Source organism: Rutidosis leptorrhynchoides, chromosome 8, assembly GCF_046630445.1.
Source record: "Rutidosis leptorrhynchoides isolate AG116_Rl617_1_P2 chromosome 8, CSIRO_AGI_Rlap_v1, whole genome shotgun sequence".
Taxonomy (NCBI): domain Eukaryota; kingdom Viridiplantae; phylum Streptophyta; class Magnoliopsida; order Asterales; family Asteraceae; genus Rutidosis; species Rutidosis leptorrhynchoides.
In genome coordinates this window covers 298,574,277-298,646,365 of record NC_092340.1, presented here as the reverse complement: position 1 = coordinate 298,646,365, position 72,089 = coordinate 298,574,277, and positions in this window count along the sequence as shown.

Sequence of the window (72,089 nt, the reverse complement as noted above, 5' to 3'; positions counted from 1 at the left end):
CATGGATTTCATTACTAAATTGCCAAGGACTGCAAGTAGTTATGATACTATTTGGGTAATAGTCGATCGTCTTACCAAATCAGCACACTTTCTGTCAATGAGAGAAGATGATGAAATGGAGAAGTTGGCGCGATTATACTTGAAAGAAGTTGTCTCCAGACATGGAATACCAGTCTCTATTACCTCTGATAGATATGGCAGATTTGTTTCAAGGTTTTGGCAGACATTACAACAAGCATTGGGAACTCGTCTAGACATGAGTACTGCCTATCATCCACAAACTGATGGGCAGAGCGAAAGGAAGATACAAATGCTTGAAGACATGCTACGAGCATGTGTTATTGATTTTGGAAACAGTTGGGATCGACACCTACCGTTAGCAGAGTTTTCCTACAACAATAGTTACCACTCGAGTATTGAGATGGCACCGTTTGAGGCACTTTATGGTCGAAAGTGCAGGTCTCCGATTTTTTGGAGTGAAGTAGGGGATAGAAAGATTACGGGTCCAGAAATTATTCAAGAAACCACAGAGAAGATCATTCAAATTCAACAACAGTTAAAAACCGCCCAAAGTCGACAAAAGAGCTACGCGAACATTAAAAGAAAAGATATAGAATTTGAAATTGGAGAGATGGTCATGCTTAAGGTTTCACCTTGGAAAGGTGTTGTTCGATTTGGTAAACGGCGGAAACTAAATCCAAGATACATCGGGCCATTCAAGATTATAGATCATGTCGGACTAGTAGCTTACCGACTTGAGTTACCTTAACGGCTCGCGGCTGTACATAACACTTTCCACGTCTCGAATTTGAAGAAATGTTTTGCTAAAGAAGATCTCACTATTTCGCTAGACGAAATCCAAATCCATGAAAAACTTCAATTCATCGAGGAACCCGTCGAAGTAATGGATCGTGAGGTTAAAAGGCTTAAGCAAAACAAGATACCAATTGTTAAGGTTCGATGGAATGCTCATAGAGGACTCGAGTTCACCTGGGAACGTGAAGACCAGATAAAGAAGGAATACCCGCACTTATTTCCAGAAGATGCGTCAACACCTTCAACCGCTTAAAATTTCGGGACGAAATTTATTTAACGGGTAGGCACTGTAGTGACCCGAACTTTTTCATGATTATATATTAAATGAAAACTATATTTGCATGATTAAATGTTTCCAACATGTTAAGCAATCAAACTTGTTAAGACTTGATTATTTGAAATGAGTTTCATGTAGACAATTGACCACCCAAGTTGACCGGCAATTCACGAACGTTAAAAACTTGTAAAAACTACATGATGATATATATATATGGATATATATATATATATGGTTAACATTATAATATGATAAGTAAGTATCTTACTAGGTGTATTAACAATGAGTGATATACATAAAAATGAGATTATTGAATTAAGAAACTCGAAACGATATATATAACGATTATCGTTATAACAACGTCTTACTAAATACATATGAATCATATTAAGATATAGATACACTATGTTTAACATGAAAAAATGATAATTAAGTATATCATTAAGTGTGTTAACAATGAACTACATATGTAAAAACAAGACTACTAACTTAAGGATTTCGAAACGAGACATATATGTAACGATTATCGTTGTAACGACAATTTAATGTATATATATCATATTAAGATATATTCATACATCATAATATCATGATAATGTAATAATTTAATATCTCATTAGATATAATAAACAATGGGTTGACAACATTAAATGAGATCGTTAACTTAAAGGTTTCAAAACAACACTTACATGTAACGACTAACGTTGATTTAACGACTCAGTTAAAATGTATATACATGTAGTATTTTAAGATGTATTCATACACTTTTGAAAGACTTCAAGACACATATCAAATTACTTCTACTTAAAAAAATGCTTACAATTACATCCTCATTCATTTTCATCAACAATTATACTCGTATGCACCCGTATTCGTACTCGTACAATACATAGCTTCTAGATGTATATACTATTGGTATATACACTTCAATGATCAGCTCCTTAGCAGCCCATGTGAGTCATCAAACATGTGGAAACCATAATTTGGCAACTAGAATGAAATATCTCTCAAAATTACAAAAAATATTATAAATCATTCATGAATTATTTACATGAAAACAAACTTACACATCCTTTATATCTAATCCATATACCAATGACAAAAAACACCTACAAACACTTTCATTCTTCAATTTTCTTCATCTAATTGATCTCTCTCAAGTTCTATCTTCAAGTTCTAAGTGTTCTTCATAAATTCTATAAGTTCTAGTTTCATAAAATCAAGAATACTATCGAGTTTGCAAGATTACTTCCAAGCTTTCTAATCCAATCCAAGTAATCATATAAGCTCAAGAAATCTTTCTTATTTACAGTAAGATATCTTTATAATACAAGTCAATACTCATATTTAAACTTTGATTCAATTTCTATAACTATAACTATCTTATTTCGAGTGGAAATCTTACTTGAACTTGTTTTCGTGTCATGATTCTACTTCAAGAACTTTCAAGCCATCCAAGAATCCTTTGAAACTAGATCATTTTTTGTCACTTCCAGTAGGTTTACCTACTAAACTTGAGGTAGTAATGATGTTCATAACATCATTCGATTCATATATATAAAACTATTTTATTCAAAGATTTAAACATGTAATCACTTGAACATAGGTTAATTCTAAACTTGTTCGCAAACAAAGTTAATCCTTCTAACTTGACTTTTAAAATTAACTAAACACATGTTCTATATCTATAAGATATTCTAACTTAATGATTTAAAACCTGGAAACACGAAGAACATCGTAAAAAATCGGACATACGCCGTCGTAGTAACACCGCTGGCTGTTTTGGGTTAGTTAATTAAAAAATATGATAAACTTTGATTTAAAAGTTTTTCTTCTGGGAAAATGATTTTTCTTATGAACATGAAACTATATCCAAAAATCATAGTTAAACTCAAAGTGGAAGTATGTTTTTCAAAATGGTCATCAAGACGTCGTTCTTTTGACTATGATGACTACCTCTTATAATATTGACTTGTAACATGTATTTCCAACTATAAACTTATACTTTTTCTATTTAGATTCATAAACTTAAGTTCAATATGAAACCATATCAACTTGAATCACTCAAAAGGGATTTGAAACGAAGAAATGACGGGTAAAACAAAATTGGATAAATTTGCTAGTTTTAGCTTCGAAAATTTTGTAACAAATCTAGACTAAACATATTCTAACTAATTTATATTGTATTATACATATTATGAAATCTTGGGATACCATAGACATGTAAACAATATTTTGACATATCATATCGACCCATCTATATATATATTTCGGAACAACCATAGACACTCTATATGCAGTAATATTTGAGTTAGCTATACAGGGTTGAGGTTGATTCCAAAATAATATATATACCTTAAGTTGTGATTGAGTCTGAGACTTGTAGACACTGGGTCGTGGATTTATTCGAGATAATATATATTGCTTTATTCTGTACATCTAACTGTGGACAACTAGTTGTAGGTTACTAACGAGGACTACTGACTTAACAAACTCAAATCATTAAAACATAATAAAAATGTTGTAAATATATTTTGAACATACTTTGATATATATGTACATATTTGTTATAGGTTCGTGAATCGACCAGTGGCCAAGTCTTACTTCCCGACGAAGTAAACATCTGTGAAAGTGAGTTATAGTCCCACTTTTAAAATCTAATATTTTTATGATGAGAATACATGCAGTTTTATAAATGTTTTACGAAATAGACACAAGTAATCGAAACTACATTCTATGGTTGAATTATTAAACCGAATATGCCCTTTTTAGCTTGTTAGCCTAAGAATTAGGGAACTGGACCCTAATTGACGCGAATCCTAAAGGTAGATCTACGGGAACTAACAACCCCCATTCTGGAATTTGGAATGCTTTAGTACTTCGAGTTTATCATGCCCGATGGGTGTCCCGAAATGATGGGGATATTCTATATGCATCTTGTTAATGTCGGTTACCAGGTGTTCACCATATGAATGATTTTTGTCTCTATGCAGTTTGCGAAATGCCTGATATGAGATGTGTTATAAAAATGAAATCTTGTGGTCTATTATTATGATTTGATAATATATAGGTTAAACCTATAACTCACCAACATTTTTGTTGACGTTTTAAGCATGTTTATTCTCAGGTGATTATTAAGAGCTTTCGCTGTTGCATACTAAAATAAGGACAAGATTTGGAGTCCATGCTTGTATGATATTGTGTAAAAACTGCATTCAAGAAACTTATTTTGATGTAATATATTCTTATTGTAAACAATTATGTAATGGTCGTGTGTAAACGGTATATTTTAGATTATCATTATTTGATAATCTACGTAATGCTTTTTAAACCTTTATCAATAAAATAAAGGTTATGGTTGTTTTAAAACTGAATGCAGTCTTTGAAAAACGTCTCATATAGAGGTTAAAACCTCGCGACGAAATCAATTAATATGGAACGTTTATAATCAATATGAACGGGACATTTCAGTTGGTATCCCAGCGTTGGTCTTAGAGAACCAGAAATTGCATTAGTGTGTGTCTAACTGAGTTTATTAGGATGCATTAGTGAGTCTGGACTTCGACCGTGTTTTCTTTAAAAACGATTGCTTAACACTTTTTGTTGGAAACTATATATTATTAACATGTAAATATTATGTGATATATTAATCTCTTAACGTGTTTGATATTGTGTGATAGATGCCTACCTCTAGTACAAATCCCATCGACTCACCTAATAATAATGAAGAGTCGAATATATTTTGGAAAGATTCACAAATTCCCGAAGAGGAAGCGGAAGAAGAGGAACCGGAAGAAGAGGAACCGGAAGAGGAGGAACCGGAAGAAGAGGAACCGGAAGAAGAGGTTCAGGAGGAGAAAATATTAGGAACCATAGAAAAACAGATAAATAAAAGAAAATCCTCAACCAATGGACCAAAGTTAATAATGGTCAATGGTGTTTCCGCCGAGGAAGCAAAATATTGGGAAGATTACCAATTTTCTGATGGATCGGATCCCGATGAGGATTCCAATGATGTTATAGAAATTACCTCGACCCAATTTTGAAAAATCAAAAGAAAATAATAAGGGAAAGGGCATCAAAATAGAGAAACCGGATTCCAACCCCGATGAACTTTATATGTATCTTCAACACCCGTATTTCTTAAGTTGTAACAATAACCCGGGAACCTCTAAGCCACCAGGTTTTTCTAAACCATTTGTGAAAACAACCGCTCGTATTAGAGGAACATCATATATCCCTAGAAAATTAGCAAAACGAAACAGGTCCGAAGAAGAAGAAACTAGTGAGTCGGAATAAAGAGTTGTAATCATGAGGTGTAAAATATGTAAAATAAGTGTGCTTGTATTTTTCTTGTTGTATGTGAAATTGCTTGTATTATTTGATAATTATCTTTTACGAATCTAACTCTCGTCTATTTTTACAGTATAAAAACAAAAATGGATGTTAAGGATAAACAACCAAAAATTTTAGAAGACCTATCCGGGGACATGATTGATCAAATCTTGTCTAAAGTCGGTCAGAATTCGTCGGCACAATTATTTACTGCGAAATTAGTGTGTAGAACATTTGATGAACGTTCCAGGCATGCCTTAGTTTATAAAAGGCTTTCATTTGAAAGATGGGGTATATCACATTGGGGAGACCGTAAGTTACGCCGTGTTTTCTTTAAAGCGTTAAATGCGGGGAACCCAAATGAAATTTTACGCTACGGGTTGAGAACCTATTTTGACTCAACATATCCCAACCTAGGACTTCGTGAGTTAGAAAGAGCTTCTAACATGCAACATAAAGAAGCATGTTATGCTTACGGGTTAGTGATGTTCGCTTCTCACCAAAGTGAGAAAAAGAACATCGGATTACGACTGTTAAATAAAACATTCCCACAAGTGACGGACTCGGTAGTTGAGGTGAGAAACAAGGTTTTTAGATTATTACGGGGCTGTTGGGCATTACAAAACCCTCGTCCTTTTGACGACGTTACAACATGCTGCCTAGCCAACGGTCATGACGGTTATTTTCTACAAGACCAAGGATGGGAAGTAGTCTTAGTAAAACCAGAATGCATGACTTGTTTCTGGACTTATGAATTACGTGTTTTTATTTCCTTTGCTGAACAACTTGCGTATTAACTAGGATTGTTGTCACAACTATTTTGTATCATAGTGATTGTGTGCTATATTTCATGCTATATGTATAATAGCGGTATTGTAAGTTTGTAAATTTTTGTATAAAAGTTTGAATGCAAAATATTATTATAATCAGTTTTTCATATAGAATTGTAGTAGTTGAATGGTATATTAGCTACTAAGTATGAACTTCAAGGGTAGGTACTACCCGAATTAAAACTATAAAACGCTAATATGAAGAAAAAGCTTTTATAAATGAGTTCATATTATGCTACGAAATACTATTAACTACTCTTAATATTCTATATGATTAACTTATTTCTTTTGGGCTATTTTTGAAGGAAATGGCACCGACGACTTGTCAGAATTTGAACATGAGCGAGGAAGACTTCCGTGTTTTCCTTGCAGTAAACATAGCCGCAGTACAGGCTGCAATGCAATACAACTACCATAACTCTGAATCTAGCAATGCAAATAACGCCACAAGAAATCGTGTAGGATATTCCTACAAAGAATTCATTGCCTGTAAACCTCTGGAATTCGATGGAACCGAGGGTCCAATCGGATTGAAACGGTGGACCGAAAAGGTTGAATCGGTGTTTGTCATAAGTAAGTGTACTGAAGAAGACAAAGTAAAGTACGCTACGCATACCTTCACAGGTACTGCGTTAACATGGTGGAATACCTATCTAGAACAAGTGGGACAAGATGCTGCGTACGCACTACCGTGGTCAGCATTCAAACATCTAATGACTGAGCAGTATCGTCCCAGAAGCGAGGTCAATAAGCAAAAAGTAGAGCTTAAGGGATTACGAACACAAGGATTCGATATTACCACATACGAACGATGATTCACGGAGTTGTGCTTATTGTGCCCGAGAGCGTTCGAAGATGAAGAGGAGAAAATCGATGCATTTGTAAAAGGGTTACCAGAAAGGATCCAAGAAGATATAAGTTCACACGTGCCCGCTTCCATACAAAAGGCGAGTCGAATGGCTCATAAACTCATAAATCAGATTGAGGAAAGAGTTAAAGAGTAGACGACCGAAGAAGCCAACAGAAACAAATCAAAAGAAAGTGGGAAGAAACCAGTGACAAGGGTCACAATTTTAACAATCAACACAACAATCACAACTTCAATCGCACCGATTATCGCAACAACAAACGCAACAACAAACGCAACAACAATCGTTCAAACAACGACTACAACAACCATCCTAACAACAATAACCACCACAACAATCATCCCAACATCAATAACAGCCGCAACAACAACAATTCCTATAACAATAATAATCAGAAAAAGAAATGCCAAAGGTGTGAAGAGTACCACCCGAATGAGTTCTGCATGACATTTTGCACCAAGTGTAAAAGAACTGGACATGGTGCGAGAAAGTGTGAGGTCTACGGCCCAATGAATAACAGAAATAAAAGAACAGATAATGTCGGAACAAGTAATGTCGCCTTTGTTTGTTATGGATGTGGAAAATCGGGCCACATTAGGAGTAATTGCCCGAACCCAGAGAAAAATAATGGGCAAAGTCATGGAAGAGTTTTAAATATTAATACGACATAAGCGCAGGAAGACCTAGAACTTGTTACGGGTACGTTTCTCATTGACAATAAATCTGCTTATGTTTTATTTGATTCGGGTGCGGATAGGAGCTATATGAGTAGAGATTTTTGTTCCAAATTAAGTTATCCATTGATGACTTTGGATAATAAATTTTTACTCGAATTAGCAAACGGTAAATTAATTTTAGCAGATAATATATGTCGGAATCAAGAAATTAAACTGGTTAGCAAAACATTTAAGATTGATTTGATACCAGTAGAGTTAGGGAGTTTTGATGTGATAATCGGCATGGACTGGTTGAAAGAGGTGAAAGCAGAGATCGTTTGTTACAAAAATGCAATTCGCATCATACGAGAAAAAGGAAAACCCTTAATGGTGTACGGAGAAAAGAGCAACGCGAAGCTAAATCTTATTAGTAATTTGAAGGCGCAAAAACTAATAAGAAAAGGTTGCTATGCTGTTCTAGCCCATGTCGAGAAATTACAAACCGAAGAAAAGAGCATCAATGATGTTCCCGTCAGAAAAGAGTTTCCCGATGTATTTCCAAAAGAATTACCGGGATTACCTCCACACCGATCCGTTGAATTTCAAATAGACTTAGTACCAGGAGCTGCACCAATAGCCCGTGCTCCATATAGACTTGCACCCAGTGAAATGAAGGAACTCCAGAGCCAATTACAGGAACTTTTAGAGCGAGGTTTCATTCGACCAAGCACGTCACCGTGGGGAGCCCTTGTTTTGTTTGTCAAGAAGAAAGATGGTACATTCAGGTTGTGTATCGACTACCGAGAGTTGAACAAACTTACCATCAAGACCCGTTACCCACTACCGAGACTCGATGACTTATTTGATCAATTACAAAGTTCTTCAGTTTATTCGAAGATTGATTTACGTTCCGGATATCATCAAATGCGGGTGAAGGAGGATGATATTCCGAAGACTGCTTTTAGAACGCGTTACGATCATTATAAGTTTATGGTTATGCCATTTGGTTTAACTAATGCACCAGCTGTGTTCATGGACCTCATGAACCGAGTGTGTGGGCCATATCTTGACAAGTTTGTCATTGTCTTCATCGATGACATACTTATCTACTCAAAGAATGATCAAGAGTACGAAGAACATTTGAGAAAAGTGCTAGAGTTGTTAAGGAAAGAAAAACTGTAAGCTAAGTTTTCAAAGTGCGCATTTTGGTTGGAAGAAGTTCAATTTCTCGGTCACATATTGAACAAAGAAGGTATTCAGGTGGATCCGGCAAATATTCAAACCGTTGAAAAATGGAAAACCCCGAAAACTCCGAAGCATATACGCCAATTATTAGGACTAGCTGGTTACTACAGAAGATTCATCCAAGATTTTTCCAAAATAGCAAAACCCTTGACTACATTAACGCATAAAGGGAAGAAATTTGAATGGAAGGATGAGCAGGAGAAAGCGTCTCAATTGTTGAAGAAAAAGTTAACTACGGCACCTATATTATCATTGCCTGAAGGGAATGATGATTTTGTGATATATTGTGACGCCTCAAAGCAAGGCCTTGGTTGTGTATTAATGCAACGAACGAAGGTAATTTCTTATGAGTCTAGACAATTGAATATTCACGAGCAGAATTATACGACACATGATTTGGAATTAGGCGCGGTTGTTTTTGCATTAAAGACTTGGAGACACTACTTATATGGGGTCAAAAGTATCATATATACCGACCACAAAAGTCTCCAGCATATATTTAATCAGAAACAACTGAACATGAGGCAGTGTAGATGGATTGAATTGTTAAATGATTACGATTTTGAGATTCGTTACCACCCGGGGAAGGCGAATGTGGTAGCCGACGCTTTGAGTAGAAAGGACAGAGAACCTATGCGAGTAAAAGCTATGAATATAATTATTCGTACTAACCTTATTACTCAAATAAAGGAGGCGCAGCAGGGAGTTGTAAAAGAAGGAAAGTTGAAGAATGAAATACCTAAAGGATAAGAGAAACATCTTAATATTCGGGAAGACGGAACCCGGTATAGGGCTGAAAGAATTTGGGTACAAAAGTTTGGTGATATGAGAGAAAAGGTACTTAAGGAAGCACATAAAACCAGATATTCAATACATCCCGGAGCAGGGAAGATGTACAAAGATCTCAAGAAACACTTTTGGTGGACGGGTATGAAAGCCGATATTGCTAAATACGTAGGAGAATGTTTGACGTGTTCTAAAGTCAAAGCTGAACATCAAAAACCATCAGGTCTACTTCAACAACCTGAAATCCAGAATAGAAATGGGAAAACATTACCATGGATTTCATTACTAAATTGCCAAGGACTGCAAGTGGTTATGATACTATTTGGGTAATAGTCGATCGTCTTACCAAATCAGCACACTTTCTGTCAATGAGAGAAGATGATAAAATGGAGAAGTTGGCGCGATTATACTTGAAAGAAGTTGTCTCCAGACATGGAATACCAGTCTCTATTACCTCTGATAGATATGGCAGATTTGTTTCAAGGTTTTGGCAGACATTACAACAAGCATTGGCAACTCGTCTAGACATGAGTACTGCCTATCATCCACAAACAGATGGGCAGAGCGAAAGGACGATACAAATGCTTGAAGACATGCTACGAGCATGTGTTATTGATTTTGAAAACAGTTGGGATCGACACCTACCGTTAGCAGAGTTTTCCTACAACAATAGTTACCACTCGAGTATTGAGATGGCACCGTTTGAGGCACTTTATGGTCGAAAGTGCAGGTCTCCGATTTTTTGGAGTGAAGTAGGGGATAGAAAGATTACGGGTCCAGAAATTATTCAAGAAACCACAGAGAAGATCATTCAAATTCAACAACAGTTAAAAACCGCCCAAAGTCGACAAAAGAGATACGCGAACATTAAAAGAAAAGATATAGAATTTGAAATTGGAGAGATGGTCATGCTTAAGGTTTCACCTTGGAAAGGTGTTGTTCGATTTGGTAAACGGGGGAAACTAAATCCAAGATACATCGGGCCATTCAAGATTATAGATCATGTCGGACCAGTAGCTTACCGACTTGAGTTACCTCAACAGCTCGCGGCTGTACATAACACTTTCCACATCTCGAATTTGAAGAAATGTTTTGCTAAAGAAGATCTCACTATTCCGCTAGACGAAATCCAAATCAATGAAAAACTTCAATTCATCGAGGAACCCTTCGAAATAATGGATCGTGAGGTTAAAAGGCTTAAGCAAAACAAGATACCAATTGTTAAGGTTCGATGGAATGCCCATAGAGGACTCGAGTTCACCTGGGAACGTGAAGACCAGATAAAGAAGGAATACCCGCACTTATTTCCAGAAGATGCGTCAACACCTTCAACCGCTTAAAATTTCGGGACGAAATTTATTTAACGGGTAGGTACTGTAGTGACCCGAACTTTTTCATGATTATATATTAAATGAAAACTATATTTGCATGATTAAATGTTTCCAACATGTTAAGCAATTAAACTTGTTAAGACTTGATTATTTGAAATGAGTTTCATGTAGACAATTGACCACCCAAGTTGACCGGCAATTCACGAACGTTAAAAACTTGTAAAAACTATATGATGATATATATATGGATATATATATATGGTTAACATGATAATATGATAAGTAAGTATCTTACTAGGTGTATTAACAATGAGTGATATACATAAAAATGAGATTATTGAATTAAGAAACTCGAAACGATATATATAACGATTATCGTTATAACAACGTCTTACTAAATACATATGAATCATATTAAGATATAGATACACTATGTTTAACATGATAAAATGATAATTAAGTATATCATTAAGTGTGTTAACAATGAACTACATATGTAAAAACAAGACTACTAACTTAAGGATTTCGAAACGAGACATATATGTAACGATTATCGTTGTAACGACAATTTAATGTATATATATCATATTAAGATATATTCATACATCATAATATCATGATAATGTAATAATTTAATATCTCATTAGATATAATAAACAATGGGTTAACAACATTAAATGAGATCGTTAACTTAAAGGTTTCAAAACAACACTTACATGTAACGACTAACGTTGATTTAACGACTCAGTTAAAATGTATATACATGTAGTATTTTAAGATGTATTCATACACTTTTGAAAGACTTCAAGAAACATATCAAAGTACTTCTACTTAACAAAAATGCTTACAATTACATCCTCATTCATTTTCATCAACAATTCTACTCGTATGCACCCGTATTCGTACTCGTACAATACATAGCTTCTAGATGTATATACTATTGGTATATACACTTCAATGATCAGCTCCTTAGCAGCCCATGTGAGTCATTAAACATGTGGGAACCATCATTTGGCAACTAGCATGAAATATGTCACAAAATTACAAAAAATATTATAAATCATTCATGAATTATTTACATGAAAACAAACTTACACATCCTTTATATCTAATCCATATACCAATGACAAAAAATACCTACAAACACTTTCATTCTTCAATTTTCTTCATCTAATTGATCTCTCTCAAGTTCTATCTTCAAGTTCTAAGTGTTCTCCATAAATTCTATAAGTTCTAGTTTCAAAAGATCAAGAATACTATCGAGTTTGCAAGATTACTTCCAAGCTTTCTAATCCAATCCAAGTAATCATATAAGCTCAAGAAATTTTTCTTATTTATAGTAAGATATCTTTCTAATACAAGTCATTACTCATATTTAAACTTTGATTCAATTTCTATAACTATAACTAACTTATTTCGAGTGGAAATCTTACTTGAACTTGTTTTCGTGTCATGATTCTACTTCAAGAACTTTCAAGCCATCCAAGAATCCTTTGAAACTAGATCAATTTTTGTCACTTCCAGTAGGTTTACCTACTAAACTTGAGGTAGTAATGATGTTCATAACATCATTCGATTCATATATATGAAACTATCTTATTCGAAGATTTGAACATGTAATCACTTGAACATAGTTTAGTTAATTCTAAACTTGTTCGCAAACAAAGTTAATCCTTCTAACTTGACTTTTAAAATTAACTAAACACATGTTCTATATCTATAAGATATTCTAACTTAATGATTTAAAACCTGGAAACACGAAGAACATCGTAAAAAATCGGACATACGCCGTCGTAGTAACACCGCGGGCTGTTTTGGGTTAGTTAATTAAAAATATGATAAACTTTGATTTAAAAGTTTTTCTTCTGGGAAAATGATTTTTCTTATGAACATGAAACTATATCCAAAAATCATGGTTAAACTCAAAGTGGAAGTATGTTTTTCAAAATGGTCATCAAGACGTCGTTCTTTTGACTATGATGACTACCTCTTATAATATTGACTTGTAACATGTATTTATGACTATAAAATTATACTTTTTCTATTTATATTCATAAACTTAAGTTCAATATGAAACCATATCAACTTGAATCACTCAAAACGGATTTGAAACGAAGAAATGACGGGTAAAACAAAATTGGATAAATTTACTAGTTTTAGCTTCGAAAATTTTGTAACAAATCTAGACTAAACATATTCTAACTAATTTATATTGTATTATACATATTATGAAATCTTGGGATACCATAGACATGTATACAATATTTTGACATATCATATCGACCCATCTATATATATATTTCGGAACAACCATAGACACTCTATATGCAGTAATGTTTGAGTTAGCTATACAGGGTTGAGGTTGATTCCAAAATAATATATATACCTTAAGTTGTGATCGAGTCTGAGACTTGTAGACACTGGGTCGTGGATTTATTCGAGATAATATATATTGCTTTATTCTGTACATCTAACTGTGGACAACTAGTTGTAGGTTACAAACGAGGACTGCTGACTTAACAAACTCAAATCATTAAAATGTAATAAAAATGTTATAAATATATTTTGAACATACTTTGATATATATGTACATATTTGTTATAGGTTCGTGAATCGACCAGTGGCCAAGTCTTACTTCCCGACGAAGTAAACATCTGTGAAAGTGAGTTATAGTCCCACTTTTAAAATCTAATATTTTTGGGATGAGAATACATGCAGTTTTATAAATGTTTTACGAAATAGACACAAGTAATCGAAACTACATTCTATGGTTGGATTATTAAACCGAATATGCCCCTTTTAGCTTGGTAGCCTAAGAATTAGGGAACTGGCCCCTAATTGACGCGAATCCTAAAGGTAGATCTACGGGAACTAACAACCCCCATTCTGAAATTTGGAATGCTTTAGTACTTCGAGTTTATCATGTCCGATGGGTGTTTCGGAATGATGGGGATATTATATATGCATCTTGTTAATGTCGGTTACCAGGTGTTCACCATATGAATGATTTTTGTCTCTATGTAGTTTGCGAAATGCCTGATATGAGATGTGTTATAAAAATGAAATCTTGTGGTCTATTATTATGATTTGATAATATATAGGTTAAACCTATAACTCACCAACATTTTTGTTGACGTTTTAAGCATGTTTATTCTCAGGTGATTATTAAGAGCTTTCGCTGTTGCATACTAAAATAAGGACAAGATTTGGAGTCCATGCTTGTATGATATTGTGTAAAAACTGCATTCAAGAAACTTATTTTGATGTAATATATTCTTATTGTAAACCATTATGTAATGGTCGTGTGTAAACGGTATATTTTAGATTATCATTATTTGATAATCTACGTAATGCTTTTTAAACCTTTATCAATAGAATAAAGGTTATGATTGTTTTAAAACTGAATGCAGTCTTTGAAAAATGTCTCATATAGATGTTAAAACCTCGCGACCAAATAAATTAATATGGAACGTTTATAATCAATATGAACGGGACATTTCAGCATCCTCCAATTTCATGGACCATTCCTTCGAATTTGATCCTACAGTTTTTTCTAGAATACGTTTTAAAGCTCGGTTGGTATTTTTAACTTGTCCACTTGTTTGTAGATGATAAGCGGTTGAGATTTTATGAGTTACTCCATATCTTTTGAGAACTTTCTCAAGTTGATTATTACAAAAATGAGTAACCCGATCACTTATTAAAGCTTTCGGTGTTCCAAACCTTGCAAAAAGATGTTTTCGGAAGTTGACTACAACTCGTGCATCGTTAGTTGGGAGAGCTTGTGTTTCCACCCATTTAGATACATAATCAATGGCAACGAGAATGTAGAGATTATTATGAGATTTTGGAAATGAACCCATAAAGTCAATACCCCAAATGTAAAATAATTCACATACTTGAATGACATTTTTTGGCATTTCATCACGTTGACTTATTTTTCAAGCCCTTTGACAAGCATCAGAGGATTTACAAAGAAGATGTGCGTCTTTGAAAATTGTAGGCCAATAGAATCCAGCGTCGTAGACTTTTCTTACTGTGAGTTGAGGCACATAATGCCCTCCTGTTGGTCCTGTGTGACAATGGTTTAAGATTTGACTAGCTTCATCTCCGAATACGCATCGGTGTATTATTCCATCGGGACAACTTTTAAACAAATGTGGATCTTCCCAGAAATAGTGTTTTATATCACTAAAGAATTTCTTTCGTTTTTGGTACGACAACCCTTTTTCAAGGAATCCACATACTAAGTAGTTTGCATAGTCTGCAAACCATGGAATTTCATTATAATCTATCTTCAATAGATATTCATCGGGAAAGTTATCTTGTATAGCCGATTCATTTAGAACTTCTAATTCAGGATTTTCAAGACGAGAAAGATGATCAGCTGCGAGATTTTCTGCTCCCTTTTTTTCTCGGATTTCAATATCAAACTCTTGTAAGAGCAAGATCCAACGGATTAATCTTGGTTTGGCATCTTGTTTTGAAAATAGGTATCTAAGAGCAGAATGGTCGGTATAGGTCACCATTTTAGCTAGAACGAGATATGAACGAAATTTGTCAAAAGCAAAGACAATGGCAAGGAGTTCTTTTTCAGTAGTTGTGTAATTCGTTTGTGCTCCTTGTAATGTCTTACTAGCGTAATAGATAGGTTGAAATCGTTTTTCAATCCTTTGTCCTAAAACGGCTCCCATTGCAAAATCACTTGCATCGCACATGAGTTCAAATGGTAGATTCCAATTTGGAGTTATCATGATCGGCGCATTAGTGAGTTTTTCTTTAAGAATATTAAAAGATTTGATGCATTCATCTGAAAAGATGAATGGAGCATCCTTTTCTAGGAGTTTATTCATAGGAGTGGCAATTTTAGAAAAGTCTTTTATGAAACGTCGGTAAAAACCGGCATGCCCTAGAAAACTCCTAACTCCTCTAACATTGGTGGGATGTGGAAGTTTAGCAATTACATCTACTTTAGCTCTATCCACTTCAATTCCTTCATTTGAAATTTTATGACCAAGAACGATGCCTTCTTTAACCATGAAATGACATTTCTCCCAATTAAGTACTAGATTTGATTGTTCGCATCTAATAAGCATTCGTTCAAGATTAACTAGACATGATTCAAATGTATCACCGAAGACTGAAAAGTCATCCATGAAAACTTCCATGCATTCTTCTATCATGTCGTGAAAAATCGCCATCATGCACCTTTGAAAGGTTGCAGGGACGTTGCAAAGTCCAAATGGCATGCATTTGTAAGCAAAAGTACCATAAGGGCACGTGAATGTGGTTTTCTCTTGGTCCTCGGGTGCAATTGGAATTTGAAAATATTCGAAAAAACCGTCAAGAAAACAATAGTAACTATTTCCGGCTAATCTTTCCAACATTTTGTGACGATCGCTCTAAATCCACTTGGACGAACACGTCATTCATTGATTTCATTGCGAGGTATTTGACCTCTATATGATACGTTTTGTAAACATTGCATTCTTTTGAAAAGGCACACCATAAATGAATATTTAAATCAAAGGTTTTCGACATCTGATGATTTCTACATATAGACAATCACCATAAATAATAGTTTACAACAGTATTTCCGTTGACAATGCAGTTAAAATAAGATACATGGTGATGATTTGGTGAATGCAACGTTTCCTTGAAAAATATGTCATGTAAGGCTCCATGCACATAGCTTGTCTAACATCTAAGCAAACAGCGGAAGACTTCTAGGAAACCTGAGAATAAACATGCTAACAAGTGTCAACACAAAAGTTGGTGAGTTCATAGTTTTAATATTGCGCATAATCTGTATATAAAGGTGGATCACAAGATTTCAGTTGTTTCATCTAGAAACGTTTATCAAAATATTCTACGAAATTGAGCACCCTGGTAACTAAACTTAACGTATATATAATTTATACCCTTTGTATAATCATCTTAATAATACACGCAAACCAACGTGTACGCTTCTCAAATAGCATACGTCCGTTAAAAGGCTAGTGCTCTAGCTCGGACGGGGATATCAAGCCCTATGGATCCATATACTACTACTCGCGCCCACCAGTTCTTATAACTGGCAGTTAACAGTTACCAAAGCTAAGGGATTTTCGGTTCAAACTCAGTGTAGAATTTAGTATGTACTTGTATCCATTGCGTTTAAAATAAAGTGCATGTATTCTCAGCCCAAAAATATATATTGCAAAAGCAATTAAAAAGGGATCAATGAAACTCACTGTTTAATATTGATATACAATATTGCAGGAAAGCACGTAGACGTATCGGAGATGATAAACACGAGGTTTAATTCACAAAAATACCCCCGAACATTACCCATAATTTCCTTGGCAATAACCCATATTTTCCTTAGCTCTAGCTCGCTTGGAAACACGTTTTGAAAATTACTTGGACAGCACTCCGTCGTAATATTTTATGTACATTATTATTTTTGTATCGCAAAAATAATAACACTAATAATAAAAAATAATAAGATTAATAATAATCTTATTAATAATAATAATAATAATAATAATAATAATAATAATAATAATAATAATAATGATAATAATAATAATAATAATAATAATAATAATAATAATAATAATAATAATAATAATAATAATAATAAATAATATTACGGAGTATATCTATATTTGTGTATGTGTGTGATTATCTCGAGCCAAAAACTGCAATTTATAGCAATCATACCTGAAAAAGTACCCCATGCGATCGCATGGGATTTGTGCTTCAAGGCCATGCGATCGCATGGAACCCTGTGACAGCTCACAAATTTTTAACTTCTTGTTTGTCGACATAATTTTATATTATATATAATATATTTAATTTATATAATTAATTATATATTATATTAAATTCACATGCATAGTTGACTTGTAATTTTTGTTCTGATAAGTCGTATGTCATCACTCGACTTATGTCCCGGTTCCGATTTTTCGAACGCCCTTTCGTACGCTGAGAAAACTAGTACTTTTCGTTTCGTGACTCTTACCTTTGTCAAAATATAGTCTTAAATCATCCATAAACTATACCACTGTAGCAAAGTTAATTTTTTTACTGTAGCAATTTTATTGTAGAAAATAGTGATTTTCGAAAACACTGTAGCATTTTGGGTATTATAGCAATTTGAAAATACTGTAGCAAATTAGTGTTTTACTGGTTCATCTTAAACACTTTAGTTAACTTATCTAAATATCAATCGAATCAATAAACGAATGTTACTATCGTTTACTAAATAACTTGAAATTATATATATGTATATATCTTTTTAATATACATAAATCAATTTTTAAATACACATTGGAAGTTATTTATAAATAAATTTTAATAATAAATATTCAACTTATCATATATATTCAAATAGATATTTAAATCAATAAGTTTAATGTACGGTATCAAATAATTAATACATTGTTACCTTTTCAAGTTATAGTATATATGTATCTATTTACATATAATTGTTCGCGAATCGTCGAAAACAACCGAAGGGTATTTAAATATATAAAAGTAGTTCAAAAATTTTGAGATTCAGTTTTACAGACTTTGCTTATCATGTCGGAAATGTTAATCATACAAAGATTATGTTTAAATTTGGTCAGAAATTTCCGGGTCATCACACATTTGATCAATGAAAGGTAAGGGAAAGTGATTTTTTCTGGTGGCATCATTTAATTTTCTATAATCAATACAAACACGCCAACCTGTTACAGTCCTAGTAGGAATAAGCTCATTTTTTTCATTTGTGATGACAGTAATGCCACCCTTCTTAGGTGCGCATTGAACTGGGCTTACCCATGGACTATCAGAGATTGGAGAAATTAAGCCTACATCTAGCAGTTTAATAATTTATTTCTTAACAACATCTTGCATATTAGGATTTAGTCTTCGTTGGCGTTGTACATAGGTTTTGTGGCCTTCTTCCATAAGGATTTTATGTGTGCAATACGAAGGACTTATGCCTTTAATGTCATGAATCTTCCATGCAATAGCTGATTTATGAGCTTTTAGCATAGAAATAAGTCAAGATTTTTCATTTTCAGTAAGAGAAGACGATATTATTACAGGTAATTTAGATTCACCATGTAAATAAATGTATTCCAAATGGGTTGGAAGTGGCTTTAACTCTAATATCGGTGGTTCTTCTATTGATGATTTGTATCGATATCTGTCTTCCTCTTTTAGCATTTGAAGTTCTTCTGTTGTTGGTTCATATTCATTAGCCATAAGTGTAGCTAACATTTCAGCTTCATCAATTGGTTCAGTTCCTTCTCCTAAAGAACATTCTCCTGTTCCTTGTAATTCTGGAAATTCTTTTAACAATTCTGCATGTGAATCTATAGTTTGAATATAATAACATGTATCATCTACAGATTGCGGTTGTTGCATGACTCTATCAATAGAAAAGGTAACACTCTCGTCCTCTATACTTTGGGTTAGTTTCTTACCAAACACGTCTATTATTGCTTTAGCTGTGTTTAAGAATGGTCTTCCTAATATGAGAGGAACTCGAGAATCTTCTTCCATGTCCAGAATAACAAAATCGACTGGAAATACTAAAGTACCATCTTTAACTAGCATGTTCTCCATTATCCCTCTAGGATATTTTACTGATCGATCTGCTAGTTGTATGCTTATTCTTGTTGGTTTCAATTCTCCGAGGTCTAGTTTAGCGTATGGTGAATACGACATTAAATTTATACTAGCACCTAAGTCTGCCAATGCTTCTATTGAACTAAGACTACCCAAAAAACATGGAATTGTGAAACTTTTTGGATCTGAGAGTTTTTCTGGTATCTTATTCAACAGCACTGCAGAACAGTTAGCATTCATTGTAACAGCCGAGCGTTCTTCCATTTTCTTTCTATTTGTGATTACATATTTCAGGAATTTAGCATATCATGGCATTCCTGAAATCACATCAATGAAAGGAAGATTTACATTTATTTGTTTAAACATATCCAAAAATTTGGATTGCTCGGCTTCAAGTCTTTCTTTTCTCATTTTACTCGGGTAAGGAAGTGGTGGTTGGTATGGTTTAACATAAGGTTTTGCCTTAACTATGTTATCTTCATTAACCTTTTCAACTACCAGTTCTGATTCCTTATCTTGTTCAGATTGTGGTGCCTGTGGAGTGGGAATAGAGTCATCAGAATTTACAGGTATTTTAGGTGGTTTAATTGTAACACCACTTCTCGTGATAATGGCTTTAGCTGTTTCATTCCGGGGGTTAGCATTTGTATCGCTAGGTAGACTTCACGATTTTCTTTCACCTATCAACCTTGCTAGGTTGCTTACTTCTTGTTCCAGATTTTGAATAGAAGCTTGTTGATTTATAAAAGTTTTGAGCATTTTGTTCATAGGTTTGTTTCTGAGATGTGAAAAACTGCGTTAGAGATTCAACTAGCTTCGACATCATGTCTTCTAAATTTGGCTTTTTATCATCGGTTTGTGGTGGTTTATTTTAAAAAATAGGTCTTTGCTGATTGTAAATATTGTTGATTGTAGTTTGATCTTGGCGGTTGATAATTACTTTGATAATTATTTCCAGGCCTTTGGTTCATGTATGAAACATTCTCTCTTTATTCCATTGTTTGTTCAATACTGAGACAATCTTTTGTGAAATGTGGTCCTCCACACTGCTCACAACTAATTCGTATTGCGTGAATATCCTTAGTCATCTTTTCCATTCGTCTTTCGAAAGCATCTAACTTTGCAGAAATGGAACCAAAGTCATGGCTAGAATCGACTCTAGCCGCTTTAGATGATCTAAAGATGTCTTTTTCTTGATGCCACTCATGTGAATGGGAAGCAGTGTTATCAATAATTTTGTAAGCTTCAGTTGCGGTTTTCTTCATAATGGAACCACCAGCTACTATATCGATGTCTTTTCGTGTAGTAATATCGCATCCTTGGTAGAATATTTGTACTATTTGATAAGTGTCTAAACCATGTTGAGGACATCCTCTCAACAACTTTCCAATCTTGTCCACGCCTCATATAGAGTTTCATTTCGCTTTTGTGTGAACGTAACTATTTCTCCTTGAAGTCTCACAGATTTAGATGCCGGAAAGAATTGTTTAAGAAAATTTTCAACTAAAATATCTCATGTGTCAATCGCCCCTTCAGGTAACGATTCTAACCAATCTTTGGCTTCTCCCTTTAAAGTCCAGGGAAATAACATGAGATAGATCTGTTCATCCTCAACTTCTCTGATTTTGAATAGAGTACAGATCCTATTAAAGGAATGAAGATGTTCGTTTGGATCTTCCTTCGGCGCACCATTAAATTGGCATTGATTAGTTACCATGTGTAGGATTTGTCCTTTGATTTCATAATCTGGTGCATTAATGTCTGGTTGAGTAATTGCGTGACCTTGGCCAGTGCGTTTAGCTCTCATTCGGTCTTCCATACTTAGAGGTTCCGGATTTTCCATGATTGAATTTGTTGAATCTAAATCACTAAAGGATTCTGACTTAATGGTTTCTTCCTCGACAACCTCTGGATGAATAATTTGTGGTTCAGGAGGAATGATTAGTGGTTCAGGATCTCTGAATTGTCCTTGAATATCCTCTGGGTTCTCAATTGTGAGGGCGGGTTCAAAAAATGGATTATCAAAATTTTGAATTGGAGTACTTGGTTGACTAGAAGACGATTCTAAAGAAAAATCAACGGCGACAATATTGGCTAGATGTCTTGATCGAGTTACAGGTGGTGAACGTATGAAAGGTGGTGAACGTTTTGCTCAGTGCATTCACTGAATATCCTATTAGTTATGAAGATAAAAATTATATAGGTTATCAAATTAATAGACTTTTCTGCTTTTGCCCACGTTTCAAATAGCCAAAAGATGCAGCAGGGAGCCAGGATCCTTTAAGTCGGGAAATCCACAACTCAGCCACTAACAAATCCAATTATTACTACGAAGCAGAAAATTTTGGATGTCTATCAATTTAACCGCTTAAAATAATTTTTTCGTCGAAATTTAAAGAAGATATAATCTATGTCCTAAACACTAGAGCGTCGAAATGAAAAAGAAAAGCGCGTCGAAAAATAAGAGGTCGAAAAATAAGCGTCGAAAAATAAAAGTCAAAAAATAATAATAATAAAATGCAGCGTCGAAACTTAAAAGTCTAAAAACTAAGAATTAAAACTTACGTCCAAAGGTATTAAAGCTTAAAGGAATTATATATCCAAAACGGCAATAACTTAAAAGGCACTAAAATTTTAAAACAGCGTCGCAAAATTCTAAAGCACCTAAATCTTAGTTTATAGAAAAAGCACTTAAGGGATTTTACGGCAAAGCCTAAAAATATAGAAATATAAAGTACTACGGCAAAAACTAAGTTTAAAACTAGTTACGAACGATAAAAAAAATACAACTTACGAATTAAATGATTAAAATATACAATTTATAAAAATACTAAAAAAAATGATAAAATTACAATTTTATAAAAATATTATTTTTATATTATTATTTTATAAAAGTATTTAATTTATATATTAATAAAAACTTAATATTACAAGTTATAAATTAAAACTTAAAATTAAAAACTAATTAAATAACTAATACCTAATTAGGGTTAATAATAATAATTAAATTAAACGTAACCCTAATTCTGTCGGCTAAGGTACTTGGGCTGTCAAATCAATCCATGTGATCGCATAGATTGTGTGTAGGAATTTCATGTAGTTGCATGGGAATGGATACCAGGCCAGATATTTGGGCTGCTACAGTTGGGCCCGAATACAGTTTTACTGATATTTTTTTTTTGATTTTTAATAAAATAAAAAAAATAACTTAAATAAAACTTATAAATTAAAAAAAATTACTTATTAGTTTTTTAACTTTTAACAATAAAAATATAAACTTTTTAATTTAAATACTTAAAAAATATAGAAATATATACTAATTTTATTTATGTTTTTATATTTTTATTTTTAATATTTAAAACGTGTTTTTACAAAAATAAATTAAAACTTAATAAAAAAAATCTTTTTTTTATATAGCATTTCGCTTCGGCGTTAATTTTTCCCCGACAGCGGCGCCAAAAATACTTGATGTGTGCGAGGTGTAGTATGAAATAGATTATATTTTACTACGAAATACTATTAAATACGATACAATTTTACACAAGTAATTTATTTATTTATAGAATGGATATACCTAAACCTTGCTACAACACTTATAGGCAGTGTACCTAATCGTAGAGTAGTGTAGTTTTTAGTAAGTCCGGTTCGTTTTACAGGAAGCTAGCTGAGTCTAACGCTATATTTATTTTAAACTATATTTGTATAATATATATATATATATATATATATATATATATATATATATATATATATATATATATATATATATATATATATATATATATATATATATATATATATATATATTGTTATAAAAGGGGGTTTTTACCGTTTAGTGACCGGTTTGTCGATTTTATGTCTTAAGTCACAATTAAAACCTAATGTAAAATATTAAATATAAATATAACTTAATTTAAAGCGTAAAGTAAATGACGATAAATAAAAATGCGATAATTAAAAGTGCAATAAATTAAAGTACGATAAATAAAAGTACGATGAAATATGAAATAAAGGAATTATGCTTATTTAAACTTCCGTAATCATGATGTTCGACGTGTTGATTTTAATTTATTACCATGGGTTAATTGTCCTTTGTCCTGGATTATTCGATACGTCCATCTGGTTTTTGTCCATAACAGTCCATCGGTCATAAATATAAAGTGCGAGTGTCCTCTTCAAATTATCCTTATACCCGAAGTCAATTATTCCAACTAATTGGGGACTTAAACAGTAATAAGGTTTTAATACATTGTTAATGATTACACTAGGTTATCGACTGTGTGCAATCCAAGGTTTTAATACTTTATTAACAATTACACCAAGTTTCCTTGTATGTAATCCACCCCTGTTTTAATGAGTCCATTGACTATTAATCCATCCCCGTGTTCGGTTAAATGAACGATTATTAGTATTTATAAATATCCCGCCCATCGTATCTGATCGAGTGTATGTGGTTATTTATAATTACCTCAAATTGTAAATCTCTATATTTAATTAACGAACTATCATTTAGTTAAACAAATATAAATCTCATTAATAGCCCATAGTCCAATTTCCACAAGTGTCGGTCTTTTGTCCAAACCCCAATTATGGTCCAAAGCCCAATAACCCCGTCTTTAATATTTAGTCCAACATCATGATTACTTCGGCTTAAATAAGCATAATAATAATTTAGCTACGATACATTAATTTAAAAAGGTTGAACATAACTTACAATGAGTATTAATCGCGTAGTGTTACACGGACAGAATTTCGACTTACAAACTTAAAACATTCGCCACTATAACCTTATTATTATTATCTTAATATTAAAATTATAATTCTAGAATATATATATATATATATATATATATATATATATATATATATATATATATATATATATATATATATATATATATATATATATATATGAGAGAGACAGAGAGTTGTGATGGATATATTGTAAAAATTTGTCGACCAAACACTTCAATTTATAGGACCTTACCTGCTACAGCAAGCCATGTGATTGCATGGGATTTAGGCAGGCTGGCCATGCGATTGCATGGCAGCCTTTTCCTGCTCACACATGATTCCAAAACGTGGGTTGCGCGTATTTATTTAATATATAATATAATATATATAATTTTATATAATTAATTATATATTATATTATATTCTTGTGCATTGTTGACTTGTAATTTTAGCTCCGTTGCGTCGCGCGTTGATAGTTGGTTCATGTTCCGTTTCCGAATTTTTGAACGTCCTTGCGTACTATTTAATATCTTGTACTTTGCGTTCCGCGGCTCGTACTCTTGTAATTTTGAGACGTTTCTCATCAATAAATTGAACCACTTGGATTGTACTTTGTACTTTTTAGCTTTTTGATCGTTTGCGTCTTCAAATCGCCGAAACTGTCTTTTGTCTTCACCTTTTTATTATTTAAACGAATATCACTTGTAAATAGAACAATAGCAACTAAAAGCTTGTCTTTCTTAAAGGATAATGCAATGAAATATGTGTTCATTTTTAGCATTATTAGTCAGTTACCAGGTGTTCACCATATGAATGATTTTTGCAGATGTGTGTTCCTGCTGTAAACTATGAAAATGAAATCTTGTGGTCTATTAAAACTATGGAATGATTGATTTCGATAAACTAATGAACTCACCAACCTTTTGATTGACACTTTTAAGCATGTTTATTCTCAGGTATTAAAGAAATCTTCCGCTGTGCATTTGCTCATTTTAAAGATATTACTTGGAGTCATTCATGGCATATTTCAAAAGACGTTGAATTCGAGTCGTTGAAGTCAACAAGATTATTATTAAGTCATTTATAGTTTGGATATATTGGGAAATGATATGCATATTGTCAACTATCATTGTAATGAAAGTTTTCTTTTAAAAACGAATGCAATGTTTGTAAAATGTATCATATAAAGGTCAAATACCTCGCAATGTACCATATGTTATTGTATTCGTCCTTATGGATTAGGACGGGTCGCTTCACTACTGGCGCTGAAAAGAGATAAAGATCAAATCAAATACCCGTGAAATAATTGAAGATAAGAATGAAGAGGTTCTATCTAAATGAATATCTCTGATTTCTAGGAGAAGATCATTGAAGAGATATGATATTATTTAGTTTCCTTTTATTTAACTGCATTTGTTTTGGTATAGATTTGATAAGATTTGAGAAGCATGTTTTTCAAATCTATAAATAGGGAACTTGTAATTCATTCCAATTCGTCAATTCAATTACAATTATCATCTCGATTGTTCATTCTTTCTGTGTCAATTTAACTTGTAAAGTTCAATTGATTCCGCACTTCATAACTTATTTGTTATTTTGTTCAATTGATCTTATATAAATGTTATATGTTGTTGATTGTGGACCAACAACTGGTATCAGAGTGGTTAAAGATATAAATTCTCTTTGATTTTATTTAAATGATCTATTAATATCTAGAACAAGAAGACACAGTCATCATGTCTGCTTCAATTACTACTCCTGTTATGGCAGGAAAAGGTGTTTCCATCTTTGATGGTACTAATTTTACAATCTGAAAACTAAAGTTACTTTAGTATCTAGGTTCCATTCATGATGAAATAGAAAGAGTTCTAACTGCAGGACCCATAATTCTTAGAAAATGGATTGAAGCTGTGAGCAATGCAGATGGTACTGTTGTTAAGCTTGCTGAGTTTATTCAAACTCCAAGAACTCAGTGGACAGAACAAGATGCCATTCTGTATAGATTGGATAGCAAAATCAAAAGTACTATTGGTAATGCAATCTCTGTTCCTATCTTGAGAAAGGTAGGACATGCTAAAACTGCAAAGGCTATGTGGGATATTTTGCTAAATGATTTTGAAGGAGTTACTGTTGTCAAAACTCAAAAGAAGAAGAATTTTGTAAGGCTGTATGAGAATTTTACTACTGAACTAAAATAATCATTGTTTTATCTTCATTCAAGGTTTCAGGTGTTGATCAATGATCTGGAAGGTGCTGGAGTAATAAAGACACAAGCTGAACTGTGTTAAAAATTTGTTGATGCACTTCTAGAAACATTTGAATCTATCATTACTTCAATGGTAGTAAGTGAAAAATTGGATAATTATGATCTCAGTGGTTTATTTGGAATTCTCACAAATTTTGAGGAAACCAAATTGAAAAAGAAGATCAATGCTAAGAAGGTAGCTAAAGATCCAGATGCTGCTCTAGTTGCAAAAACTAAAAGAAACAAAGAATTGTTTTCAAGTTATACTACTAAGGCTGAGTCGGATGTGGAAAGTGATGATTCTTCAGAAGATGAAGAGGTTCAAATGCTTGAGGAACAAATGGCTCTTCTTACTCAAAGAATTGAAAAGAAAAAGTTTGGATCTAAGAAAGGAAAAAGTTCTTTTAATCCCAAGAAGGCTACTTGTTTTAAGTGTGGAAAGATTAGTCACATTGCTGCTGATTGCTGGTCAAAGGTTATGTCTAGTTCAGACTCTGGTAAGTATCTGGAAAAAGCAAAGAAATACAAGCAGAAGTACAAAAACTTGAAGAAGGAAAGTGTGAAGCCAGTGGTAAAAAAGGCTGAGAAGGCTCTCTTTACAGAAACTTGGGATGATGATGACTCATCATCTGATGAAGAGGAAGATAAGTGTTTGATGGCAGTTATTGAACCAGAGAAGTCATCTAGTCAATTTGAAGCAGATTTGAATATTAATGAGAAAATTAATAGTCAATCAAATAGTGATAAATCTACTACCTATAAGCATGTTTTAGTATTTGTTGAATGACTTTAAATCATGTTTAGATCAGAACAAAAGATTAAAATCAGAACTAAACGATCTTAAAGCCATAGTTAGAGAGAAAGATTTACACATAAGTGAAACAGGGCAATGTAGAATTGAACTAGCAGCATACAAATCTAATTTTAATAAGTAGATTATAATATTTGATGATGAGAAAAGAAAAATTAGAGAAAGAGCAGATAAGTATGAGAAGATTTGTAAATCTTGATGTGTATCATCTAAGAAAAATTCAGATGCTATAGCTAGGCAAATACCTGCAGATATTAGGGTTGTGCTTGGTGTAGGTTTTGATCTTAAGAATGATACTGGAATGAAAAAGAAAAGGATCCAAATAGATTTAAGCCTGTGATTTTACATAATACTTTTCTTAAGGTTGATGGTGAAAAGCAATTCTTAACAAATGCTTTTGTTAGGCCAGAGTCTGGATCCATTTATAGCACTGAGCCTGTATCAGAATCTAGAAATATAGAATCAAATTCAGAGTCTGAATCATCAAACTCAGATACAGACTCAATCAAACAAAGTGACACTGTGATCTCAGAAATGACACATGATGATTCTAAAAGTGAAAAACAAAAGTGTTTTGAAGTCAAAGGTATTTCTAAACTGAAAAAAAGAATTTTAAAACTTTGTAAAAGGCTGAAAGATAAACCTAAAGTCAAACTGAGTCGATCAAACCTAAAAGTTCAGAAAAGGTCAACAAATGGCTAAAATCAGACAAACAATGTTCAAATATTCAGAACCAACTTAAAGAAAAAATTGTTTGGATAGCAAATAAGCCATTTATTTGGAGAGTAAAAAGCTCTTCATGTGAACACATTGCAAAGTGGGTTCCCAAAGGTTACTGATGTTTATTATTTTGTGTCTTGTGCAGAATGAAAGAAAATAGTTTTTAGATAATGGATGTTCAAGACACATGACAGGATGCAAGGAGCATCTTGAAGGGTGTGTAGAAGAAAAAGGTCCCTCTGTAAGATATGGGGATAACTCTATTGGCAAAACAATTGGGTATGGTTCTGTTAAAACTGGAGGTGTTTCTTTAAAGAAAGTTGCACTTATGGAAGGGTTAATGCATAATCTGTTGAGTGTGAGTCAAGTTGCTGATGAAGACTGTGAGATAAGAATCAGGAAAATGATGAAATCATCCATGATCTTAAAGGAAAACCTATTTTGGTTGCTTGGAGACAACAGAATGTATATCTTATTGATCTTGATACTGCAGATTATGGTATTGATACTTTTCTTTATTCACAGACTATTCCTGAGTTAAATTGGTTATGGCATAGAAGACTTTCTCATTTGAATTTCAAGAATATAAATGAATTGTCTAAAAAGAAGTTAGTAAGAGGGCTACCTCAACTCTCCTACAAAAAGGATAAAGTTTGTTCTGCTTGTGTTAAGGGTAAACAAACCAAAGCTCATTTTCACTTCAAGACTCTTGCTTCCATTAATGAACCTCTTCACATGCTTTATATGGACCTATTTGGGCGCATGAATATTGGAAGTTTGAGTGGAAAGAAGTATACCCTAGTGGTTGTTGATGAATACTCAAGGTTTACTTGGGTAATTTTCTTGTATACTAAAAGTAATGCATCAGAGGAGATTATTAATTTAATTAAGAATGAGCAGGTATAAAAGGGTAAGTTGGTTAAACAATTAAGAAGTGATCATGGTACTGAATTCAAGAATGCTACTCTTGTTGAATTTTGTGAAAGTGTTGGTATTAGTCAAAATTTCTCTTCTATTAGGACACCACAGCAAAATAGTGTTGTTGAAAGAAGGAATAGGACTCTCATTGAAGCTGCAAGGGCTATGTTGTGTCATGCAAATATTGCTATCAGGTTTTGGGCAGAAGCAGTCAATACCGCTTGTTATACTCAAAATAGATCTATTATTGTCAAGAAGCATGGAAAGACTCCTTATGAGCTTTATCACAATAAAGTTCCCACAATTCATTATTTTCAAATCTTTGGTTGCAAATGTTATATTCTCAATCAAAGAGATTTACTGGACAAAATGGAACCTACGTCTGATGAAGGAATCTTCATGGGATATTCATCTATTTCTAAAGCTTATAGAGCATTCAACTCTAGAAGAAAGAAGATTGAGGAATCTATTCACATCACCTTTGATGAGAATTCTGTTACTATAGATGTCTATGCTAATACATATTCCAATATTCTATTTGAACTTTCTCCTAAGAATGATGAGTCTGGTTCACAAACTTACATGACAGATGTTGACTCTGAAGATGAAAATGCTGGTGTTAAGGTTAATGATTCTTTGAATTCTGCAAATGAAACTTCCTCTCCTGGAGTGGTAGCTGCTGATCTTCCTATAGAAGAAAATTTTGAAGAAGAAGTTGATACTAAACCTGTGATTAGTGGTACTGAAAGTACTAGAAGATCTACAAGATTTATTAATCCTCCAAGATATCTTGAGGATCATGTTTTTAATACCAAAGGTTTACCTAAAAGAGCCTCTACTTCACAAGCTCCTATGTCTGATGATGCAATTACCAATTATTGCTTGTATACAAGTTTCCTATCAATTATTGAGCCTAAAAAGGTTGATGAAGCTTTGAAAGATGATGCTTGGGTTGAAGCAATGACTGAAGAATCAATGGAGTTTGAGAGGAATGAAGTTTGGACTTTGGTACCCAAGCCTGCTGAAAACACTGCTATTGGAACAAAATGGGTGTACAAAATAAAGTTGATAAGGATGGTATTGTTGTAAGAAACAAAGCTAGGCTTGTTGCTCAAGGGTACAAGCAGGAAGAAGGTATTGATTATGATGAGATTTTTGCACCTGTGGCAAGAATAGAGGCAATCTGACTTTTCTTATCCTATGCTTCACACATGGACTTTGAAGTATCACAAATAGATGTAAAAAGTGAATTTTTGAATGGGAAACTTCAAGAGGAGGTGTATGTTAAACAACCTTCAGGTTTTTCTAAGTAAGAAATTTCCTGACTATGTTTACATGCTTGATAAAGCACTGTATGGTTTAAAACAAGCACCAAGAGCTTGGTATGATACTCTGACATCCTTTCTTCTGTCAAAGAAATTTGTCTGAGGATCAATAGATAAAACCTTATTCATTAAAAAGGATAAAGGTGATGTCTTGCTTGTTCAGATTTACGTGGATGATATTTTTTTGGATCTACCAATCCACATTTGGGAAAATGATTTTCTGACACAATTTCTAAACAATACAAAATGAGTAACTTGTGTAAGTTAAATCACTTTTTGGGTTTGCAAGTCAAACAAAGTCCTGAGGGAATTTTCATAAACCAAAGTACTTATGTTTTTAACTTGATTGAAAAATATGGCTTTAGAAATTATTCCACCTTGAAAACTCCTATGAGTGTCTGAAAATTGAGTAAAGATGAGTCTGGAAAATCTGTTTGTGAAAAGACTTATAGGGGAATGATTGGTTCATTATTATACCTAACTGCTAGCAGACCTGATATCATGTTTGCCACATGTTTATGTGCAAGATATCAGGTAGACCCAAAAGATTCTCATTATAATGCTGTTAAAAGAATCTTCAGGTACTTAAAAGGTACTCCTAATTTAGGTCTGTGGTATTCCAAAGGTTCTGGTTTTGATCTTATTAGATATACAGATGCTGACTATGCATGGTGTAAGTTAGATAGAAAAAGCACTTCTGGTGGTTGTCAGTTGTTGGGTGGAAAATTGGTTAGTTGGTCAAGTAAAAAGCATAATTTTGTTGCTACTTCAACTGCTGAAGCTGAGTATGTTGATGCTGGTGGATGTTGTGCTCAACTGTTATGGATGCAGCATCAATTAGCAGATTATGATGTGATTTTAACAAGGACTCCTATCATGTGTGATAATGAAAGTGCAATTGCAATTATTGAGATTCCAGTGTTTCATTCAAGAACTAAACACATTGAGATTAGGCATCATTTCATCAGGGATTATGTTGAAAAGAGAAAAGTTGTGCTAAAGTTTGTGGGTACAATTGATCAATTGGCTGATATCTTTACAAAACCTTTAAGTGAAGAAAGGAATTTTTATATTTTGGAAAGGTTGGGTATGTTAAATCCTTCTCCAGAAATGTTGTTTGGAGAGTCTGAAAATTGAGTGTTTTTTGAGTCTGGATGACATCATCCAGATTCTGTTTTTATAGACTCAGTTGTAAAAATTTCATTCTATTTTAATTTCTTGAATTTCATAATGATTTTGTGTAAATTAAAACGTTTTTCAGGTTTAGTAATAATTAGAGTTTGTAAAATCTGTTACAACGGCTAGTTTTTAGTTAATTTCAAACGGTAATTTTTTATTTTGGGGGCAAACGGTAACTTTTGTGTCAAATCAATTTATTAAGGTAATTTAGGGTTTGTGTAAAAGGTATAAATAGGTAGCCTCAACCATTGGGAGATACTTTCACAATTACAACTATTCAAACACTCTCAACTTTCTTCTAATTTCTCTATTGATCATCATCTGGTGTTCGTTTACTGTTCATCTTCTTGTTATTATTTTTAACTCTTTCAATCTTTTGAAGAAAATGGTGAAGTACATCCCCTACGTTCTTACCCCTACTGCTAATATGATTAGGGCTCGCCCTATTAAATGAGGTAAGGATGCGCAAGTGCCTGTAAATAATCGGGTTGCTTGTATTGATATTCCTGCTGATTTTCAAAATCATGGATATGAACAGCTTGTTTTATTCTTACAAAATCATCCTCTCAGATAAGGATTTTTCAAAACTCCTGATTACATGTATCCAGCTATGCTTGCAGAATTCTGGTATACATGTACAGGTAACTCTGAAGCAAAAACCATCACTGGCACTTATGGTGATGGTGCAAACACTTTAACAATTTCTGAAACATCTTTAAGACGAGTTTTGAATATGCTTGCTAGAGATAATTTTGTTGACTTTGCATCAAAATCTGAGGCAAAGCAAAGTTTTCCAATGGTGGGTCAACCTATGACCACATGCACCATTAAATTAAATATGTTTTCTTTAAGATGGAGTTTTATAATTGCTAATATTTAGATAAGCTTGAGTTATAAAAGTGGCAGTTTGAGTGAGATGAATGAAATAGAGATCCAAATCTTCAATGCTTTTTTGACAGGGAGAGATATAGACTTTGAAAATCTATTTTTCAATAAACTTTTGATGCTGGTTAACAGGAACACTAGGGATCATAATGTCCCATTCATTAGATTCATGAGTCTGATGTTTGAGGATGCCCTATCTCCACCTTTGTATGCAGGGCTAAATCATGAATTTGACTTTTTGGCAGTACCAGAGTGCAGCAGTAAGATGTTTCACTCACCAATCAACTCTCTTGAGGTTGATTTAACACCAGCTATGATGGTGTGGGTTGGAGTTAATAATCAACCAGCAGACAATGTTGGGTCATCAGATTCTGGGGAGGATGAAAGCTCAGATTCTGATTTATCAGATTCTGATCTCTTCACAGACTCTGGGTCTTCTCCCAGTCCTAGTCAAGGGGCTCATTCATCTTAACTAATGATGCAGATTCGACAGCTCCCTCCATTGCAGGTGATCAAGGTGTTCCTTCAGGTGGGTTGGGCATTGAGCAATCAAAATCTAATCCATCCTCTACAACACCTTCAGGTATGGACACTAACTTGCAGACTAAGGATATGAGTGAGGTACAACCACCAAACTCTAACCCATCCTCACCCACTGCTATTGAAGAATTAAATCTTTCCTCACACAACCTTATGACTTCACTAGGTCATATAAAGAATACCACCATACTTGAAACCATAGATGAACAAGCATCTGTAGACTCCCATCCAAATCTGTCTACTAGTTTAGATGCTAAAATCAATGCTTCTTCATCTCTGCCAGGAACTGATGAACTTATTGGTTAAAAGCAGCCTTCACCTATTAGAATAGATAACCTGGATTTCCACATTACTGATCCTGAGAAAACCCCCTCAGATGATCAAACTGCAGAGGTCCCAATCTTAGACTCAACAAACCAATCCATAGCTCCACCAAATTTACCTAAACCCACTACTGCCTCAGATGAAAATCTGACTCACTCATCTCCCACAAATAACTCCTTACACATTCTAGCACGAGCTGCCAATGCTGATCTCATGTCATAGGGTGAGGTACAAGCTTCAAAACATTCTGTGTCTCATGATCCCAGTTCTTCTCAATGGGAGGAAGAATAGGACACACCAACCTCACAATCACCCCATGCTGATATTCCACCCCAACCTGAGGCATAGGTCAACTTGGTTGGTATGTTTAATACTTTGACAAAGTGGACTACACAGTTTGATGACAAGCTGACAAGTGTGCAGGCTGGGTTTAACAACTTGAATAATAACTTGACAACAAGAAATGAGCTAGCGGAGGTAAGAAGGATGGTTGGGGATTTTTCAGGTGTGGTGATGCAGGTACAGAAAGATCAGGAAACCACTTCATGTTCTAACAATGTTATTTTACAGTCTATAAACATGAGGTTTGAATTAATGGAGATAGCTGTTCAGGAGATTGATAGTCTTCATTCTGAGGTTGCTGGTCTATCTACAGAGCTTGGAACCATCAAAGATTTTTTAGAAAGGATCTATGATCACATTACTCACATAGATCCTCCACCAATGTCTGATGAAGATCTAGATGATGTCAAAAAGGGGGAGAACAAGAGAAAGCAAGAAATTGATACTTTCATTGCAAAACATACAGGTAAAAGGGTTAAAGTGGTGAATGATGGTGCAGGTGACTGGATGCCTTGGATAGTAGGTGTTGGAGGTTTTACAAGGGTTGAAAAGGAGTCAAAGGCTGAGGGGGAGCCAAAGGCTAAAGAGAAGTCACATGCTGAGGGTGCAGGTGAATCAAGGGTTGAGGGGGAGAACAAAACTGAGCAACGGCAGCAACAGTCTAAACCTGAAGTCACCAAGTTGTATTCAAGGAAGAAATCTATTCCAAAGAAGAAAAAGGAGGATGAAGGGTGTAAGCCAAGTGTAATCAGTATTGAGTCTAGTGATGATAGTGATGGTGATGATAACGATGATGATATGATAACTATTTTAGCTATGAATGGGGCAGGAAGGAGGAGAGCTAGAGCAGAATCTGTTAAACAGGGCACAGATTCAAATGTGCAAAGAAGAGAAAAAGTTGTTAGTAAAAGAAAATTGAATCCTGCAGAGGAGGCAGTTGATGATTTGGTTAGAGAAGCTGCTGCTGTAGAAGGAATGTCTGTGAAAATTATCTGGACATGATAAAGGAACAAGAGTCAAGGTCCAAAGTTGAGAAGTTTGTTTTGAAAAGATTAGAGGAAGAAAGGAATATGGCTGAGAAGTTGAATGATAGATTTTCATATAGAGGTTTTAAAGACAATACAATTGCTGATTGTATTTTAAGAAGGAATGATAATGGGATTATAAGCATTGAGATGATCTTGGATGATAAAAGCAAAAGAGTAATTAATTTGGATCAGGTGTTCATTTTAGGTTTCTTTGAATGGAAAGCTATTGAAAGGTGTGTTAGGAAATTGCAAGAGTGGGATTTGAAACCAGAAGTTCTTAGACAGATTCACATGTTAGTTCATGTTTCATATGAAATGGGAATGATAGCAGAAGAAGAATATAAAGGATACTGCAGAGTTCATTCAGAGGAAGAAAGAACAAAAATTGATGGAGTAAATCTGAATTTTGAAGATGAGAAGAATCCAATGTTTCAGGTTCCAAGTCATGTGAAGTTTGAAGATAATGTTTATATATCTGATCCCGAAGGGCTATTGTATAGAGACAGAAAAGATACTGAGTGTTTGATGAAAGTGAACAAGCTTAAGGACACACAGCTAAGCCATCTAATTGCACTTCTTAAGAAGTGTGAATCCAAACAGAGTCTGCCATTCAAAAGAAAATTGGTGGAATTCTTGTTTTTAAATTTGACTGAAATTGAAGGAAATTTGATATGGCCAAAACGGACGGTTTTATTTATGCGGTGTCGTCAGGTCGCAAGGCATCAGAAACGGCTTATCAAGAGAGAGAGGGAGAGAGAGCAATAGTTTAAAATTTATATTTAGCTGGGCCTAAATCGTACTACTCCTTATTATGGTATGACCTAGGGTCGTATTTTTAAGATATCAGTAGAATCGAACCGATAATTAAAGCTTAAGATAATCCTAAAGTGAAGGAGCAGTGGTTTGTTACCTAATTTTGGTTTTTCTAGTTTATAAGATAAAGTAAAGTAAATGCAATAAAATTTATAATTCAGATAATGTTAAAACAAGCGTATACTATGATTTCATCAGTTATTTTACCGGGATTATGGAATGCTAGCTCATGAATAGGTAGTGACCTTGTATTCATTATAATGGTCATAAACGCCCTTGTCATTAGACATGTCACTGGGTAATACGTTAGGCTTGAAGATTCTGAATAGACAGCAACGTCCCTTAACCCCGACGCCCGTGCAGTCTGACTACAGGCATACACGTTCAGACGGCTCATCCAATTGAGCGACTCGGTTGGGTGACGTATTAACATTCCACAAAGGTCTAAACTTTCTTAAGCATAATAGAATACAGGGTTTGCCATATCCAAGAGACGTGATGTGTTTTGATGCTTTCGTTAATGATTGGGTTTAAAAGATAGTTAGGCCCTTAAAAGAGTTCAACCATAAAGAACACCATGGCCAAATCAGGTTTGACTTCTATGAACACGTTCGGTTATCCTAACAGTCCAATCCTTTATGTCTTTAAACAAATAGTTCCTTAATTAACTAAGAAACCCTCAAGCGGGGTGCAATGCTTGAGACCGTGTTATGGTGAAGTGTACTAATCAGCACTGACTGGTTCCATGGCCTTACTTAGCAGAGGTACACCTTACGACAACCGTTTTGCTTTAGCGTGCACATATGAAGTGTATATGCTTGGTGACTACACTAGCATGGTCTAGGATTGACAATGTACTATGGTTCTAGTTAGATGTTTCACTACGAAAAAGTCCTCAGTCGAAATCCAAGGCTCGGTGGACTTACTACAACCGATGTGCCTCAGTCAAACTTACGTTGTATCCGATAGACTTCTCTTACCAAGGGGTGACACAAATAGCGTACTCTGAATTGGGGTTCGCGACTTCCCAATAACAAATCCGATAACTACGTTCTATTATTTGGAAAATCAATTGAGTTTAAAGCATAATCGGAAAACATCTCGACAACATACACAACCACAATATTATTTCCGCATTATAACTGACTACATCATAGCATACACTAAAGATAACTACTCGGTAATGATGGCAACAATATCACAAGGCATAATAATGGAAGACATTATATATAGAAGTACCAATAGATTAAATGAGTTTCGAATACAAAAGTGACAACTTCAAACTCCAGACCGCTCCTAATACAATCTTCTACATTCTTCTCCGGGTACTATGTTTCACGCACGGAGTCGAAGACCTTGAAAGTATGACTAGTATTGTAAAAAGAGAGAGAGAAAGAAGTGAATTGAAGTGTGTGTAAAAATGGATGACAAAGACCCTCTAAATAGACTTGGAATTTACCTGCAAACGGCTGGTAGGCCGTTTGGAAAGCCGTTTTTCCTTATGGAAGGCCGTTTGGCTTGCTGATTTCACTGGATCGTAACTTGATTTCCTTGATCATAGCTTGGTTTGTTGTCTTTCACCGTTTTCACTCTAGAATCTTCGTTTTAACTCAGATTCTCTTAATTCTTTTTTCACCGTCTTCGTAATCACTTTGTTGGTTGAATGTTGGTTAATAAACTAAGCGACAAACTTAAGTATGATGATTAAGCAAAGAATATGTTTTGATGATGACACACACATATGCATAACTGATGACTGACATCTTAACATAAAACACGCAAGGTCACCAATCCATACTTTATCTTGCAAATGACCAAGTCAAACATAGGTTAAAGAATGAAATTAAAAGTTCAGCTAAACCCCATAGTCAACCGTGAAACCCCAAACTGAATTGCAACGCAGTTTTATGAAAACAAGTTGCACGGTCGCTACTACAGTCAACCGCAGTGCGACCGCAGTTTTCTCTGTTACCGATTTTGACCAAATAAAGTTTGACTAGTTCCCGACATCTATAATTCATGAAACCTTTCTCAACATGCTTAGAATAGATGCCCTATCCATACTCAATTGAGTTTTGGTCATAAAAACACTAATTGTGATTAATTACGCCTAATGACATCTTAATGACAAATTAACCAAGATTAGGCATAACACTGATGTGTGCGAGGTGTAGTATGAAATACTATTATAGTTACTACAAAATACTATTAAATATGCTACAATTTTACACAAGTTATTTATTTATTTATTGAATGGATATACCTAAACCTTGCTACAACACTTATAAGCAGTGTACCTAATCGTAGAGTAGTGTAGTTTTTAGTAAGTCCGGCTCGTTCCACAGGGATCTTCTGAGTTTAACGCTATATTTTTAAACACTATATTTGTATATATATATATATATATATATATATATATATATATATATATATATATATATATATATATATATATATATATATATATATATATATATATATATATATATATATATATAGTATTATTATTATTCTAAAAGGGGGGGTTTTACCGTTTAATGACCGGTTTGTCGATTTTAAAACTTAAGTCACAGTCAAAACCTATTAAACTTAATTTAAAGCGTAAAGTGAATGACGATAAATAAAAGTGCGATAATTAAAAGTACGATAAATAAAATGACAATAAATAAAATGACGTTAAATAAAAGTACGATGAGATATAAATTAAGAGAATTATGCTTATTTAAACTTCCGTAATCATGATGTTGACTTATTGATTTTAATTTATTACCAATGTTTAATTGTCCTTTGTCCTGGATTATTTGATATGTCCATCTGGTTTTGTCCATAATAGTCCATCGGTCATAATTATAAAGTGCGAGAGTCTTCGCCAAATTAACCTTATAACCGAAGTCAAATATTCCAACTAATTAGGGATTTAAACTGTAATAAGGTCTTAATACTTTGTTTAATGATTACACCAGGTTATCGACTGCGTGTAATTCAAGGTTTTAATACTTTATTAACAATTACACCAATTACCCTTGAATGTAATCCACCCCTATTTCAAATATTCCATTGACTATTAATCCATCCCCGTGTCCAGTCAAATGAATAATTATTAGTATTTATAAATATCCCGCCCACCGTACCCAGTCAAGCGTATGTGGTTATATATAAATACGTCAAATTATAAATCTCTATATTAAATCAACGAGATATCATTTAACTAATATAAAGCTGATAATGCTAAAAACAAACATATATTTCATAGCATTATCCTTCAAGAAAGACAAGCATTTGGTTGCATTTGTTCTATTTACAAGTGATATTCGTTTAAATAATAAAAGGTGAAGACAAAAGATAGATTCGACGATTTGAAGACGCAAACGACCAAAAAGCTAAAAAGTACAAAGTACAATCCAAGTGGTTCAATTTATTGATAAGAAACGTCTCAAAATTACAAGAGTACAAGCCGCAAAACTCAAAGTACAAGATATTAAATTGTACGAAAGGACGTTCGAAAATCCGGAAGCAGGACATGAACCAACTATCAACGCGCGACGCAACGGAGCTAAAATTACAAGTCCACGGAGTACAAGAATATAATATAATATATATATATATATATATATATATATATATATAATTATATAAAATTATATATATTATATTATATATTATTATAAATACGAGCAGCCCACGTTTTTGGTGCTTTGTGACCAGGAAAAGGTGGCCATGCGATCGCATGGCCAGGAAGGCTTAATACCATGCGATCGCATGGCATACTGTAGCAGCTCAAGTCCTATAAATTGCAACTGATGTTTTTGCGAGGTAGTATATAAAATAGCTTATATTTTTACAGGAAAAACTATTAAATACGATACATTTTTACACAAGATATTTATTTATTTATAGAATGGATATACTTTAAACCTTGCTACAACACTTATAGGCAGTGTACCTAATCGTATAGTAGTGTAGTTTTTAGTAAGTCCGGTTCGTTCCACAGGGAATCTTTTTAAACAAAGCTTAACGCTATATTAGTTTACTTTTATAAAAATACAAATATATATATAAGTAATATTATTATTATAAAGGGGGGTTTTTACCGTTTAATGACCGGTTTGTCGATTTTAAAACTTTAGTCGCAGTTAAAACCAAATGTAAAATATTAAAAATAAATACAAGACTTAATTTAAAGCGTAAAGTAAATAACGATAATGAAATTGCGAATAATAAAAATGCGATAAAATAAACTTGCGATAATTAAAAAGTACGATAATTAAAAATGCAATTAAATAAAATAACAATAAAAATGCGATAATTAGAAGTGCAATCAAATATAAAATAAAGGAAATTAAATATGAAATAAAAGAATTATGCTTATTTAAACTTCCGTAATCATGATGTTTGACGTGTTGATTTTAGTTTTATGCCCATGGGTTAATTGTCCTTTGTCCTGGATTATTTAATATGTCCATACGGATTTGTCCATAATAGTCCATCAGTCATAAATATAAAGAGCGAAGGCCTTCGTCAAATTATTCTTATTCCCGAAGTCAAATATTCCAACTAATTGGGGATTCGAATTTTAACAAGGTTTTAATACTTTGGTTAATGAATACACCAGGTTATCGACTGAGTGTAAACCAAAGTTTTACTACTTTGTTAACAATTACACCAATTACCCTTGAATGTAATTCACCCCTGTTCAACAAGTCTATTAACTATTAATCCAGTTCCGTGTCCGGTAAAATGAATAATTATTGGTATTTATAGATATCCCGCCCACCGTACCCAGTCAAGCGTATGTGGTTATATATAAATACGTCGAATTATAAGTTTGTATATTAAATTAACAAGGTATTGTTTAGTTAATATAAAACCCATTAATAGCCCATAGTCTAATTTCCACAAGTGTTGTTCTTTTATCCAAACCCCAATTATGGTACAAAGCCCAATTACCCAATTTTAGTAATTAGCCCAACATCATGATTACTTCGGATTAAATAAGCATAATAATAACTTAGCTACGAGACATTAAATTAAAAAGGTTGAACATAACTTACAATGATTAAAAATAGCGTAGCGTTACACGGACAGAATTTCGACTTACACCCTTACAATATTTGCTAACATATCCTTATTATTAGGATTTAAAATTAAAATTAAAATTAAAATATAAATTATAAATATATATTACGTATATATTGAGAGAAGAAGGAAAAAAAGATGGTTTTTGGGATCAGAATTCGGTTGCTTTTATAGGGACTTTCAAAACTTGGGGCTCCGCGACTCGCGGCCCTTTTGGCCTTCAAACTCCGCGAGTCACGGAATTTGAAAATACAGCTCACCAGCTTTTGGAGTCTTTCTTGCCGACGATTTATTTATAAATATAATATATATATAATTAATATAATTAATTATATATTATATTATATTTATATACATAGTTAACTTGTAATTTTTAGTCCGTTGCGTCGAGCGTTGAGAGTTGACTCTGGTCCCAGTTCCGGATTTTCGAACGTCCTTGCGTACAATTTAATATCTTGTACTTTGCGTTTTGAATCTTGTACTCTTGTAATTTCGAGACGTTTCTTATCAATAATTGGAACCTCTTTGATTGTATTTTGTACTTTTGAGCTTTTTGGTCGTTTGCGTCTTCAATTCGTCGAATCTGTCTTTTGTCTTCACCTTTTATTATTTAAACGAATATCACTATTAAATAGAACAATTGCAACTAAAAGCTTGTCTTTCTTGAGGAATAATGCTATGAAATATATATTCGTTTTTAGCATTATCAAATATTCCCACACTTGAGCGTTGCTTGTCCTCAAGCAATATCGTCTTGAAATACTAGAATCACTTCTTTATTCTTCACACTTTGTACATCAGTGATTTCTATACGGCGGTATAAACAATGGTAGTAACGATGTGGTTTACAGTCCCATATGACTATATAAAAATTTAGATCCATTAAGGAAATTGGATCTTTATGAAAACATTTGATCTTTTGGAAATTAAATCTAGTTTTTACCCTAGATAAGTTTTCCGGAATAACCCTTTACCGGTGTTTGCAAAATATTTTTGTGGGTTTGGTGGGTTTCAGATTTGAAAATTTTAGCTCAAAACTTATGGTTTTGTGTCACCCACTTGCTAACCTTGTATTTGGAAAGCAACACGTCCAGTTTACTTGTCCCGTATATTACCTTTCGGTAAACTATCGTCCGGTTGTAAAGGAAAGCGTTGAACAAGCAACTGTTAAGGCAATGTCCCCTGACATGCTTTTAATTATGGTCTATAACGTGTTGGACGCAATTACTATCCTTGGTAGGAGCAATAGTAAAGCTCACCCTTATGATTTTTCGGTCTGGCACAAGGTCCTGTCTTTGACCACTATGCAACCACCGTTCTTACGGTTGACACCCGATTTAGTTCAGGTGACCTAATGAATTCCAGGTGAATTCCTAGGATTTTACGTTCAATGATAATGAACGCATTGAAAATAGGGTTTTCAGAAAACAAATCGGTTTATAATTTTGATCAAAAATATTTTCTCGTTCAAGCTCGAGTTTAGATATCATTGAATTCCATGAGTTTGTAATTCTCAATATTTAAGGTCAATCTCAAGGATTGAGTTATATCAGGCTTAAAAGCTGATTTTTGATCTTTTAAGGAGATTATCCTTTCTGGGGATCTGATTCATTAGTCTTATCAAGCTAATTTGCATGGTGCCCCCCCATTGTACGAGATAAATCCTTCTCATGGTTAGGATAAATCTGACCACTTGGCGACCCTGTTTAATGCTGAGGTCCGTGGATTTCCTGCTGATTTTAGTGATGACTTTTCTAGATTTTTCGTCAACCTACAGCTGGTCTGGACGACAACTTCTTGACCTAAATCAAGAAGCGCGTTTCTTTTTCGGAAGACTTTACTTCCTTTTAATGATGGAATTGATTCATCGTGTAGATCCCTCTCTTCTTTTCTTTCATCGGGTAAAACAGTTTAGTTTAGTCCAAAGCAAAAGTATTTTCAGTTATTTGTTACAGATATATGTGACATATGTTTAAGATAACTTGGTAAATTTTCCCACACTTGGCTTTTATTTTCCTTTTTATCGTCCTCTATTCCATATTAAATGAATTTTAACATTTTGGTTTGTTTCTCAATTTATGTCCTTTTCGAGGTAACAATAATTTCGGTGTTAAAACCTAGTTTTATCGTTCATAAATATGTATAAACATGATTTTGAGTTCATTTAATTGAAAATTTTGAAAAATTTTACTAGAATTGGGTAGTCAGTATATAAGACTAGGGCTGTTCTTTATTATCAGAGAGCACTAGATTCTAATACAACTACTACTTTACTAGTATTTTTAATGGTAAACCAGTGTTTAAGATAAAAATTTTAAAATCCGAAAGAATTTAACCCCTTCTCACACTTAAGATCTTGCAATGCCCTCATTTGCAAGAAATCAGTAACAATTTAAATTATTGAGGGTGATTTGTGTGAAAATGATTAAATTTTTACCAATGTTTCCAAATATATTGGCGTTTGTTTGCTGAATGATAAATGGTGCACATCATTTGTTCATTCCGTCTTGTTGTTATTTCACATATATTTTGCATCTTGTCGTCAAAATTAGTTGCTTTTGCTGAACTTAATGCCAGTCTTTGAAAATGCGTTGTTTTACCCTGTTGTGTACATAAGATAAACTGCAAACATATATACATATTTTTGAAGTTTGGTATATTACCCCACATTCAAAAATTATTAAAATCTAAGAATAAAAGTTAGAAAATTATAAAAACTTATTACAATATTAACATAAGTATTAAACGTATCAACAATACAAATTACAAAATAAATAAAACTAAGTAGACTAGGGATGATACTGATACCAATAGGGGTTCCAAGCATAATCATAGGTGCTATAGAATGCTTCGGCAGGGTTATACGTAGGATACGGTGGTTGCATCTCTATAGACCATGGAGGGAATATGGGTTTTGGTGTAGGAATATAGTTTCTACCTATATGTTAGCAATGAGCTATGATTTGGTTCTGATGAACTTGCCAATCTTCAAATGCTCTCTGTCTAGCATTTTCGTACTCCTGTGAAGCTATAAACCTTTGCATTTCTTGCATCTCATTTCCCCCTCCTACATTACCTTGCTGTTGGTTTCTCTCAACCTGTGGATGTCTACCATGGTATTGTACTGCGGCGTTATTTCGCCTCTTCAAAACTTTTGCACCATGGTATACATTTAAACCTATAGTATCGTGGGGTTCTGGTTCTTCGACTAATAATCCCCCCTGACTTATATCCACACCGAGATATTCAGCAATCAAAGTAATAAAAATACCACCTCCTATTATGCTATGCGGTCTCATCCCCCTAACCATAGCTGATAAATAATAACCCACACAATAAGGTATACTTACAGCGCTTTGTGGGTCTCGAATACACATATGGTAAAACAAATCCTGTTCATTTACCTTTTCCTTGTTCTTACCTCTTTATGTAATCGAATTAGCTAAAAACCTATGAATCACTCTTAATTCAGCTCTATCTATATCCAAATAAGAGTAATTTCCCCCTTTGAATCGGTGATGGCTTGTCATTTGACTCCATACACCGTGTGTATCAAAATTTTCATCTATCTTTCTACCATTTAGTATCAACCCTCTACAATCGGCAGATGCTAACTCCTCAGGCGTATATATACGTAAAGCCTGAGCCATGTCTAGTAAAGACATGTGGCACATCGAACCTCCTAACAAAAATCTAATAAAAGATCGATCGGTTAAACTAGCTACCCGATCATTTAATTCTATACTACACAACAATTCTTCACACCATACTTTATATACAGGTCTACGCATGGTGAATAAACGTACCCAGTCATTAAAAGTAGAATTACCATACCTCTGTACAAGTAATTCTCTAATTGGCCCGGCCAATTCTACAGCTTCTAAGGGTCCCCATTCTATGACCCTAGGTACCTCAACAACCTTAGAATGAAGAGTATGCAAACCCCTTTGGTATTTTGGATAATCTATCCAAAGTCTGTCAAATCTCAGTTTCGGGTGCAACTCTTCTAAGTGCATATCAGAAAATGTCATGACTGGATGAGGTATATCTTGCTTGTAGTAGTTATCCACCTCCTGTTGTTCCGCATTCTCAGCAGGAGCATTGCGAGCTTGGGATGAAGATTCACCCCTTTCAGTCTGCAAAACACATCAAACACAATTTTTGTGCATCCAAATATGCATTAGTGTCAGCAAAATCATCAATCAAAATAATTACAATGACATGATCAATTTATATCAAACTTAAGCTCATTTTCATATTTTCATCAAATCTACACTTTTTCAAATAAGCATATACGAAAATGTTCACCAAGTTCATAAGCATTTAACTCAAATAACATGTCAAAATAATCATTACTAGCAATTAAACAAGTTTCAAATGGCATTATCTCTCAAAAATCAAGTTCATGAATTTTTAGACTTGAAAAAGTCCACTTTAATTCTCAAAATCATGTTTAGGCTCAAAGTTTGGATCATTTAACTACCTAAACATGTTACACTACTTAATTTAGCAACAATTCATGACAAAAATCGGCCATAACCTGTTTATATCAAAAAGCCCCAAATTTGCTCAAGAACACAAACCCTAGATTACTCAAAATTTGAAGTTTAAGGCTTCTAATCATGTTAAATAGCATCAATCTAGGTTATACAAGCATAATACATAAACAATTTAAGCATAATTACACTAAAAAGCATCAAAATTAAATTGGGGAAAAAATTGCTCAAGAACACTAATTTTCGAATTAAATGGTGTTTAGGTGTAGAAATTTACCGTTTTTCTTGAGTAATTCCTTGATAGCATCCTTCTCAACATGATTTTAGTAAAAGATTTGATGATTAACGGTTAAAAATTGTGATTTTGGGGTGTATTTTTCGACTTTTTTTGCAGTTATTTTCGCAGTGTTTTGTGTTTGAGGTGTGCAACTGAGCCGTTTCAGCTCCTTTTATTTTTTCTGTAATTCGATCCCTCCGCGAATTGCGGAGATTTCCCCTTCAAACTCCGCGAGTCGCGGAGTTTGCTTTTTTTTATATTATATTAATTAAAACAATTAAGTAATTAATTTTAAAATTTTGTTTCCCTTGTTATTTAGGACGAGGTCGTTTCGGATCAATGTCCTAGTCCGTCCTTTGACAAAATTTTAAAATTTGTCTTTTTGTAGCGATTGTTTTAAAAGCTAAGATTTTTGGGTTTTTTAATGTTTTTGGCATACTTTAATTCAATAAGATTAAAAATAATGATAATAAAAGTTCTCGTCCCTATCTCGGGTAAAGCAATTTCGGTTCAAAGACCTAGTCTTCAACTTACGACGAATTTTAAAAAATCATATTTTTAACTTAATGAGATAAAGTAAATTTTTGTTTTTAAATTTACACAACTTAAATATAAAATTCAAAATTAATATTAAAAATTCACACCAAACTTAATTTAAAAATTCATATTAAAAATTCACACCAAACTTAATTTAAAAATTCATATTATAAATTCACACTAAATTTATATTAATTTTTCAAATATTTACAATTTTAAATATATTGTTTTTACAAAGTTTACAATATTAATTTAAGATTTATATATTAATTTTAAAAACATGGTAAAAATAAAATTAAAAATCTTTTTGGCTTTTTATCCCACTTTAATCAATCAAATATTATCAAAAATATGCGCCCCTCTTTTTGGTAAAGTAATTTCGGTTCCAAAACCTAATTTAACTCATGACGAATTTTTGAAATATTTTGGGTTGATTGATTAAAGATATTTATACCTTAAGAATAAACGTTAAATTTCGCAGTGATGTAATAAATTTTTGAATGATATCAATAATTTCGGTCGCCAAACCTAATTTTATTCAATACCAATTTAATACTTTATAGCGAACAAATTAGCGTTTATTATCAAAAGGTTAAAAATAAAAATAAAATAAAAACTGTACAGACATACCTGTGAAATAGATTTCTTAGTTATATGATCTATCCCATTCATAAGATAGTCGGTTTAATTGGTTTTCCATAGCTACATAGGCGTAACCTCGAGCATTCAGTGTCTTTTCTTCTAAACATATGAACGGTCCGTCTCTGCATAAAGTAACAAATTCGGTGTTTGAATAGGTTTGATTATTTGAACATTTACCTCCATGTGACCATTTTCCGCATTTGTGACATCTTTCTAGGTGTCGTGCTCTTCTTTTCGCTGCGGATTTTGATTTTCCTTTACCAAATTGTAACTTATTATCTTCGCATCTGGATTCTTTTCTAACTCCGTCCATTCTTTCTCTGATTACTGATACTATTTCACTCGGAAGTGTGTCATTATTACGTTTAGTGATCAAAGCGTGTAGCATTAGACCATGGTTTAGTTCACAGGCAGTCTTCATTTTGATAATACCTAAAAAAAATAAAAATTCAGAATGGGGGGAGAAGACTAGTTCTTTAGGGTCTGCTAGGGAAAGACCATTCGGGTTCCATTTTCGAGAACTACACGAAAACAGACAATCTAACTCTAACAGAAATACATATTATCCTTTAAAGACTTGATTCTCCCCACACTTAGTTAGCTGTGGTGTCGAAATTATGATTAACTTCGTTGTCGACTTCCATCGGACTATGTATGTAGTGTTTAACTCTGTGACCATTAACTTGAAATTCAATCCCATTTGAATTTATCAATTCTATCGTTCCGTATGGGAAAACTCTTTTGACTATGAATGGTCCAGACCATCTTGATTTCAATTTTCCAGGAAATAGCTTGAATAGTGAATTGAAAAGAAGAACTCTGTCTCCTTCCTTAAATTCTTTTGAACTTCTGATTCTTTTATCATGCCATTTCTTCGTTCTTTCTTTATAGATTAACGAATTTTCGTATGCTTCATGTCTTAATTCTTCTAATTCGTTTAGTTGACTTAATCGTAGACGTCCGGCTTCATGTAAATCAAGATTACATGTCTTCAAAGCCCAAATGCTTTGTGTTCAATTTCTACTGGAAGATGACATGCTTTTCCATAAACAAGTCTAAAAGGTGTGGTTCCAATTGGAGTTTTGTAGGCTGTTCTAAAAGCCCAGAGTGCATCCTCCAATTTAATGGACCATTCCTTCGGATTTGATCCTACGGTTTTCTCTAGAATACGTTTTAAAGCTCGGTTGGTATTTTCAACTTGTCCACTTGTTTGTGGATGATATGCGGTGGAGATTTTATGAGTTACTCCATATCTTTTAAGAACTTTCTCAAGTTGATTATTACAGAAATGAGTACCCCGATCACTTATTAAAGCTTTCAGTATTCCAAACCTTGCAAAAAGACGTTTTAAAAAGATGACTACAACTCGTGCATCGTTAGTTGGGAGAGCTTGTGCTTCTGCCCATTTAGATACATAATCAATGGCTACGAGTATATATAGATTATTATGAGATTTTGGAAATGGGCCCATAAAGTCAATACCCCAAATGTCAAATACTTCACATACTTGGATGACATTTTGTGGCATTTCATCACGTTGACTTATTTTTCCGGCCCTTTGACAAGCATCACAGGATTTGCAAAGAAGGTGTGCGTCTTTGTAAATTGTAGGCCAATAGAATCCAGCATCATAAACTTTTCTTGCTGTTAGTTGAGGCCCATAATGCCCTCCTGTTGGTCCTGTGTGACAATGGTTTAATATTTTACTAGCTTCATCTCCAAATACACATCGGCGTATTATTCCATCTGGACAACTTTTAAACAGATGTGGATCTTCCCAAAAATAGTGTTTTATATCACTGAAGAATTTCTTTCGTCTTTGGTACGATAATCTTTTTTCAAGGAATCCACAAACTAAGTAGTTTGCATAGTCTGCAAACCATGGGATTTCATTATAATCTATCTTCAATAGATATTCATCAGGAAAGTTGTCTTGTATGGCCGATTCATTTAGAACTTCTAACTCAGGATTTTCAAGACGAGAAAGATGATCAGCGGCGAGATTTTCTGCTCCTCTTTTATCTCGGATTTCAATATCAAACTCTTGTAAGAGTAAGATCCAACGGATTAATCTTGGTTTAGCATCTTGTTTTAAAAATAGGTATCTAAGAGCAGAATGGTCGGTATAGACCACCGTTTTTGCTAGAACGAGATATGATCGAAATTTGTCAAAAGCAAATACAATAGCAAGGAGTTCTTTTTCATTAGTTGTATAGTTCGTTTGTGCTCCTTGTAACATCTTACTAGCATAATATATAGGTTGAAATCATTTTTCAATCCTTTGTCCTAAAACGGCTCCCATTGCAAAATCACTTGCATCGCACATTAGTTCAAATGGTAGATTCCAATTTGGTGTTATCATGATCGGCGCATTAGTGAGTTTCTCTTTAAGAATATTAAAAGATTTGATACACTCATCGGAAAAGATGAATGGAGCATCCTTTTCTAGGAGTTTATTCATAGGAGTGGCAATTTTAGAAAAATCTTTTATGAAACGTCGGTAAAAACCGGCATGCCCTAGAAAACTCCTAACTCCTCTAACATTGGTGGGATGTGGAAGTTTAGCAATTACATCTACTTTAGCTCTATCCACTTCAATTCCTTCTTTTGAAATTTTATGTCCAAGAACGATGCCTTCTTTAACCATAAAATGGCATTTCTCCCAATTAAGTACTAGATTTGATTGTTCGCATCTAATAAGCATTCGTTCCAGATTAACTAGACATGATTCAAATGTATCACCGAAGACTGAAAAGTCATCCATGAAAACTTCCATGCATTCTTCTATCATGTCATGAAAAATCGCCATCATACACCTTTGAAAGGTTGCAGGGGCGTTGCAAAGTCCAAATGGCATGCGTTTGTAAGCAAAAATACCATAAGGGCACGTGAATGTGGTTTTCTCTTGATCTTCGGGTGCTATTGGAATTTGAAAATATCCGGAAAATCCATCTAGGAAACAATAGTAACTATTTCCGGCTAATCTTTCCAACATTTGGTCTATGAAAGGTAAGGGAAAGTGATCTTTTCTGGTGGCGTCATTTAATTTTCTATAATCAATACATACACACCATCCTGTTACAGTCCTAGTAGGAATAAGCTCATTTTTCTCAATTGTAATGACAGTCATGCCACCCTTCTTAGGCACGCATTGAACTGGGCTTACCCATGGACTATCAGAGATTGGATAAATTAGACCTGCATCTAGCAGTTTAATAATTTCTTTCTTAACTACATCTTGCATATTAGGATTTAGTCTTCGTTGGCGTTGCACATACGTTTTATGACCTTCTTCCATAAGGATTTTATGTGTGCAATACGAAGGACTTATTCCTTTAATATCACGAATCTTCCATGCAATGGCTGGTTTATGAGCTTTCAACACAGAAATGAGTTGTGATTTCTCATTTTCAGTAAGAGAAGACGATATTATTACAGGTAATTCAGATTCACCATGTAAATAAGCGTATTCCAAATGGTTTGGAAGTGGCTTTAACTCTAATTTCGGAGGTTCTTCTATCGATGATTTGTATCGATATCTGTCTTCTTCTTTTAGCATTTGAATTTCTTCTGTTGTTGGTTCATATCCATTAGCTATAAGTGTAGCTAACATTTCAGCTTCATCAATTGGTTCATTACCTTCTCCTAAAGAACATTCTCCTGTTCCTTGTAATTCTGGAAATTCTTCTAATAATTCTGCATGTGCATCTATGGTTTGAATATAATAACATGTATCATCTGCAGATTGTGGTTGTTACATTGCTCTATCAACTGAAAAGGTAACACTCTCATCCTCTATACTTAGGGTCAATTTCTTACCGAACACGTCTATCATTGCTTTAGCCGTGTTTAAGAATGGTCTTCCTAATATAAGAGGAACTTGAGAATCTTCTTCCATGTCCAAAACAACAAAATCTACTGGAAATACTAAAGTACCAACTTTAACTAGCATGTTCTCCATTATCCCTCTAGGATATTTGATTGATCTATCGGCTAGTTGTATGCTTATTCTGGTTGGTTTCAATTCTCCAAGGTCTAGTTTAGCGTATAGTGAATATGGCATTAGATTTATACTAGCACCTAAGTCTGCCAATGCTTCTATTGAACTAAGACTACCCAGAAAACATGGAATTGTGAAACTTCCTGGATCAGATAATTTTTCTGGTATCTTATTCAACAGCACTGCTGAACAATTAGCATTCATAGTAACAGCCGAGAGTTCTTCCATTTTCTTTCTATTTGAGATTAGATCTTTCAAGAATTTAGCATATCTAGGCATTCCTGAAATCACATCAATGAAAGGAAGATTTACATTTATTTGTTTAAACATATCCAAGAATTTGGATTGCTCGGCTTCAAGTTTCTCTTTCTTCATTTTACTCGGGTAAGGAAGTGGTGGTTGGTATGGTTTAACATAAGGTTTATCCTTAACTGTGTTATCTTTATTAACCTTTTCAACTACCGGTTCTTTTTCCTTATCTTGATCAGGTTGTGGTTCTTGTGGAGTAGGAATAGCTTCATCAGAAGTTACAAGTATTTCAGGTGGTTTAAGTGTTGTACCACTTCTTGTGGTAATAGCTTTAGATGTTTCATTCCGGGGGTTAGCGTTTGTATCACTAGGTAAACTTCCCGGTTTTCTTTCACCTATTAACCTTGCTAGGTTACTTACTTCTTGTTCCAGATTTTGAATAGAAGCTTGTTGATTTCTAAATGCTTGAGCATTTTGTTCATTAGTTTGTTTTTGAGATGTGAAAAACTGCGATTGAGTTTCAACTAGCTTCGTCATCATATCTTCTAAATTTGGCTTTTTATCATCGGTTTGTTGTGGTGGTTTGTTTTGAAAATTAGGTCTTTGCTGATTGTAAGTATTATTGGATACTTGTTGATTGCTAGGACCTTGTTGGTTGTTGTATGGAATATTTCTGTTATAATTTTGGTTTTGATTGTAAATCGGTCTTGGCGGTTGATAATTATTCTGATAATTATTTCCAGGCCTTTGGTTTATGTATGAAATATTCTCTCTTTGTTCCATTGTTAATTCAATACTGAGACAATCTTTTGTCAAATGTGGTCCTCCACACTGCTCACAACTAATTCGTATTGAGTGAATATCTTTAGTCATCTTTTCCATTCGTCTCTCCACAGCATCTATCTTTGCGGAAATGGAATCTAAGTCATGGCTAGAATCGGCTCTAGCTGCTTTAGACGGTCTAACGATATCTTTTTCTTGGTGCCACTCGTGTGAGTGGGAGGCAGTGTTATCAATAATTTTGTAAGCATCAGTTTCGGTTTTCTTCATAATAGAACCACCAGCTGCTATATCTATGTCTTTCCTTGTAGTGATGTCGCATCCTTGGTAGAATATTTGTACTATTTGACAGGTGTCTAAACCATGTTGCGGACATCCTCTTAATAACTTTCCATATCTTGTCCACGCCTCATATAGAGTTTCATTTGGCTTCTGTGTAAACGTAACAATTTCTGCTTGAAGTCTTACGGCTTTAGATGCAGGAAAGAATTGTTTAAGAAATTTTTCAACTAAAACGTCCCATGTATCGATCGCCCCTTCAGGTAACGATTCCAACCAATCTTTGGCTTCTCCCTTTAAAGTCCAGGGAAATAACATGAGATATATCTGTTCATCCTCAACTTCTCGGATTTTAAATAGTGTGCAGATCCTATTAAAGGTACGTAGATGTTCATTTGGATCTTCCTTCGGCGCACCACTAAATTGGCATTGATTAGTCACCATGTGTAGAATTTGTCCTTTGATTTCATAATCTGGCGCATTAATGTCTGGATGAGTAATTACGTGACCTTGGCCAGTGCGTTTAGCTCTCATTCGGTCTTCCATACTTAAAGGTTCCAGATTCTCCATAATTGAATTTGTTGAATCGGAATCACTAGAGGATTCTGATTTAATGGTTCGTTCCTCAACAATCTCTGTTTGAATGATTGGTGGTTCCGGAGGAAAGTTTAGTGGTTCAGGATCTACGAATCGTTCCTGAATATTCTCCGGATTCTCAATTGTGAGGTTGGGTTCAAAAAATGGATTATCGAAAATTTGAACTAAAGTACTTGGTCGACTGGATGACGATTCTAAAGAAAAATCAACGGCGGTAATATTTGCTAAATGTCTTGATCTAGTTACAGGTGGTGAACGTACAAAAGGTGGTGAACGTCTTGCTCGGTACATTCACTGAATATCCTATTAGTTTTTAAAAGGAAAGAAAAATTATAATAAGTTATCCAATTAATAGACTTTTCTGATTTTGCCCACGTTTCGAATAGCCAAAAGATGCAGCAGAGGGGCAGGATTCGTTTGGTCTCAATATAATTGAGGACTGTTTGGCTCCAATAACCCGGTCCACGTACAAATCCAACTATTACTACGAACCAGAAAATTTTGATGTCTATCAATTTAACTACTTAAAATAAATTTTCGTAATTTTAAGAAATTTAGATAAGAAGTAGAATAAAAATCTATGTCCTAAAACTAGAATAGCGAGAAATAAGAAAGAAAAAGAGTTCGTTGAAAAAGGTCGAAAAAGAAAAATGGTTGAAAAATAAAAGGTGACAGAAAAATAAAAGAAACTTATAAAACTTAAAAACACTTGACTAACCTAACCTTATTACTACAACTAACTTAAAATTATAATCGCAAATTGAGATTACTAATTGGAATGATAATTGATACATAGGTAAAAGTCGTCTAAAAATATTAAAGCTTACAGGAAAAACTAAATCCCAATTGGAAATAACTTAAAAAGAAACTAAAACTTAAAAAGGCGTCGCAAAGTTCTAAAGCACTTAAATCTTAGTCTAAAGAAAAAGCACTTAAGGAATTCTACGGCAAAGCCTAAAAATCTAGAAGTAAAAATAACTATGGCAAAAACTAAGTTTAAAACTAAATATGAGCTAAAATACAAATATTACGCTAAAACGATTAAAAAGGGACAAAATATAAAAATATACAAAAAGTTGTAAAAATTACAATTTTTATAAAAATATTATTTTTATATTAATTATTTTATAAAACTATTAATTTTACAATTTAATTAAACTAATTTAACTAAAATATAAAATAAATAAAAAGTAAACTAAAAATAAAACTAATTATAATAATAATAATAATTAGGGTTAATAATAATAATAATTAATAATCACCCATAATTAATGCTGAATTAGGGTTCTGTCGCGTGTCAGAGTCACTCCGCGAGTTGCGGTATTTAAAGCATCAAACCTCGCGAGTCGCGGGGATCCAAATTTCAACTCTGGCACAGTTTTAAATCGACGCGTTTTTTTTATGTTTTCTAATTTTCTGTTTTTATATAAATAAAAGATATTTAAATAAAACTTATATTTTTATAAACTAAAATAAAAATAACGAAACTTATAAAACTTTTAACAAACTCTTAAAAATATATAAATTTTTTGTTTTTCTTTTTATATTTTCGAATATTTAAAATGTACTTTTATAAAAACGAATTTTAATATAAGTAAAATAAAAATCTTTTTTTTATATTAGCGTTGCGCTTTCGGCTTTTAAGAGTTCCCCGGCAGCGGCGCCAAAAATACTTGATGTTTTTGCGAGGTAGTATATAAAATAGCTTATATTTTTACAGGAAAAACTATTAAATACGATACATTTTTACACAAGATATTTATTTATTTATAGAATGGATATACTTAAACCTTGCTACAACACTTATAGGCAGTGTACCTAATCGTATAGTAGTGTAGTTTTTAGTAAGTCCGGTTCGTTCCACAGAGAATCTTTTTAAACAAAGCTTAACGCTATATTAGTTTACTTTTATAAAAATACAAATATATATATAAGTAATATTATTATTATAAAGGGGGGTTTTTACCGTTTAATGACCGGTTTGTCGATTTTAAAACTTTAGTCGCAGTTAAAACCAAATGTAAAATATTAAAAATAAATACAAGACTTAATTTAAAGCGTAAAGTAAATAACGATAATGAAATTGCGAATAATAAAAATGCGATAAAATAAACTTGCGATAATTAAAAAGTACGATAATTAAAAATGCAATTAAATAAAATAACAATAAAAATGCGATAATTAGAAGTGCAATTAAATATAAAATAAAGGAAATTAAATATGAAATAAAAGAATTATGCTTATTTAAACTTCCGTAATCATGATGTTTGACGTGTTGATTTTAGTTTTATGCCCATGGGTTAATTGTCCTGTATCCTGGATTATTTAATATGTCCATACGGATTTGTCCATAATAGTCCATCAGTCATAAATATAAAGAGCGAAGGCCTTCGTCAAATTATTCTTATTCCCGAAGTCAAATATTCTAACTAATTGGGGATTCGAATTTTAACAAGGTTTTAATACTTTGTTTAATGAATACACCAGGTTATCGACTGCGTGTAAACCAAGGTTTTACTACTTTGTTAACAATTACACCAATTTCCCTTGATGTAATTCACCCCTGTTTCAACAAGTCTATTAACTATTAATCCAGTTCCGTGTCCGGTAAAATGAATAATTATTGGTATTTATAGATATCCCGCCCACCGTACCCAGTCAAGCGTATGTGGTTATATATAAATACGTCGAATTATAAGTTTGTATATTAAATTAACAAGGTATTGTTTAGTTAATATAAAACCCATTAATAGCCCATAGTCTAATTTCCACAAGTGTTGTTCTTTTATCCAAACCCCAATTATGGTACAAAGCCCAATTACCCAATTTTAGTAATTAGCCCAACATCATGATTACTTCGGATTAAATAAGCATAATAATAACTTAGCTACGAGACATTAAATTAAAAAGGTTGAACATAACTTACAATGATTAAAAATAGCGTAGCGTTACACGGACAGAATTTCGACTTACACCCTTACAATATTCGCTAACATATCCTTATTATTAGGATTTAAAATTAAAATTAAAATTAAAATATAAATTATAAATATATATTACGTATATATTGATAGAAGAAGGAAAAAAAGATGGTTTTTGCGATCAGAATTCGGTTGCTTTTATAGGGACTTTCAAAACTTGGGGCTCCGCGACTCGCGGCCCTTTTGGCCTTCAAACTCCGCGAGTCGCGGAGTTTGAAAATACAGCTCACCAGCTTTTGGAGTCTTTCTTGCCGACAATTTATTTATAAATATAATATATATATAATTAATATAATTAATTATATATTATATTATATTTATATACATAGTTAACTTGTAATTTTTAGTCCGTTGCGTCGAGCGTTGAGAGTTGACTCTGGTCCCGGTTCCGGATTTTTGAACGTCCTTGCGTACAATTTAATATCTTGTACTTTGCGTTTTGAATCTTGTACTCTTGTAATTTCGAGACGTTTCTTATCAATAATTGGAACCTCTTTGATTGTATTGTGTACTTTTGAGCTTTTTGGTCGTTTGCGTCTTCAATTCGTCGAATCTGTCTTTTGTCTTCACCTTTTATTATTTAAACGAATATCACTTTTAAATAGAACAATTGCAACTAAAAGCTTGTCTTTCTTGAGGAATAATGCTATGAAATATATGTTCGTTTTTAGCATTATCAGCAACGTTTGGTCGACGAATTTTACACAATATCAACTATCTCTCTCACTCTATGATATATATTTATATTTATAATTATAATTATAATTTTAATATTAAGTTAATAATAATAAGGTTATAGTGGCGAATGTTTTAAGTTTGTAAGTTGAAATTCTGTCCGTGTAACACTACGCGATTAATACTCATTGTAAGTTATGTTCAACCTTTTTAAATTAATGTCTCGTAGCTAAGTTATTATTATGCTTATTTAAGCTGAAGTAATCGTGATGTTGGACTAAATATTAAAGACGGGGTAATTGGGCTTTGTACCATAATTGGGGTTTGGACAAAAGACCGACACTTGTGGAAATTAGACTATGGGCTATTAATGGGCTTTATATTAACTAAACGATACCTCGTTAATTTAATATAAAGGTTACAATTTGACGTGTCTATATATAGCCACATATGCTTAATCGGGTACGGTGGGCGGGATATCTATAAATAAGAATAATTGTTCATTTGACCGGACAAGGGGATGTATTAATAGTTAATGGACTCATTAAAACAGGAGTGGATTACATTCAAGGGTAATTGGTGTAATTGTTAACAAAGTATTAAAACCTTGGATTACACGCAGTCGATAACCTGGTGTATTCATTAAACAAAGTATTAAGACCTTGTTACATTTCGAATCTCCAATTAGTTGGAATATTTGACTTCGGGTATAAGGATAATTTGACGAAGATCCTCGCACTTTATATTTATGACTGATGGACTATTATGGATAAAACTGTATGGACATATCGAATAATCCAGGACAAAGGACAATTAACCCATGGTAATAAATTAAAATCAACACGTCGAACATCATGATTACGGAAGTTTAAATAAGCATAATTCCTTTATTTTATATCTCATCGCACTTTTATTTACTGTCATTTTATTTATTGCACTTTTAATTATCGTACTTTTAATTTTCGCATTTTTATTTATCGTCATTTACTTTACGCTTTAAATTAAGTTATTTGTATATTTAATATTGTACATTAGGTTTTAATTGCGACTTAAGACATAAAATCGACAAACCGGTCATTAAACGGTAAAAATCTCCTTTTATAATAATAATATTATTAATTATATATATATATATATATATATATATATATATATATATGTATATATATATATATGTATATATATATATATATACAAATATAGGTTAAAATAAATTTAGCGTTAAACTTGGCTAGCTCCCTGCGGAACGAACTGGACTTACTAAAAACTACACTACTTTACGATTAGGTACACTGCCTATAGTGTTGTAGCAAGGTTTAGGTATATCCATTCTATAAATAAATAAATAACTTGTGTAAAATTGTATCGTATTTAATAGTATTTCGCAATAAAAATATAACTATTTCATATACACCTTGCATAACATCAAAAGCCCATTAATAGCCCATAGTCCAATTTCTACAAGTGTCGGTCTTTTGTCCAAACCCCAATTATGGTCCAAAGCCCAATAACCCCATCTTTAATATTTAATCCAACATCACGATTACTTCGGTTTAAATAAGCATAATAAAAACTTAGCTACGAGACATTAATTTAAAAAGGTTGAACATAACTTACAATGAGTATTTATCGCGTAGTTGATGTGTAAAATCGTGTATATTATTTATCAATGGAAAATGCCGGTTAAAAGATTACTACACACTAACGGGCAGTGTACCCGATCGTGTAATAGTATAAAGTTGGTAATTCCGAAATCGTTCCAAGGACAGTTTAAACGTGAGAATTAAGATTGTAACTAATAAAATAAACTAAGTTAATCTATGAAAATCGAAAGTACGAGATAGTTTGTTTTGTGGCTATTTAACGATTAGCCAAATCAAAGATTGATTAAAAGTAAAAGACAATATTTTTGTGTTTTTAAATTTATAAAAATAAATGCTGACTCAACGAAAAGTAAAGATATTTGAATTCAATGGATAAAAGAATGTTCGCCTAGATCTCCTATTCGCAGCGTCGGATGATTTGTTATTAAGCACTAGTTCAATTTATCAATACATGCAACTACAGAGTCGGTTTACCCAGAGTTCTTTTTTAGCAAACATATCAAACTTGGATTTATTGGCTTAGGGTTCCCTTTCATCAAAGACCTCTTTCGTTTGTGACTTAGTAATTAACTAATTACAAGATTAAGATTCAATTGGTTACGCGTTCGCTCCACACAATTCACCCCTGTTTTGTTTAATCTTTGTTACCCGGTTTACCCCCTTGGTCCAGTAAGCACTCAATTGGTTAAGACAAATCAATTGAAAACTAGTGTACTAAATTAAAATAGGGTTCCCTTTGTTTAAACAAGATCACTAATCAACCTAGTAACAATAATCAACACCCACAAGAATGGTTCTTAATCAAAACTCATAATTATCATGCATTAATCAATAAAACATTAAAGTATCATCCAAACACATATGAATATTCAATCTAGACAAACATTAAGGTACTTAGCCAACCATGGCCAAAACCAAAATCACAAATAAACAATTAAGAGTATTCATTATGAAGATAAGAATTAAACCTAATGAAAATTGTGTTCTTGAATGATGAACGGATCGAGACGCATTTCTGAAATGATTGATGCTTTAGAATGACCTTGGGATTCCCCAAAAATCACCTTGGTTCGTCAAAAAGCTGCTGAAATTCGTCTGGATGCAAAAGTGACAAGTTAGGGTAAAAATTCGAGCTTTAAATAGTTAAGTTCTGAAACCGACAGAAGATGGAGCGGCACTCCAAATATGGAGCGGCGCTCCATATAACTGAAAACTGGTATCTGGCATTCTGAAAAGTCTTAAACTGATTTTTATGCCTACTGGAGCGGCGCTCCAGGTTTTGGAGCGGCGCTCCAGGTTTTGGAGCGGCGCTCCAATCCCTTTTTGCTGAATCCGAGCTGAAAACTCAATAAAACCACCAAAACTCAAATCGAACCAATCTCCTTCACTCGTTTACATAGAAAATCACCAAAAACCATCAAATAACTTCAAATTTAACCTTCTTGGTCTTGGAACTTGAACTTTCACAACATTCACTGAAATAACACCAAATCATATCCAAAAGGACCAAAATGTGCCTGATATCGCTAAGGAAAACGCGTATAAAATATGCGATATCAAACAACCCCACACTAGAGTTTTGCTTGTCCTCAAGCAATCGAACTCGATAATAATCTTCTACCATATGATAACTTCTTCAACATGAATGTAGAACCAAACTCGTAACTAAAAAACCACAAACTAGCATGGGCACGATTTGGATGTAAATACCAACCATACCTCCCACTTGTATTCCCCGAAATTAACTTCCCAATCCTCAAGCAAATTGTATGAACAAAGTAGCTAAATATAATCTCGAATAGCGTACCAAATAAAATGAGGCAAAGAATCTCGAACCATAGTGTAAGTCTTCAAAGGAACCGGGAATCAAGTGAGAGCCAAACACCAAAGATATGAAAATCGACCACATATGCCAAAAAGAATGCACGGGCTACCCCGCAATTGGTCAAGCCAATGCCTCCCACAGTACCTAACATCGCGAGATGTCAGTAAGAAAATAATGTGCTTAGGAGGATACATATTACGTCCAGATATCATCGATAATCATGAGGTGATCATCTAATCCGTTAAGACAACCATAAAGATTGAGGTTCATCAGGCTTAGAAGCTGATATCTTACCTTTCTGGAGGTTATCCACTGGGAATATGATCAATTACTGACATTTTGTATATCATGGTGCGCTTCCCATTTGGCTAGCAAATCTCTCTCATTGAGATAAGCTTTGACTACCAGTTTCCCTGTTTGACGTTGAGGCCTGGCAGATTTCCAGTCGATTTTAGCAATGGCTTTTCAAGATTTTTCGTCACCCTACAACTGGTCTGGACTACAACTTCTGAAACAAATCAGCAAGTGTGTCGTTCGGGAGACTTGACTCCCTTTAGGATGGAATAGATACATCCTGTGTGGTTAAATAAAGTGGTCAGGTGCAACATTGTCCTTGTTAGGAGAAACAATGAGGATCGCCCTGTTTAAGTTTTCGATCTAGCTCATGGTCCGGTTTCGACCACACGCTACTATCACCGTTCATACGGTTGACACCCGCCTTGGTGCAGATGACCTACGTATGAATTTTAATGTTCATGTAGGATTTCACATTCAAAATAATGAACATGTTTTGAAAGTTCAAGACTTTCACCTCTAACAGTACCTCATCGTGAAATGATGGGTAATGAAATGGTACAGCTTAAGAGGTATACGTAACAAGTGAAACGGTCGGAAGACTTTACTTCCTTAATGAGTGGATCTGAGTCACTCGGGAATGCCAATCTATTTCAATTGACACTCGGTTTAAATCCCAAAAACCTTTGGGTGCCATAGCTTTTGACTATGGGTTGTGTTGTCTAAGCAAACACAAGCACGTAGCTATTGTTCCTAAAAAGCATAACACTGGTGAAGCTCTAGGCTCCTCTTCCCACAGTATCACATCATTAAATGATGTAATAATAAAATGATATAGTTTCGGAAGTCTGCTATACCAAGTAACCAAAAGTTTGTGATCTGGCACGTGATTCGGTCACAATCACGCTATGCAATCACCGCTCTCTCACGGTTTACACCCATTTTGGTACAGGTGACCTACTATTAAGTTTCCCGAACTCGTAGGCTTTCATGTTCAAAATAATGAACATGTGAAACAATTTTGGCTTCTTTGAAAACACAAAATATACCATAAAATACCAAGCCAATTTTCAGAATAAAGGTTTTGGCCGAATTTTCAATTGTTTTTCTACTTTTTTTTATTTTTAAACTAACTTTTTTATTTTATTTTTTTTTACCCCTAATTTTTTCATTTTTTTTTACGACCAAAACTCATGAAACGTCAAATCTTTTTAAATCAAAATAAATATGATGATGATTCCATTAACAACCAACCCGAGAGATTTTACATCCTCCACCCCACACTTGAGATCAAGTAATGTCCCCATCACTTGAGATCAAAAATAGATGAAAATCGAAAGGGTTATGTGTGAAAGAAAATATAAAAACTTATCGAGTTAACCACTGATCGCGGAATGCCAGTGTCAGATGGCGCTGAACTGACTGCCAGCATAAGAACATCGTCCATTCCCGATCATCACACCAATATCATCAATCATGCAGTTTTGCTGAACTTAATGCCAGACTTGAAAAATCGTTTCACCAATAAACCTAAGAAAATAAAAACATACGAACTACATAACAGGACAAGGTGGCACCACCCGATGCCGAAACGCCTTGTCCCTCAAATAAGTTTCAAAGTACATAAACAGAAAATAAAATTATTCAAGTACAGACCAAATGAAAAAGAAATAGTTTCAAACAAATACAACATGACATGCGCAACAATCAATCACTCCTCGGCCACAAGTCCCTGAACGGGTCCCAATCCACACCATAAGTATCCTGACAAGCTCGGTACGGGTCATATGAAGGATCCGGTCTCGGAGGAGTAACTGATGTATAATCAGGAATGGTAGTCCGCGTCGGAATATACGCCTCCGGGTTCTGACGCATCTGTCGCTGAATTTGTCGCTGATGAACCTCCCACTGATTGTGGGCCCGAATTCCCCTAACATCATACTCTACCCTGTCAACACACTCACCCAAACGACCCATCTCCGATCTGAACTGTCCCAGCACCGTGTTAATCGCACCATAACTATTCTGGTGCCAGACCCGGATATTCTCATTATTCCTGCGCTGCTCCTCTAACATCCGCTGATTATGCTCAACCTGAGCATCATACGCTGACCGGCTGTCCCTATACTCCAGATGAAGACCGTCTGCACTATTAACCAACGAATTCCAACTCTCTTCACCAAATGACCGCGTACCCTGTACGTTCGCAGCACTCGAGCTACCTGCCTCATACGTGGATCGACTAACACCACGTCCACGACCACGTCCAGCCCCATCTCCTGGTTGTTGTTGTTGCTCATCATCATCCACCAAAACCCAACCTTGTGGACCTCTTCGGATAAACTCAGCTTTCGAGAAAAACAAAATATTAGTGGGCATCGCCTCAACTCCCACTATATCACACCTACTAGTCGGGATCGAAAACGCCCGAGCAAATCTAGTGATCAAATGCCCACCTAACAATGGGCGTTCTGTTCGTTTATCTGTGCCAATTTCCTGAAACCATGCTCCTAACATACACGGGACGTCAATCCTTTCTCTCAACTTAATCTGTTGAAGAATCCAAAGATCCCTTCACTGAATCTTGTTCGCATTTCCCCTAGCCATAAACATAGTAGCAATCATCTTAAAAATAATCCGGTCCTCCAGAAGTCGAAGCATTAACTGAACACTTCGACTTGAACTAAACGGACCTGCAGTATCTTTTGCCACTGTTGGCCAATATTCACTTTCACTAAACGCCTCCTGCCCAAACACTTTGCACTGAATCAAAAACCACTTTAAATCGTTGTCATTTAACTCGGGATATAAATCTAACACCCGAGCTACCCCAATCTTACTCATGTTCCGCTCTAAACCGCCTAACCTGAATATCAATAAATCTGCCTCAGTCGGAGAGGCTCGCGATCGACAACCCACTGTAGAAAAGAACTGGATAGTCAACTGTTCAAACACATCTTCACGTATTTCAAATAGCCTTTCATATGGCCTCAGCTCTTGCCCTGCGTATGTTACCCACAAATACTGACGCAACCCCCTAACAATATTATTACCCACTGCTGTGTGTTACGTCCAATCCAAATAAAAAGTCCGTTCGATCGGACGGGCGCTAACAAGTGTAAAACGTTCTTCTAATTCCTCATCATTCGCAATTTGTGACAACCATAGCTCCGGATTATTTGGTGGTTATCTTGGTTTAGTGTTGCCTCGCGATCTCTACACAAATGAAACAAATAAAGAAACCAAAACACCAAACTCAAAAGTTAGTGTTAGTCAAAATAATAAGCACCGAAGTCCCATCACAACCAAAACATGTTACATGCTAAGTCACTTTAAAGACAATCAACAAATTAACCAAGTAACACATGTAAACATGCCAAGAACTCAAATCTACGCATATTGCACTATCTCTTAAACATAGCTCATAACAACCATACTCTCATAACAACACAACCAAAAAAAATGACAAACATGATTTCATATCACTCTATTAAATTCCACAAATTCAATAATATTCATCATGTTTGCAAACTTACACCAATTCAAACAACTACTATCAAACTACTCATCTCATCACAAAACGCAAGTCATGTCTCTTCTAGCATGGCATTATTAAATAAATAAATCAAATATAGCTCAATTCATTCAAACCAATTTGACCCGCCCATATGAACACAACCCCACACTAGCTCATGAACATACCAACAATTCAAAAACAAGAACAATTTCAAGTAAACAATTCTTCTATCTCTTACAAATTCGGATCCTCAACATACAAACCCTAGTATCAAGTATAACTTTCAAAAACACCAAGTAAATCATGAAATCAAAGCATATAAGCACAATCTAACAAAACCCATTACTAATTAGAACACAAAAACCCCAATTAGACAAACCCCACATTAATTCATCATGTAAATTAAAGATTAAGCATGTAAATACACACAATTTAGATGAAATTAGTAAGATAGAAAACAAATTCGGACCTTAGGGGGAGCCATTCTTGCAAGATGTGAAGTAATTAAACAAGAAATTGAAGTTCAAGAATTAGGGTTTTAAGATCTAAGGATTTGTAGGTGAAGAAAAGATAAATAGAATGAAATAGAAATAGATGTTTGGGTGTAAAAAGGCTGTAACCCCGTCTCCCTTTTGTGTGGTGGAAAAATAAGGGTTTTTTTTATTAAAAAGCAAACTGCCCCCTGCCCGACAGACAAATGGAGCGGTTCTCCACATATTGCGCGGCGCTCCGAAAGGTTGCACGGCGCTCCATTAGGCATAAAATCCATGTCGAGGGATTTTAAACATCTGGTACATCAGGTACGCACCATCTGAACGGTGCTCAATGGATTGGAGCGGCGCTCCATGTGCTGATAATCCAGAATTTCGCATTTTTAAGCCATTTTAACCCATTTACTCATCATAAAATCCAACCAACAACCCAAACAAAAAGCAGAGCAAGATCATATTGCACATATCGTCAAACAAGCACAAAAAACATTCAAACTCTACAACAATGTGAAGTTTATTACCGAGTTATTCACAAGACTCGTTACCAACTTCAAGTGACGTTAGGATCGGGTTCAACGTGAACCCCGTCATCAATCTCCAACGAACCATCGAAATATTTCTTCACTCGATGTCCGTTCACCTTAAAGGTAGTACCACTCGCATTTTTCAACTCAATCGCACCGTATGGGTACACCTTAACAACCTCAAATGGTCCCGTCCACCGGGACTTAAGTTTTCCCGGTAAAAGCTTCAATCTAGAGTTAAACAAGAGCACTCGATCTTCCTCATTAAACTCCTTCGGACCCTTTAACCTTCTATCATGCCATTCTTGGTTTTCTCTTTATAAATCAACGAATTCTCATACGCATCAAGGCGTAATTCACCAAGCTCATCCAATTGCCCCGACCTCAGGCGTCCGGCTTCCTTCAAAACCAAATTGCACTTTTTAAGTGCCCACATCGCTTTATGCTCAATCTCCAACGGGAGGTGGCACACTTTTCCATAAACCAACCGATAAGGAGTGGTACCAATTGGCGTTTTATAGGCGGTTCGAAATGCCCACAAAGCTTCATCGAGCTTATTCGCCCACTCCTTCGGATTCGACCCCACAGTTTTCTCAAGAATTCCTTTAAGAGCTCGATTGGTATTCTCAACTTGTCCGCTTGTTTGGGGATGGTATGAAGTAGATACTTTATGAAGAACTCCATATCGCTTCAATACCTTCTCTATTTGGGCGTTACAAAAATGAGTACCCCTATCGCTAATTAAAGCTTTAGGAGTTCCAAATCGAGAGAATAAACGCTGAAGGAATGAAATCACAACTCGTGCATCGTTTGTAGCCAAAGCTTGCGCTTCGGCCCATTTAGACACGTAGTCAATAGAAACGAGTATGTAACTATAATTCTGAGATTTCGAAAATGGCCCCATAAAGTCAATTCCCCAAACGTCAAATACTTCGCAAACTTGGATGCTTTGTTGAGGCATCTCATCCCGTTTGGTGACTTTACCGGCCCTTTGATAAGAATCACATGATTTGCAAATCCGGTGGGCATCCTTGAAAATTGTCAGCCAAAAGAAGCCGGCATCATAGACTTTACGCCCCGTGATTTGGGGTCCAAAATGCCCACCGGTAGGCCCACTATGGCACTCGGTCAAAATACGCATACACTCTTCACCGGAAACACACCGGCGGATAACCCCATCGGGACAACAACGAAAAAGATAGGGAGCCTCCCAGAAATAGTACTTAAGGTCACTGAAGAATTTCTTCCTCTTTTGATGTGACCACCCTTTTTCCAAGAATCCCCCAATGAGATAATTAGCAATGTCCACGTACCATGGCTCGTCCACCTTGTCTATCGCCATAAGATATTCATCGGTAAAATCATCATGGATACTCAATTCGTGAAGGACTTCGAGATTTGGATTCTCGAGTTTAGACAAGTAGTCAGCCGCTAGATTTTCAGCACCCTTCTTATCCCGGATCTTGATATCGAATTCTTGCAAAAGTAAGATCCATCTAAGCAGTCGAGGTTTTGCATCCGGTTTCGAAAATAGGTACTTCAGAGCAGAATGGTCCGTAAAAACAATAGTCTTAGACAAGACTAAGTAGGACTGGAACTTATCAAACGAAAAGACCACCACAAGGAGCTCCTTTTCAGTTGTAGTATAATTCAATTGCGCTCCCTGCAAGGTCTTGCTTGCATAGTAAATGGGTCGGAAATGTTTCTCGACCCTTTGACCCAAAACAGAGCCAATAGCAAAATCAGAAGCATCGCACATAAGCTCGAATGAAAGAGACCAATTCGGAGCAATTATGATGGGCGCATTGATCAGTTTCTCCTTAAGAAGATCGAATGCCTTAAGACACTCTTCGGAGAAATTCCAAGGGGTGTCCTTTTCGAGGAGTTTATTCATCAGGTTAGCAATTTTAGAAAAATCCTTAATGAACCGCCGGTAAAATCCGGCGTGCCCGAGAAAACTCCGAACACCCTTAACATCGGTGGAAGGTGGAAGGTTCTTAATAGCCATTACCTTCGCTGGATCCACCTCAATACCGTCCTTAGAAATCTTGTGCCCGAGAACTATGCCCCCTTGAACCATGAAATGGCACTTTTCCCAATTGAGCACAAGATTAGACTTCTCACACCTTTCCAACATCTGTTCCAAATTAAGAAGGCATGAATCAAAAGTGTCACTGAAGACTGAAAAGTCATCCATGAACACCTCCATGCAATCCTCTATTATATCATGGAATATGGCCATCATACACCTTTGAAAAGTGGCCGGAGCATTGCAAAGGCCAAAGGGCATGCGTTGGTATGAAAATGTGCCATACGGGCACGTGAAAGTAGTTTTCTCCTGGTCCTCGAGCGAGATAAGAATTTGGAAATAGCCCGAAAAACCATTAAGAAAATAATAAAAGCTGTTTCCCGCTAACCTCTCTAGCATTTAATCCATGAAAGGTAACGGGAAGTGATCTTTGCGTGTGGCGTCGTTTAACTTACGATAGTCAATACAAATACGCCACCCCGTGACAGTCCTAGTGGAAATTAACTCATTTTTATCATTAGTGGTAACAGTCATACCACCTTTCTTAGGTACACAGTGTACCGGGATAATCCAAGGACTGTTAGAAATCGGGTAAATAAGACCTGCATCGAGGAGCTTAATGATCTCTTTCTTCACGAAATCTTGCATGTGCGGGTTCAACCTCCTTTGTCGTTGCACCATAGGTTTGGAGTTATCCTCCATTAGGATTTCCTCCTCAGTCGGCTCATAGCGGTTTTCCATCAAGGTGGTCAAAATATCCACCTCCTCAACCTGTAACTCTTCATCAATTTCAACCAATGAACATTCTCCTGAACCCTGTAACTCTGGAAATTCCTGCAAAAACTCAGACTGGACATTCACAGTGTTAAGAAAATAACATGTATCATCAGTGTAGGCATGGTATTTTAAAGGATGGTCGATTGAGAAAGTTTCATGCAAATCATCTAACCTAAGGGTCAACTGTTGGCCATAGATATCAATGATACATCTAGCCGTATTTAAAAATGGCCGACCCAAAATCAGTGGAATCCTCTCATCCACTTCCATATCCAACACCACGAAATCGGCCGGGAAAACCAACGACCCGGTCTTAACTAGCATATTCTCTATAATTCCACGAGCGAATTTAATGGAGCGGTCAGCCAGCTTAATAGCCATACGCGTGGGTTTCAACTCCCCTGGGTCTAGCTTTAAGTAAATAGAATAGGGCATTAAATTTATGCTAGCCCCCAAATATGCCAACGCCCTCATACAATCCAAATTACCCAGTAAACAAGGAATGGTGAAACTCCCAGGATCCTCAAGCTTCTCAGGAAGCTTGTTTGCAACTACCGCTGAGCATGCGGCATTCAACCTGACTGAAGACACGTTCTCCAGCTTCTTCCTGTTAGTTAGCAAGTCCTTAAGAAACCTTGCATACTTGGGCATACCTGCAATCACATCAATAAAAGGAAAATTTATGTTAACTTTTTTAATCAAGTCCATGAACTTGGACTTTTCTGCCTCCAACTTCTCCAATCTCTGCTTCCTTGGGAATGGGAGCGGTGGTTGATACTCTTTAACTACCGGTTTCGCAGCAACAGTTTTCGGTACCCTCACAACTTTCTCAATCACCTGTTCCGGCTCCTTTTCCCCCTCCGGTTCACTAACAACAACCTGCTCACTATCCTTAACCAACGTCACTCGCAAATCATACTCATCGGGCTTCCTCGGTGGATCATATGCTAAACCACTTCGGGTGGTGATTGCATAGCGTGATTGTGACCGTGAGAGAGCGGTGATTGCATAGCGTGATCGTGACCGAATCACGTGCCAGATCACAAACTTTTGGTTACTTGGTATAGCAGACTTCCGAAACTATATCATTTTATTATTACATCATTTAATGATGTGATACTATGGGAAGAGGAGCCTAGAGCTTCACCAGTGTTATCCTTTTTAGGAACAATAGCTACGTGCTTGTGTTTGCTTAGATAACACAACCCATAGTCAAAAGCTATGGCACCCAAAGATTTTTGGGATTTAAACCGAGTGTCAATTGAAATAGATTGGCATTCCCGAGTGACTCAGATCCACTCATTAAGGAAGTAAAGTCTTCTGACCATTTCACTTGGTACGCTACAGGTTGAGGAGTCGGATCATATGCTAAACCACTTCGGGTGGTGATAACATTAACATGCCCATTCTTCGGGTTATTATCTGTCTTACTCGGTAACTCCCTCAGTTTCCTCTCATTATTCTGATTAGCAAGTTGACCAATTTGTTTCTCCAAATTCTGAATAGCTGCTTGTTGATTTTGAAACATTCGATAATTCTTCTCATTGTTCTGAGTAACAGTAGTAACAAGCTGAGTTTGAGACATCACAAGCTTCTCGATCATAGCTTCAAGGTTGGACTTTTTCTCTTCGGCTTGGGGTTTCTGAAAATACCCGAGAGCTTGCTGTTGATATCCTCCACTAGAACCTGGCTGGAACCTCGAACCTTGATTACCTTGAGGATTATAGGGATTGTTGAAATTCCTATTAAACTGCGCACGTCCCTGAAACTGATTTTTGTTCTGTTGACTAATATAAGCGATCTCTTCTTTCTGATTCATAGTCAAACCCGCATCACAATCTTTTCCTAAGTGTAATCACCCACAAAATTCACAACTAACCTTAATACCATGCATGTCCTTCTCCAACTTCTTCAAGTGTCTACCAAATTTGTCTAACTTAGCATTAATAGACCCATAATCATCATATGCACCAGTGGTTTCGGTTCTCTTAACTGATGCTGAACGAGTTGACTCATGATCTTGATGCCATTTATGAGTGTAAGCAGCTTGCTTTTCAATAATCTCTAATGCCTGTTCTTCGGTTTTATCCATTAAAGTTCCACCTGCTGCTTGATCAATACTCTGACGAGTTGGGATGTCACGCCCCTTATAGAAAATCTGGACTTTTTGTAAATCATTCAACCCGTGTTGTGGACACGAGCGTAACATATTAGAATAATGGTCCCAAGCATCAAATAGTGTCTCGCTGCTCTTTTGTCTGAATTGAGAAATATCTGCTTGAAGTCTAGCAGCTCCAGACGCAGGGAAAAACTTTGATAAGAACTTATCTACCAACATATCCCAACAGGTAATCGCTCCTTCCGGTTGCTTATCTAACCATCTCTTAGCTTCTCCTTTAAGAGTCCAGGGAAAAAGCCTCGTCTTGATCGAAGTATCGGCAACCTCATGTAGTTTGAACAAGTTGCAAACATCATTGAAAATACGAAGATGCTCGTTAGCATCCTCACTATCCTTGCCATGAAATTGGCAGTCAGAAGAAATCAAACTCAGGATCGGCACTGTGATTTGAAAAGGCTGAGTGATGTTCGATTGAGTAATCGAATTGCCTTGGCCCCCTCGTGTGGCCTTCAACTTTTCTGCCATAGTCTGAGGATGATTTGGTTGATCAGCTTGGTCGGCCATATCTTCAGTCTCGAAAAGATCTAATGAAATGTAAGATTCTTCTTCTTCTCTAATTTCAGGTGGTGTATAGGGCACCACAGTCACAGAACTACTACCCAAATTAATTATATTAGCACTCGAAGAAAAAGATAAATCCACCGTAGACTGTTGCTTTTGACTTAACGCTCTGAATAACTCTCTTTCGGGTTCTGCAAATTGTTGAAGAATCGGAGAATTAGAAGAACGCGTATGGTGAAGAATCGGAGAATTAGAAGAACTACCTGTTATCTGTGAAATCACAACTAACAACTGATTAAACGCACCGATTCAACTGAGAATATACGAAAAGAAATAATAAACTATAACTAAACTATAACTAAACTAAACTAAACTAAACTAAACTAAGAACAATTAGATAACAATCTTAATTTTCGACACAACTGTCCCCGGCAGCTGCTCCAAAAACTTGATGTGTAAAATCGTGTATATTATTTATCAATGGAAAATGCCGGTTAAAAGATTACTACACACTAACGGGCAGTGTACCCGATCATGTAATAGTATAAAGTTGGTAATTCCGAAATCGTTCCAAGGACAGTTTAAACGTGAGAATTAAGATTGTAACTAATAAAATAAACTAAGTTAATCTATGAAAATCGAAAGTACGAGATAGTTTGTTTTGTGGCTATTTAACGATTAGCCAAATCAAAGATTGATTAAAAGTAAAAGACAATATTTTTGTATTTTTAAATTTATAAAAATAAATGCTGACTCAACGAAAAGTAAAGATATTTGAATTCAATGGATAAAAGAATGTTCGCCTAGATCTCCTATTCGCAGTGTCGGATGATTTGTTATTAAGCACTAGTTCAATTTATCAATACATGCAACTACAGAGTCGGTTTACCCAGAGTTCTCTTTTAGCAAACATATCAAACTTGGATTTATTAGCTTAGGGTTCCCTTTCACCAAAGACCTCTTTCGTTTGTGACTTAGTAATTAACTAATTACAAGATTAAGATTCAATTAGTTACGCGTTTGCTCCACACAATTCACCCCTGTTTTGTTTAATCTTTGTTACCCGGTTTACCCCCTTGGTCCAGTAAACACCCAATTGGTTAAGACAAATCAATTGAAAACTAGTGTACTAAATTGAAACAGGGTTCCCTTTGTTCAAACAAGATCACTAATCAACCTAGTAACAATAATCAACACCCACAAGAATGGTTCTTAATCAAAACTCATAATTATCATGCATTATTCAATAAAACATTAAAATATCATCCAAACACATACGAATATTCAATTTAGACAAACACTAAGGTGCTTAGCCAACCATGGCCAAAACCTAAATCACAAATAAACAATTAAGAGTATTCATTATGAAGATAAGAATTAAACCTAATGAAAAATGTGTTCTTGAATGATGAACATATCGAGACGCGTTTCCGGAATGATTGATGCGTTAGAATGACCTTGGGATTCCCCAAAAATCACCTTGGTTCGTCAAAAAGCTGTTGGAATTCGTCTGGATGCAAAAGTGGTAAGTTAGGGTAAAAATTCGGGCTTTAAATAGTAAAGTTCTGAAACCGACAGAAGATGGAGCGGCGCTCCAAATATGGAGCGGCGCTCCATATAACTGAAAACTGGTATCTGGCTTTCTGAAAAGTCTCGAACTGATTTTTATGCCTACTGGAGAGGCGCTCCAGGTTTTGGAGCGGCACTCCAATCCCTTTTTGCTGAATCCGAGCTAAAAACTCAATAAAATCACCAAAACTCGAATCGAACCAATCTCCTTCAGTCGTTTACATAGAAAATCACCAAAAACCATCAAATAACTTCAAATTTAACCTTCTTGGTCTTGGAACTTGAACTTTCACAACATTCACTGAAATAACACCAAATCGTATCCAAAAGGACCAAAATGTGCCTGATATTGCTAAGAAAAACGCGTATGAAATATGCGATATCAGTAGTGTTACACGGACAGAGTTTCGACTTACAAACTTAAAACATTCGCTACTATAACCCAATTATTATTAAACTTATATTAAAATTATAATTATAATTATAATATATATTATGTTTACAGAGAAGAGAAGATAAAAGGTGTAAAGAACTCGTCCAATTCATTGGCTATTTATAGGACCTGACCAACTTTTTG